The 72,089-nt window shown below is 40.0% G+C and overlaps 1 protein-coding gene, 1 pseudogene and 1 gene segment (V, D, J or C); 2 read left to right on the forward strand and 1 right to left on the reverse strand.

Moving 5' to 3' along the window:
• The first annotated feature begins 18,277 nt into the window (after window positions 1–18,277).
• On the forward strand, window positions 18,278–18,658 carry LOC101684077. The segment is given in 1 exon segment: window positions 18,278–18,658. A coding segment is annotated over 1 exon segment (381 nt).
• A 3,773-nt stretch (window positions 18,659–22,431) lies between these two features.
• LOC101692472 lies at window positions 22,432–23,911 on the reverse strand (annotated as a pseudogene).
• Window positions 23,912–30,720: 6,809 nt separating this feature from the next.
• LOC101692750 lies at window positions 30,721–58,139 on the forward strand. Its single transcript, XM_045089639.1, is given in 7 exon segments — window positions 30,721–31,078; window positions 31,173–31,501; window positions 45,787–45,850; window positions 51,479–51,808; window positions 55,134–55,181; window positions 57,534–57,673; window positions 57,675–58,139. Coding segments are annotated over 7 exon segments (1,368 nt in total). The 5' UTR covers window positions 30,721–31,035; the 3' UTR covers window positions 58,089–58,139.
• The last annotated feature ends 13,950 nt before the right edge of the window (window positions 58,140–72,089 follow it).

A 72,089-nucleotide genomic window follows, 5' to 3' on the forward strand; every position in this document is an offset into this window, starting at 1 on the left:
CTTTGGTAGGTAATCAGCTCACTTTAGGGTACAGGTTGAAACGGCGCCTTCTACTAGTTCTCCGCCATCTTGTCTCCTTCCTCCTGTTCTTCATACTTCTATTCAACATGGTATTAAAGGTATAAAGTGCAACTAGAAGAAATCCAAAAATCTCTAGCAGACTGAAAAGGAAAAGAAAAAATGTTTTCATCCTCAAATGACATGATCCTGTATGTAGATAATACCATGAAGTCTATTTGCACAAAAAAAACAAAACCAGAACTCATAGACAAGGTTAGCATCATCATAATGATGAGGGAGCAGGAGGCTGGCTGAGGACAAAGCAAGAGCTGGCACCTTGCACCCCCCCCTTCATCCGCTCCCCTCCATAGGTGTAGCATTGCTCAGGCACCCCTGACTGCCATAAAATGATAAATAGTTAACTTGCTGAGATCACAATCCTGCAAGACAGGAGTCTCCCTTGGTTTACAAATGTCCTTGAGATTACAACAAAGAAGTTACCTTATCAATAGCCCAATTTCCAAAGACACAGAACTCAGTTCCTCAAGCCCAATGTCACCCTCCCCTCCATAAAAACCGAAGGAGGTGGAGGTAGAAGGAAAAGTAAATAAAGTTAAATTTCTTCTAAACCTAAATCTCATTAACAAGGATGCTTGATAGCAGGAATGTAACATTCCACCAGACTCCCAATTGTCTTTACTTGATAGCAACTAAGCCTTCAATATCCTGATAGTCTTCTTTGCCCCAATAGCCCTTCTGAACACCCCTTTGTCCTCACCTACCCAACTCCTGCGTATATAACCAACCACCCCTCACAACCCGGGGCAGCCGCATCTCCGCCTGCCCACGGGCCCTGTCCCCGTGCTCTAATAAATCACCTTTTGCACCAACGACGTCTTAAGAATTCTTTCTTTAGTCGTCGGCTCCGAACCTCCTCACCCCACCGAACCTGACTTAGGTTCTGGGACTTCATCAATAAGGCACACATTCCAAGTACAAAATAGGAGTTGTGTTCCTATGTACTAGAGATAAATATGAATAAATATCATGAAAAATATTCATGAACAACTTGAAATTAAGGAAACAATTCCATTTACAATTAAACAAAAGAGAATAAAATATTTTTGAATTAATTTAACAAAATAAGATCAAAACTTCTATGGTGAAAATTACTAAAAAATGTACAGAAAAATTAAAGGATACCTAAATAAATGCAGAGAGGGTCCATCTTCATGGATTAGAAGCTTCAATATTGTTATGATGGCAATTATTCCCAAATTCATCTGAAAATCCAATGCGGCAGAGGCACCTTGGTGGCTTAGTCATTAAGCGTCTGCCTTCTACTCAGGTCATGATCCCAGGGTCCTGGGATCAAGCCCTGCATCAGGCTCCCTACTCAGCGGGGAGCCTGCTTCTCCCTCTCCCACACCCCCTGCTTGTGTTCCCTCTCTTGCTGTCTCTCTCTCTGTGAAATAAATAAATAAAATCTTTTTAAAAAGTCCAATGCAGCAGGCTTTATTCACAAAAATTAACAAGCTCATCTGGAAATTGACATGAAAACACGGAAGACCTAGAAAATAATTGGGGAAAAGAACAAACTTGGAGGAATGATATGGTTACCTCACAAAAGCAGTCTGGAGAGAAGGTACACCCAAAATTTGATTTGGAAGAGAAGTCTAATAACACTACACACACAGGGAGGGAAGTTTTATTACTGAGACAAGGGAGGGCCTGGGGAGAACAGGGAGGGCCTTTCAAGCAAGCCTTACAGTACCTGATTTCAAAGCTTACAGAACAAGTAACTTACATAATTAAACCAATGTGTAGTTTTGCAAATAGAGCATAGCAGTCAATGAGAAACAATGGAGAATTCAGAAATACACCCTGTATTGATGGTCAACTGGATGTTGATAACTGTGCAGAGTTAATTCAGTACAAGATGGAACAGTCTTTTCAACAAATGCTTCAGCTATAACTGGATATATGAAGGCAGGAAAATTAACTTAATCCTTACCTCTTTCATACATGAAAATTAATTCTTAATGGACCATAAACTTAGTGCAAGTGCCAACACTCTAAGATCACCGAGATGAAAACAGAGAATCTTAGTGATACATCATTAAGGCAAGGAATTTTTTGGATACGACCCCAAACACATTATCCATCAAAGAATAAATTCGATAAACCTGACTTTGTCAAAATTCAAAACAGGTGCTTCAAAGGCTCCATGAAGACAATGAAAGACTACAGCCTCGAAAAGACATATTTGTGAAACATATAAGGGACTTTTGTCTGTTAAAGGACTTTTATCTAGAATATATAATGAACACCCACAACTCAATAGAAGACAAACAACAGAATTTTAAAAAATAATAAAATGTTTAAAATACACATTTCTCCAAAGGAGATATATGAACAACTATTAAGCACATGAAAATGTTTTCAACATTCATTCTGTCGGCAGGAGACACCATTTCACACCAGCTGGAATGTCTGTCATCAAAAAGACAATCTCTACCGTGGTTCAGTAAAAACAGGGAGAAACAAGCTATTTTTTTAAAAAACTGAAGTATAATTAGCATACATTGTTATATTAGTTTAAAATTCACACCATAACAATTCAACAATTCTGTAAATTACTCAGTGCTCATCACAATGACTTCTCTTAATCCCCTTCACAATCCCTCCCACCCACCTCTCCTCTGGCAACCATCTGATTGTTCTCCGTCTGTACGAGTCTGTTTTTTGTCTCTTTGTTTCTTCTGTTTTCTTTTTTAAATTGTTTATTTTGTTCAGCGCCTTGATCCAATGAAGCGGTAATGCTCGAAATGACCATTAGATGGCGCAAAAAAGTCGGAGACAGGAAGCTGGTGGATTCAGAACTGGAAATGTCTAAGGAGGCAGTCCTATTATTACTATCCTGCTTGCTGAACTTCTAAATATATAAATACCTTTCTAATGAGAACTTTTATTAGTCTCAGAAAAGTAAAATCTGTGCAAAAGCTTGAGAAGATTCAAACCTCCTTTTTTCAAAACAGGTTCCATGACATATAAAACAAAAACAAAAAACCTCCATGAAGGAACCCTCATAATGAGGTATGCATAAGTTTAATACTCATTTAGTTTCAGCTGTCTGAGAAAGATTTTTCTGTCAGTTCACAGCTGTATTTCGTATATGCTTTTGTGTTTAACCCTGCTTTTAGAGCCAATACCAAGGTCCAGAATATCAAGTTAAATGGTATTTCCGCGATTTGCTGTCCCATAGCTGTGCCTCTGATCAGTCACATGAGTCTTTCTGCCTGGAACATGCTGTGCTATCGTGTGTGTGTGTATGTGTGTGTGTGTGTTTGTGTGTGTGTTTCATTACTTACTAGGCTTACTGCTGGGAATAACATAACGCAGTCTCTAACTCAGGTTTCTATCCCAGTGGTGGGAACAGGCCAGGTCAGTGCAGAGGGCAGTGCAGGCAGCACACCTCGGTAGAGTTCCTAAGGAAATGCAGAGAATGAAGGAGCAGGAGGCTGGCTGAGGACAAAGCAAAGGCTGGCGCCTGGCACCACCCCCCTGTGGGGTAATACTCTATTGGCATTTCAAGAACACCTCCCAGAAGCCAGGGGGTGGGGGTGGGGTGGAAGAAGCCTCTCCTGGAAGTGGAGAGTAGGATTGCAGAGCAACAGTGTGGAGGATGGAGAAGGCAAGCTGAGCGATGTTTGAGGGTTTAGGCATACAAGGTCTTCAGCAAAGCCAAGAGGGAACACACGGAGAAAATACTGAGAAGTTGAACAATAAGTAAGTGAAGTCAAAATGGGCTTGCTGCCAGGCTGAGGACCCACGACTTCTTTAATTCTTTCCACCACTGAAGGCTTTTGGGCAGGAGAAGATGTGATCAATACAGTCTTTCCATTAATACTGAAAGTCTACATGTGGATTAGCTGTGAGCCTGGACTCTAGCTCTGAGCCAGGGTTCAAATCCTAGCTCCACCTCTCACTCTTGTATGACCTTGCACAAATTTTCCCTTCCCTGTGCCTCAATCTGCTCATCTCTGAAATAGGCTGATGAGACTTTCACCTCCTAGAGTGGATTGAGGAACTCGTGGAACAATGCAGTGTTCTGTGTCCCATGGCACTCTGGTGGGGCGGGGAGAGGCTGACTGAGGCAGGGAGACAGGAGCTGGTGCAGGAACCACAGCAGGAAGAGCTGGATGGAAGGTGGGGGAGACAGGACATGGTACAAAGCAGGAGACACAGGAGGCAGGAACACAGAGGATGGAAATGGCAGGTGACCAGTGGGATGGGGGCCTGAGAAAGGGCAGCTCCCCAGGGAGGCTCTGGTCTCTGTCATGGGCAACCTGGAGGACAGTGCTCCCGCCTCACACAGGGGGTCCTGGAGGACAGTCAGGTGAGGGGATGACAGGGAATAAGAGAGCATCAAGACCCTTTCCCTGCTCTGCTCTGTCTTCTGAGATGCAGATCACATGTCACAGGGTCTGTGTCCCTCAGTTGTATTATTTTACATTCTGGGTCTCATCACGGCTCCCACACAGCAAGACCCGGTCTCTGTTACTTTTGTATCCTCAATGCCCGCTGTGTTCAGTGTCTGGTCAGTGTTCTGAGAGTAGAGGGAGGGAAGGAGAGGAAAGGAGGCTGAGTTTTGTATGATACAGGAAAACACGGATGGTGTTCTCATTTTTTACCAGCTCAGATTCAGAACCAGGGTAGAACACAGCAAAAAGAGGTACTTTGAAAACCTTTCAACTAAAAACTGCTTTGCTAATAAACCATGAGCCAGTGCTATAAGGACAGATTCCAAGTAGTTTTTAAAATTGCCTATTACTGATGGAAATCTTTGACTCGGTACTTATGGCATCTTTCCCTGGGGAATACCTTCCTCCTGCAGAAATCAACAACATCATTAAAAACAAAACACTTGGGGCACTTGGGTATCTCAGTCAGCTAAGCATCCGTCTTTGACTCAGGTCTTGATCCGGGTCCTGGGATTGAACCCAAGTCAGGGTACCTGCTCAGTGGGGAGTCTGCTTCTCCCTCTCCCGTCCTCCTGCTGCTCATTGTTTCTCGGCTCTCTCTCTGTCTCTCTCTTTCTCTAACAAATAAATAAACAAAATCTTAAAAGGAAAAGGAAAGAAAACAAAACACAAAACAAATAAAAAATCCGAGTCAGGTCGGGCTCTTGGCCTATGGTATGTGTTTTGTTAGAGAAATGGCCATGTAAAGCATAATAAAAGAATAGCCTTTTATAAATGGACAAAGTGTTATTAAGATGGTAAAGAAATATTCATTCACTAAAATGCTATGTGCTCCGAAGAAGGAAATTACAAAAGGACAGAAACAGGGAGAAAGCTCTATGTGGGAGCTCAGCACACTTACACACTATGAGAGGGACCATCACACTGAGGCTCAGGGACCCAGGGGAGGTGACACTGGGAGAAGTTGGAGGAAGCTATAGACTGTGGTCTATGTGCTATAGACCATGAAAATACAGGCTGTTGTAAATTGTTTCATTCATCCTATGTTCTTGAATTTGGTTGCATCACGTAGCATTCAAGCCTCAGTCACATTAAAGAATGAAATGGTTTCATTCAAGCTCAATTAGATGCTGACACACAATTACAGAAGCAACTTCCATTAGCTCTCTGTGCCGCTGCTCCAGGACAGGCTTTCGAAGAACTGAGGGTGCAGGATAGAAGACCTATCTTCATCTGATTCTGGTGTTTGACAATTACTCTTGAACAACAATTCTGTTCTTGCAGATTTCTGCCCTGTAAATGACGTAACCCAAAATAAAACCATTTGCAAGGTTATTTTTCCTCCACTCTTCCTTAACGTGCTTTAGGACACAAGAACTTCTTTTCCTATTAAGCAGGGCAAACTGAGCCAGATGCTGACAGTGTAACCACAGCATGTGTGGAAATGGCCTAGGTCTCTGCATTGAGTCTTGATCATGTCACCAACAATAGGGCAGGGGTGGCCCTTGGGCTTCCACTCAGGCCATCATGTAGAGAAGAATTCCAGCCCAGTAATGAACCATGGAGCTTAGTCCTTCATGGGGCTTCCAAGTCCATGTCAGGGGGTCTCAAAGCCCACATGTGATGAGAACCCCCTGGCACGCTCAAGATCCCACAGCACTTGGAATCCCTCTGTCCCTCATAGGAGGAGGACGGGGGAATCCTGAGTGATTGGGCATTTGTCTGTCTGGCTGTCTGTCTCCTCCAACCCTCCATGTTCCTCCCTCACCCACCATTCATCCCCTCTAGGCACCACCTATGCTGATGGTGGCCCCCCAAAGCCACTGCCTGCTCTATGGAAGCCACGGGAGACTCTGGAGAGTCACTGACTCTTACAGTTGCTGCCTCAGCTCAGCCTGACTGGTTTCCATCTCTCTGTCCCTGAGGAACAGGGCTGTTCAGATACACAGAGCACTTGGTGTCCTAGGACTGGGATCACAGGGACAGAGAGGCACTGGCTGTTTCAGGTGTTGGAATGTCCTTTCCCCCGGGGCTCACACTGTCTTCTAGGGAAGCCTGGCCTGACAGCTGGAGAGAGGAGCCATATTATCTCCCCATTCTAATAATGGGCATAATCAGGGCAGTCCTCCACCTGCCCTGGATTTCTGCTAGGCCCACTGAAGGATGGAGGCCAGAGACCCACCTTACCCCCTGAGTACAGCTCCATTCCAATCAGGACTTCCAGGGTCCTGAAGTTCTTGAAGTTCCTGAGGCTAGGGACTGAGTTCTAGCTCAGTCTCTAGTCTCTCTCAGGAACCTAACTTGGGGAGACACATTCTGGTTCCTCTTCTGCCTCTTGAGGTGACACTTTGAGATCCAGAAACCATGTCTCAGTCCAGGTGAGAAGGAACGGAATGATGGGAGCACACAGCCGAAAGCCCCTTGAGAGAAAAGCTGTAAGGACAGACATGACCAGGAGAGGGAAATGCAGTTTCCAGGAGCTCACACTGGAAAACGAAGCCTCACTATTATAGACGGTGATGGTACAGAACATGTGAGAGGGAGGCTGGACCTGTGAGAGGACAACCTTTGGGAGTCAAAAGCACTGGGCACTGCTGTTGTCAGCTGACAGACACATAATCCAGCACCATTCAAATTAGAAGGGAACGCAGCTGCTCCCAAAAGACACCTGCCTGAGCCAGAAGCTCCTAATGCATGGAAAAGCTCTGCCAGGACTGGCTCCGTGGTTCCCCATCCCTCCCTGGCTGCTGGTGCTGTCCCTCCTCCCAGGGTCTAGCTGGCTAGTGTGTTGGCAAACTAAGTTTTGTCCCCCACAAGGTGCAACAGGCAAAGGCAGTCTCCCCACAGAAGGGAGCCCTGAAATGTAGAGGCAGGGCTCCCCCTAGTGGTTAGGGGCCCAGAGATCATCCCACAGGTCCTGGGCCTTGTCCCTCCATCCCCCAACTTGGATTCCTAGTAACAGGATGGCAGCCCAGAATGATGCTGACAGTAGCCTGACTAACAGCATGGGGGTGAGAAGCCCTACAAATAGTAACATAGCTGCAGGGTGAATGTTTGTTAGCAAATTACCACACACACACACACACACACACACACATACACACAAGCATACCCTGCAGCCAAAGTGAGCTTCCTGGAAGAGGAGGCATTTTACATTCTGATGCTCATTATGTTTACAGGCTGACACCAAGTGCAATATAGTACCAGCCTCCCTTTTGCTAATTTTCCTCTGTGCAGATGAGGAGCTGAGAAACCGCGGCAGGAGCACTGACTTCAGGGCTCACAAGCAGGAAAAGGGGGCCCCAGCCACAGTGCAGGCAGCCTGGTTCTGCTGTGTGCTATAGCCTCTGCAAGCCAGCCTCCACTTTGCTGCCCCTAAAGCACATGGAGAACCTTGTCTCTGAGGGAGATGCTTCATGGATACCAGGTATATATAGAGACCGTCAGCTTCCTCATCATCAGATAGGAGCCCGATACCTCCTCAAACAATGGGATGCTGTGTGGGAGCCATCAGGCCAGTAAAAATTTGAGATAACATAGCACGGGCAGTGTTTACAGAGAACATGTCTGTGTATTTCCTGGGACCAACCTCCCTGGGATCAGATTCCCAGGGAAATATTTATTCCCAGCATGCAGAGCCCCTGAGCTGTCAGGGACAACTTTGCTGCTGACAACCAGTCTGGACAACAGTAAGGGTGTCTGTCACCATCGGTGTATGAATTGAGGCAGTGGTGGCAGCCAGTGGCACCAGGAGCAGCACCGAGGACCAGTGAAATGGGGGACAGACAGATGGACAGACATGGGTTGACAAGGAATGCTGTGCCTTTATATAAACATAAGTATGCATATTCACAAGCAAATCTCTGTAGCTTTCACAGGTACATATGACACCAAGCATATTAGTTAATCCTCTCATTTGAGGATGGGAAATGGGGGCCTTGCAAGGAAGATCAGCTTAGAAAAATCTACAAGCACACTGGGTATATACAATCGGAAAAACAGGTTTCCTACCAAGTATTTCTGGGCAGCTCCACTCTCTAAGCTGAGTCTTTGCTTTAATAGCCTGCACTTGGGGCGCCTGGGTGGCTCAGTGGGTTAAAGCCTCTGCCTTTGGCTCAGGTCGAGACCCCAGGGTCCTGGGATCGAGCCCCGCATCCGGCTCTCTGCTCAGCAGGGAGCCTGCTTCCTTCTCTATCTCTGCCTGCCTTTCTGCCTACTTGGGATCTCTGTCTGTCAAATAAATAAATAAAATCTTAAAAAAAAAAATACAAACTGTAAGGTATATGTAATGCCTGCAATGGCCAGCAGGGGGAGCGAGAAGTCCATGTAAGGAACAAGATTCCAAAGTATTTGCGCAGGAAGCTTATGACTGAAAACATGGGAAATGGAGCAAAATCACAACGTGCATTCAAAGCAACAGCCCAGTGAGGACAGAAATTAATCCCTGAATCAGAAACATCCACGCAGGTAATGTAGGCCACAGCCTGCGAGAGTCTGGCTGACCTGAAGTTCTTGGTGTGCTGTGTCTTAGCTGGGCAATCTAGAGTAAGTTACTCAACCTCCCTAAGCCTCAGCCTCATTAGCAAAATGGGATGAATAACACCTGCTTTATGCTTTCAGGGAAGGAATCCATACATATAATGTTGGATATTCGATAAAGTGTATTTGTGATTATTCAGTGGATCAGTGATTTCTTTTATGACCTTTAAAAAATTAGTCTGGTTTCTGGGCTCCCCTGGGATCTTTTGGAAACTCTGCTGGCCCAGCCCTGCCCCAGCACTAGCAGGAGACGGGGCTGCTTTCTGGGAAGCTGGGGGTGACACCGAGGCGCACTGGTCCCAGGAGCAGGAACTGGGCCCTGGTCTGGCTTCCTCTCCCCTCCACTGCCAACCCCTCTTTCACTCCAGTGTGTTGAGTCATGATTTGCATAAAGTCATGTTCCCATCCACGTCTCAGCCCAGACTGACTGCATGAAATTTCTGTTCACTGACAGTTTCTTCCCATCCTCAATGCAAGGAGCACACGATGCAATTCAGTTTTGTTAACACTCTTGTACAAAACTTCTAAACATACACAGGTTACATTATCGCATGCATATATATCAAACATACAGCATCTTCCAGGCTTTTCTCCAAGTGCTCTTGATACAAAGGTATGTGCCCTCACAGAGCTCATTAAGAACACAATAGACCAGCCATCCTGTGGTCAGAAAACAATATGTATAGAGTGACCCATGTAGGGGTCATGAAATTGTAGGACATTCATGATAAACAGATTCTCTCTCATACTGTTCCCAGATGGCACATCACAGCCAGCTGAAATAGAATAATAAGCATTAGATTGTGTGTGATGATCTTGTCCCTGAGACAATATTGCTGGTGACAGTTCTTCTGTCACTGCTATCATCATTCGGATGTTTTGATATATAACAGGTGCAATCATCAGGGGAAGCCGAAGGAATAAATGTACATTTCTGAGCTTGGACCCATCCTGTCACCACACTGAGCACAGACACAGACCCACAGGCCTGCATCCCACAGGCCCCAGGAGACTTGACATGAGGACCCAAGAGAAGAAAGGGACAATGGATGGAAGAGGCTCATATGAAGAGAGCACTGAGAGCAGCGGACAGTGGTCACCAGAAGAGAGAGAAATGACACAGATGGAATGACGTAGAATTTAAAGTATCTGCTGTGACCACAGACAGAGAGGTAGAGAGAGAGAGAGAGGAAGTAAAATAGATAAGAGAGATGTCAGTAGATGAAGGAACTAGGGAGTAGAGATGGACGGACAGATGGCAGGAGATAGAATTATAGAGACAAATGAGAGAGAGAGAGAGAGAGATCAGGAGGAGACAGAGGAGAGGGAGAGAGAAAGAAAGCAGGAGAAGGAGACCCAGCTAGAACGGGAGATGGAGAGAAAATGGTGCAGAGGGACAGACAGCAATAGGACAGAAGACAAAGAAAGAGCTTGGATACAGCCATGGGGACAGGGGGAGGTGAGGAGGGGGTGCAGTGGGGGCAGGGACACAGAAAGGCAGTGGGAGCAGGGACAGTGCCAGTGAGGAAGCTGGGGACCCCCTGGGACATGTGTCCGGATCAGTGTCTCATTAAGGGGTGCATGGGGGCCATTTCCTAATTCTAACTTCTCTCTGATTTTCCTGCACTTCACGGTGGTAATAATTCCGTAGAGAAGAGCTGTCATGCATAAGCTCTGTGCAGCCTGAAACCTAGTCTGGATGGAAGCAGGCAGGGAGGGAAGTGGTTGATTCTTTCACTATTGTGTTATTTCTGTTTTTAGTCGTTTCTCAACTGGGCCCTGGTACTTGGAATAGGAAATGGTATTTGATGCCACTCCATAGATGCTAGGAGTGCTCACTTCTGGATTATTATTGTTTCTTTTTTTCCGGTGGGTAGTTAAAAACGAGTATTTTTTTTTTAGAGGAAATAGAATCAAATTATAGACCATAAAGTTTTTACAAAACATGAAAAATTATATGCTTGCATTTTTCCCTTACACTGAAATGTTGTTTTCTAATACTATCAACATGAATTTATAAAAATACAAGTAAACAACTGTATAATCACCACTACAGATACAAGGGCCAGAGGGTGAAATTTAAGATTTTTTCACTCCTTCTTTCTCTCCTTGTAACGGTTCTAGGATCCTCTGTGCTCCATGAATAAGTTTTAGTTTCAACAGTGCACAATTTTCAGTGCTGTACTCTATGATTTCCTTTAACACTCTGATGGAGAAGATTGCCGTTACGTCTGTTTTATTCTAATGATTTTCCTTGAAGCACCTAGGTGGTTCAGTCCCTTAAGCATCCAACTCCTGGTTTATGCACAGGTCATGATCTCAGGGTCCTGGAACAGAGCCTCGTGTCTGGTTCCGCCCACAGTGCAGTCAGCTAGAGATTTCTTTCTTCTTACCTCTCCCTCTGCTCCTCCCCCGGTTTGTGGTCTCTCTCTTTCTCTCTGAAATAAATTTAGTTTTTTAAAAGAATTTTCTTGCAGGGTCATAGGGAAGCTCTATTTTTAATTTCTTGAGGAATCTCCACACTCTTCTCCAAAGTGGCTGCACCAACTTGCATTCCCACCAACAGTGTAAGAGGGTTCCCCTCTCTCCACATCCCCTCCAACACATGTTGTTTCCTGTCTTGTTAATTTTGGCCATTCTAACTGGTGTAAGGTTGTATCTCAATGTGGTTTTAATTTGAATCTCCCTGATGGCTAGTGATGATGAACACTTTTTCATGTGTCTGATAGCCATTTGTATGTCTTGATTGGAGAAGTGTCTGTTCATATCTTCTGCCCATTTTTTGATAATAGTTATCTGTTTTGTGTGTGTTGAGTTTGAGGAGTTCATTATAGATCCTGGATATCAACCTTTTGTCTGTACTGTCCCTTGCAAATATCTTCTCCCATTCCGTGGGTTGCCTCTTTGTTTTCTTGACTGTTTCCTTTGCTGTGCAGAAGCTTTTGATTTTGATGAAGTCCCAAAAGCTTATTTTCGCTTTTGTTTCCTTTGCCTTTGGAGACATATCTTGAAAGAAGTTGCTGTGGCTGATATTGAAGAGGTTACTGCCTGTATTCTCCTCTAGGATTCCGATGGATTCCTGTCGCACGTTGAGGTCTTTTATCCATTTTGAGTTTATCTTTGTGTATGGTATAAGAGAATGGTCCCGCTTCATTCTTATACATATAGCTGTACAGTTTTCCCAGCACCATTTATTTAAGAGTCTGTCTTTTTTCCACGGTATATTTTTTCCTGTTTTGTTGAAGATTATTTGACCATAGAGTTGAGGGTCCAGATCTGGGCTCTCTAATCTGTTCCACTGGTCTCTGTGTCTGTTTTTATGCCAGTACCATGCTGTCTTGGTGATCACAGCTTTGTAGTAAAGCTTGAAATCAGGTAACGTGATGTCCCCAGTTTTATTTTGTTTTTCAACATTTCCTTAGTGATTCAGGGTCTCTTCTGGTTCCATACAAATTTCTAGATTATTTGCTCCAGCTCGTTGAAAAATACCAGTGGAATTTTGATCAGAATGGCATTAAAAGTATAGATTGCTCTACGCAGTATAGACATTTTAACAATGCTTATTCTTCCGATCCAAGAGCATGGAATGGTCTTCCACCTTTTTGTTTCTTCTTCAATTTCTTTCATGAGTGTTCTGTAGTTCCTCGAGTACAGATCCTTTACCTCTTTGGTTAGGTTTATTCCCAGGTATCTTATGGTTCTTGGTGCTATAGTAAATGGAATCGATTCTCTAATTTCCCTTTCTGTATTCTCATTATTAGTGTATAAGAAAGCCACTGATTTCTGTACATTGACTTTGTATTCTGCCACATTGCTGAATGGGTGTGTGAGTTCTAGTAGTTTGGTGGGGGGAGTCTTTTGGGTTTTCCATATAAAGAATCACGTCATCTGCTAAGAGAGAGAGTTTGACTTCTTCATTGCCAATTTGGATACCTTTTACTTCTCTTTGTTGTCTGATTGCTGTTGCTAGGACTTCTAATACTATGTTGAACAAGAGTGGTGAGAGTGAGCATCCTTGTCATGTTCCTGATCTCAATGGGAAAGCTGCAAGCTTTTTCCCCATTGAGGATGATATTTGCTGTGGGTCTTTCATAGATTTGATGAAGTTCAGGAATGTTCCCTCCATCCCTATACTTTGAAGCGTTTCAATCAGGAACGGATGCTGGATTTTGTCAAATGCTTTTATTGCATCAATTGAGAGGACCATTGCACTACTGGGTATTTACCCCAAAGATACAGATGTAGTGAAAAGAAGGGCCATCGGTACCCCAAAGTTTATAGCAGCAATGGCCACAGTCGCCAAACTGTGGAGAGAACCAAGATGCCCTTCAAGGGATGAATCGATAAGGAAGATGTGGTCCATATACACTATGGAGTATTGTGCCTCCATCAGAAAGGATGAATACCCAACTTTTGTAGCAGCATGGACAGGACTGGAAGAGATTATGCTGAGTGAAATAAGTCAAGCAGAGAGAGTCAATTATCATATGGTTTCACTTATTTGTGGAGCATAACAAATAGCATGGAGGACAAGTGGAGATAGAGAGGAGAAGAGAGTTGAGGGAAATTGGAAGGGGAGGTGAATCATGAGAGATAATGGACTCTGAAAAACAATCTGAGGGTTTTGAAGGGGTGGGGCGTGGGAGGTTGGAGGAACCAGGTGGTGGGTATTAGGGCATGGATTGCATGGAGCACTGGGTGTGGTGCAAAAACAAGGAATATTATCACACTGAAAATAAATAAATAAATAAATAAATAAATAAAAGAATTTTCTTCCTACTCTAGTGTGACAGCAGTTTTACTTTCTTAATTTTGAGGCCAGGAGACTTCTGGCCCAGCAAGGACTTCCAGGACTGCACAACATTGTGTTTGCCTTGGAGAGTCTGCTCTCAGAGCTGCTCCTGGGGCAACCTCCTGCCCCTGGCACATACAGTCCCTGAGCAAAAGACAATCACCCTGAATGCCTGCCCTTCCTCAGCTCCCAACTTCTGTGGTGACGCTTATTATCTGTATTTTTCTATCGTAGCCGTTCTAACAGGAGTGAGGTGCCATATTATTGTCAGTCCGTTTGCCTTTCCAAGAATTGCAGATAAGCAACATAATTTTGTAATTTATGTCCCAAATATTGTATAACACTGTGTTTCTTTCTCATTAACTCTGGCAACCCTATGTGAGGCAGACTTTTGACTTTATAGGAACAGAAATCCTGTCAAACTGACTTGCTATGTATGTACACACATACACAACCACACATACACTTCGAGGAGAGCCAAAGTGGACCAACATAACTGACCTCAATTTCTTTTAATACAGCAAGTTCAATGATTACCAATTTCACTCACCTTTTAAAATGAGCCCTTGTCCAAAAGCCTGTCATTCTCTGTTGTCTGACAATACTCATGTGTACCTCATGGGTTTTATTATTCTCATGGTTACAAAATAGAGTTTAGTGTTTGAAAGGGTCCTGGCCCCATGCCTGACAGGGGGTGGGTATGGGTGTTCTGCATGTAGTGACTGAGTTTGAAATGCCAGGTCCACATGATGAGAGATGCACACAGCAGAGAGGAAGGTTTGGGGGTTCTAATCCCGCCTCAGCTGCTCACAGTCCTGTCATATAGAATGAGTCACTTGCATTTTGACAGCAGTTTTCTCATCTTTAAAGATGAAGAACAATGAGGGTTCTGGAAGGAAGGCTTTTTGGTCCTTCTACCTAGACTTAAAATCAAAGTGATATGAGACAGATTAACAGGAGAAAATCAAATTTAATAGGCAGGCATGTGAGAAGTCCAAAAGACACAAGAATTCTGAAGACAATGAGGCAACAGGAAGCTTTTAAGCGCTAAGGAGAGGGGCAGGGTCTGAGGATACAAAGGAGCCAGGAGTGGGGGAGTGAGAGGAAGTGTTTGGAAGAACAAGATTGCCCAGTTATGCAGATGATTCCTTAGATGAAGGGGAGTCTCTGTTAGTAGCTGTCTTGCTGCCACAGGCTCTCCTTTCCAGGGTAAATATCTGCTGTTTTGGGAGAGGCAGAAGTTTTCCTGCATCTGCTGGGTTTTGATTATTTTAATTCAGAAAAGTCTTCATGCTGAAGTGGTCCATCATGGGCAGCCTGTCCTAGGTCCCCTACATTGTCCATCTTTAAAAGTCTAAACTTCTGTGATTCCATAGCAAAGTATGATTCCCCAGCATGCTACTTATGACTTGGTTTTAAACATGGGGCTACTTGTCTAACAAAGAGAAATTATTTTTAACCGTTTTTCCAACACAGTGTTATAAAGGTTTAACTTGAAGATAAAAGGAAGAATATTTTGTGCACAGTCTTCTCATCAAAATGTATCAGTGACTTTCCTGGTTTGGATTTTCGAGCTTTGTCCTTTCCACTAAGAGTTAACCTCGCATGTACAACCAATTTATTCCCATGACTAAGGGAGGAAGTCAAACTAGATTAGATCTCACATTCTCCCCTGGTCAGAAGGGAGCTGTCCCAGGTCAGAGGAAGCACAGGAGCCTCTCAGAGTTTCAAAGTTCAAGCTTCAGCACCTGGCTCTTTGCACAGGGTCTGCCTGAGTCCGCACCTGCTCTGAGCCCCTGTCTCTCCCCTGGGGCTGAGGTCAGGGGGCATCAGAGCAGTTTCTTTCATGGCAGCATCGGGATGACCTGGGGGGACAGGAAGTGCTGCTCCCTCAATGGCCACCTGATTTCTCTCTTCCTGAAGACCAGTGGGGTCTTGTTCAGGACCCTCCACTCTCTACATGAGTGTGGGGTGAAGTCTTGGCTACCCTTTGTGTCTGGCCCAGAAGGTTTCCCTTATTTTTTAAAATATGTGCATCTTTTAACAAATATGACCTTTCAGCACCACTTACACAAGAGCACAGATGTACCACAGCAAGAAGAGAAGTAGACGAACACAATTGTCACCTTTTGAAATGCGTTTCCAGGCCCAGGATGGATCCATTCCTCCCTGGGGTGCCGAGTCGGCAAACGGAAACTTAGGTAACTTACCTGTCCCTGTAAATGCTGCCCTTGACCAAAAACACAGTATATCCCAACTAGGCAGGCATCAAACACCAGGAATCTATAATAATTCCCCTGTTCTAAATAAGATCAGATTTGCAACCTCAGCCAATCAGTCTAAGCCAAATAGTCTCTCCTTATTCTCTAACTGACTTGCTATTCTTCCCTGTTTCCCCTTTACTGCTTCTAAGTCTCTATAAAACTCCCTCTTGCCCAAGTTCACTGGGGAAAAGTGTCCCCTGCTTGTGAGAAACTGAACTCCCCAATCCATGGACTGTTCTCCTTTGAGTAAAGGGCACCACACCCTACATACTGAATCGTTTCACTTTCATCACCTGACACACAGAAGAGAGTATTTGGCTGGAGGTTTGACACAGACTTCATTACACACTAAGTCTGGTCATGGCCAACAGGTGTATGAATAAAAACAGTAATTGAGAGAAATAGAGTTTTGAATGATGACAATGTGGCATAAAATTTATTTTCATGAAAGAACAGATGGTTGAGGATTATCCCCCCCAAAATAAGACTTACATATTGGTAGAAATCTAGAAAAATAGAAAGAAAAGAGGTCACCCAATTTCTCACCACACTTATTGCTCACCTTCTATTTTCAGACTCTGTCCACCTTTCATTTTCCTGTGCAGACGTCACCCCCATTGTCACTCTCTTTTCCACTTAAGACTTCAGCACAGCTGCCCTAGACACCTGCTGAGGGTCTGAATGATGGCCCTGGATTATTCTATAAGCAAAGTATCCTAGTCAACACCTCACCAGCTCAGCATAACCTCAAGGCCTGCATTTTGGGACCCTTGAGCCTTGAATCTCGGTAGGAGCTCTGCGTGTGTGCCTCTCAGTGTTTACAAACAGAAGGAGCTCAGGAGCTGGGTCTGGTAGTGGGTGTGAAGGGCCCAAACCTCCTGCCACAGCCAAGTCCCCTTCCTGGCCATTTCCACTGCCCTCTCCCTCCAGGTTGATAGGCTATCATTAGCATAACTGATGATCATTGCAATACCCATGAAGCCCTTGTATACTGTCACAGCTAAAAGGGAATGTTCATTCATTTGAAGGTCAATTGACCTTCACCTTGACTGAATTGAATCTTCATTTTAGATGCATTTCTCAGCTGACCCTTCCTGAGGCCCTGCCCTTAATATTTCTGGGAATCTGACCCTGGAACTACAGGACCTGCTCTACACTGCCCCCTGGCTCAATGCTGCCCTCTTCCTTTGAACCCCCCCCACCCCTGATTTTATAAAACTAATATTTCCTGAAATTCTACACTATGAGGACCCCAGAAATCATCTGCTGCAACAGCCCAGTTTTGAGGTAAAACAATCCCCAATATTTCTTGAGCATTTTCTCTATATCTGGGGCAGGCTACCTGTTTGTTCACATTCCCTGCTTATTCTACACACAACCTAATGTGGTCCCTTTGACATATTAGGAAAAGGAAGAGAATAGATTGCCCAAGACTAGCCAGATATTATGGTTACCTTAGGGCATTTACATCTTCTGAGGAGATTTCTGGGAGAAATACTCCAGTGCTAGCTCAGGGGGCCTGTTGCCTCTTCAGCAGGCATCTTTGTTCTGGGCTTGTCCCTGCCTCCCAAGCAGCCTGCACACCCATTGCTCTATCAGCACTGAGTGGCCATCTGAGGCTTGAGATTTACTGAGGTTTATTGAGGTTTATTCCCAGTGAGACCTGCCTCACATCCCCACGTAATTCCCTGTAGGCATGCAGCCTTGGAAGAGTTATTTAAAATACGAGCCAGGCTATTCCCATTCTAATATAGCAATATTTATTCCCCAGGGTCGTTTTCAGGATTTGATCAAACAATTAGTGCAGTGCCCAGGTGTACTGCTCTTCAATCAAGGATTTCTATTATCACTGGTGCTCTCATTGCACCAAGATTCCTCAGTGTTTCTCAGCAGCATGACCACTGATGGTCTGTCAGCACTGCCCTCCTTGTGGTTAGACCTGTCCCAGCCCTCTGGACCCACCCTCACTGCAGCCTCTCTCTCACTAGTTACCTCCAGGCCCCTCAGGGAATCCGACGCTCGGCCCTAACAGAGGCTGCCCTCTGCCACCTCCCAGGCACTCTCCTCCCAGCAGGAGCAGCTGCGGGGTCCCCCTGGGCTTTTCTCTCCCTGGTGGAAGGAGAATCATGCTGGGTGCACTTGCCATCTTTTGTGCCCTCCTGTTTTCCGGTAGGTGCTGTCTCCCTCCCTGGTGCAGGATGGGTGAGACACCATCAGGCTCCTGCTGCCACCTCACCACTGTTCCCCTTCCAGGTGGCCACACAGTGATGAGGCTGGAGCAGCCAGCTGTAGTCGTGGCATGTGAGAGCACCTCAGCTATCCTGTCTTGCACAGCCAACACCAAGGTCAACTACATCCACTGGTACCGCCACCAGGAGGGAAAGTCCCTCCAGCGGATCCTCCATCTGACCATGGACCAATCTGTCGTCCACTGGGATTTGGTTGAGAAAGCAGAAAAAGTCACCGCCATAGGGGCCAAGGATGGTTATAGCTGTACCCTGTTAGTGTTGAAGCTGGAGAAGAGTGACGAGGACATGTACTACTGCGCTTTCTGGGAATACCACAGCCCTGTGATCTGACCAGGTGCCTGAGCAAAAAGGTCTCTGTCTCCCAAGGCGCTCCATGCCTGGCACCTTCCACTGGCTCTGGGTCACTGGGGTTGCCCTGGGGTCAGCCCTCAGCACCCTGCACTCCCCTAGCACTCCCTCCATTGGTCCACTGCACAGAACCCTGGAGGGCAAGGAGCCCCTGGTGTGCAGGCTGGTGCAGACCCAGGGAGCTGTCCATCTGGAAGGACTTCTCTGAAGATCGTCCAGTGCAGCATTTCTGAGGCATTTGGTGGGGAATCTGTGCTGCTCAATGCAGGAGCCACTAGCCACTAGCCAAATGTGGCTCCTGAGCTTCTGAAATGTAGCTAGTTCACTAGTCCAAGCTGAGAGGGGCTGCTTGTGTGACATACAAACCATTTTGTCAAAGACTACAAAAAGAAGATTAAATATCTCATTAATGATCTCTATAATGAGTGCATGCTTGAAATTACTTCAGATATCTTGGAATGCTAAATAAAAATGGTTCTAAGGTGAATTTTACTTCTTTTTTCCTTTTTTATATGTAACAGCCATACAATATTTAGTTTTGGCTCCTCATTTATTTACATTAAATAGCACCCCAGTACACCGGCAACTGAGAAATCTGACTATGCCCTGAAGAATGTGCAAATAAAATGTGGTGCAAGTAATGTCAAGGGTGACGGAATCTTTGGAGATTTACCACAAAATGGTTGAAACTGAGGTTGGACGTCACCTCCTGATTCCAGTTTCTAAGTTGCTGTTCTGCCCACTGCTTGTTACTTTGCAGTGGAAACTCAGTGAGCAGAAGCACAGTGAATGGTAGGACTAACTTCTCAGCACCCCCATGCACTGGCATGCCTGGTGCTCAACTCCTGTGGGGGGACATGATCCTCAGGCAGCATGATGCACCAACCCTGGGTGAGACCCGGAGCCCTCAGGCTTCCAATTCTCCTTGCATGTGACTCCATATGGAATTTGGGGGCCAGATTCCCCTGACTTCTGTTCTCTCATCTGTAAAACAAGGACATTTCATTGTTAAGATTACATGACTGGTTTCTGTATAAAGCAAAATTACACAAATAAGATATTATTATATTCACTTCTCATAAAGGTAGTCAACTGATTCAAAAGAAAGAAAGAAAGAAAGAAAGAAAGAAAGAAAGAAAGAAAGAAAGAAAGAAAACAAAACTGGTATTACTGATCCTCTAGCCCCAAACAGGAAAACACCTGTTGTTGTATCTAGGGAAGAAGAAAAATCTCTCTGAGGAGGCCCAAGCTGAATTAAACCCATTTTCAATTGAAATTTCAAAGTCTACGTACAGCTTAGTTGCATTGCTAAACATGATGCCTGAAAGTCTACATGATCTCAAGGAAATTGGTCTCTAGGGTTCACGAACTCCTCATCTATCCCCCTGAGCATCTGTTTTTTGTAGTGGGAGATTTTTTTTTAATTTTTTATTTTTTATAAACATATATTTTTATCCCCAGGGGTACAGGTCTGTGAATCGCCAGGTTTACACACTTCACAGCACTCACCAAAGCACATACCCTCCCCAATGTCCATAAACCCACCCCCTTTCTCCCCACCCCCCTCCCCCCCAGCAACCCTCAGTGGGAGATTTTTAGTTTAGACATGCTCTGTTTTGAAAGACCCCGACTAACACCCTGACTTTGTACTGAAGGCCTGGGTTGAGACTAACATCGCCAGCGTGTGCAGGAAGGGGAGGGTGTAGAGGGGCAGAAAGTTATGTTCACTCTGTTTGGGGGGGTCTTCCTTCATCTGTCTCCCCCATTTCCTATTACAACCAAACCTCTTCCTCTTGTTGCACCTTCTCAGTGCCTGACTCCACAGACAAATATCTCTGAGACCCAATATTACCATTTAGTTACAGAGAAATTTGCTAAGTATGAAGACTCATGAGACATCATTCCAAATCAGCTAAAATCCAAGTTGCCAACATGATTCTGTAGTGTCTTTGAGTTACACATAACTAAAAGGACAGTGGCCTTGTGCCTGGAGCAAACAACCCTGTGGTGCAGTGGAAGCAAGTCCAACTTTAGAGACATTTACTGCCCCTGCCCTTCTCCTCGTGGCTAAGGTGAGCTTCACCAAGGACACTCTGGTCACACACAGCAAAGGCAAACCAGGCAAAGGCCAGTAAGCCCTCCTGTCCTAAGTAAACTTTTGCTAATTAAAGGGTCGTTTAAATGTCTGACACTGAAAGCTTCTTATTAGAGTGTAAGGCACTGAGTACAGTGGTGACTCCATTAATATCTGTTGAAGTGAAATTGATATTTTGACTATTAGAGAGGGTCTCACATTACCTCATGGGGTGGGGGATTTTGCGTAGATGAATGCTTGAAATATCCTGATGATTTGGGCTCAACTCATTTATTTCATTCCTGAGGTGGGTGAGACATAAGGTGTTTGAATAATTTGACCAACATTATGTTATCATATTAAAGCTGATTAAGAACACCTAACATATCAAGATTTCATAGTTACATTCCTCATTATCAAGTGACCATGCATGGTAGTACTCTATAAAAATTGATGTCTGTTACCTCAGAGTCACTTTGTGAAAATCACAGTTCTGAAAATGGCCTGGCACATCCAGAATTTCATGTTGACACTTTGGTGCTGGGTGCTCTTTATGTTCAGGTTCAGGAATGCGGCCCGGGGCAAGGAAAGGGCACAATTTCAGAGAGGTCACCTCTAAACTTGGGGTCGGCATAGTTTTTTCTATGTCTCTTCCACATTTCCTGAATTTTCACATAAAAACCTTGTATTGCTTTTGAATTTTGCTTTAAAATTTATTTGAAAAGGAATTCACATGATCCTTGGCCTCAGTCCCTCGGTGGTGGTGGATTTTATATGTATGTGTGTGTGTGTGTATATATATATATTTTTTTTTTATATTTATTTATTTATTTTTAAAGATTTTATTTATTTGTCAGAGAGAGAGAGGGAGAGAGAGCGAGCACAGGCAGACAGAATGGCAGGCAGAGGCAGAGGGAGAAGCAGGCTCCCTGCCGAGCAAGGAGCCTGGTGTGGGACTCGATCCCAGGACTCTGGGATCATGACCTGAGCCAAAGGCAGCTGCTTAACCCAGGCATCCCGAGATATAAATATATATATATATTTATATATATATGTATATATATATGTATATATATATGTATATATATATGTATATATATATATATATACATATATATATGTATATATATATATATTATAATTTATTTTATTTTTTCAGTGTTCCAAGATTCATTTAGGTACCACACCCAGTGGTGTATTATATAGTCATGGTCAAGATTAAGTCTCCAGACCTTCCTGGCAAGAAGAAGAAGGAGCTACTTAAAGGTCAGGAGAACTGGAAGGAGAAGATGTCCAGCTATGCTTCAATAAAGTGCCAGGAGGTGCTGCTGCCAAGCTCAAGAACAGAGTTGTTCACAAATCCATCACCTGTGTTCTCACCATCATCAACCAGACTCAGAAAGAAAGCATCAGGAAATTCTACAAGAGTAAGAAGTACAAGCCCAAGATAGGGATCTACAGCCCAAGAAGACATACACCCGGCTGCTGGCTGAACAAGCAGGTAGAGAACCTGAGGACCAAGAAGCAGCTGTGGAAGGGATAGCTGTCCTGGCAGCCGAGGGACACAGTCAGGCCCTGAGGACCAGCGTCCATGAAACACAGGCAAACTGGGGAAAAAAAAAAAATCATTCAAGTAAATTCTTTTTTTTTTTTTTTGTAGGGACTAGCACACCCTTTTAATATGTTTTTAAATATTTTTAAGGTTTAAAAAGTGTTTAAAGTTTGTAGTTCCTAGTAGGAAAACATTATCTGAGTGAATACTCTAATGGCAAACCATTGTAGAATGTTTCAGTTGCATGGGGAGCAGAGGGGTAGGGATTCTCTTCACAGCACCCCAGCTTTCTTCATGAGAAGGTCAGAGATACACTGGTTTGTATTATTGCGACATCCATTAGGTGATCGAAGCTGCTTTTGCTTCAGCAAGGGCTTTATTTGTCAGAGGGCATTATGCTTGTCCTCCAAATTTGGCTGACAATTTACTGATGAGATTCATAACCTTTGGGTTGCTCTGATATTTTGACATATTCGCTGGGTTCTGGGCCACATCCTGGAAGGCCACCATAACTTCTGGATCCTGCATGGTTGCAAGAACTCCTGGATCATGAAGAATTTCATTGAGCCCAGGCATTCCTGCCATCCCAGGCATCCCCCCTGCCATTCCAGGCATTCCCCCAGGAAAGCCACCTGGGAAAGAGCCATACTGAGCTCCTGATTGTTGTCTGGCTTCTTCCTCCCTCTGGGCTCTCTCATGTTCTTCCCGAGCCTTCTTAACCCTTTCTTTCTTTCTTTGATCTCTCACTCTTCACGTTTTCGCTCATATTTTCTCCGATGTTCAGCAATTTTCTGGGCCCTCGGTTGAACTTCTTTCAGCATTGCACTAGCATCTCCATCATAATCCAGTTTACAAGCAAGGGCAAGATCGTGTGCTGCTTCTTCCCAATGGCCCAGAAGTCTATGTGATTTCCCACACCACTTAAAAGGCTGAGCTGAATCAGAATTTATTTCAATAGCTCTGCCACAGTCTCGAATGGCAGCATTTGACTTCTGTAATTTGATGAAGACACTAGCTCTCTTGGCATACAGAATGGCCAAGCGAGGATTTAGTTTGATGGCATCTGTGAACAAGTCAATGGCTTTCTGTAGTTCACCATCATTTAGGGCATCAATGGCAGCCACTTTTTTTTATCATTTGCCTGATCCATCATTTCCTCGGTTATCTCTACATTTTCATCTCCCATTTCTTGAGGAGCATCGGTGTCTGGTTCAATCACAACTTCATTGTCAATTTCTAGATCACTCTCCTCACTTGATGGTTCATCTGTCTTTATGTTTTCCTCTGCCTTCTTACTATCTGGTTTTTCTTCCTTGATACTGTCTTCTGATTTCGTTTTATGAGTGGCAGGTGGTATTTTACCCCCCCACGCTCTCCACCCACTCCTGCAGGAAACGCATTTCCTTGGTGTGCAGAATGCTCGGATCCTGCTTACACATTTTCGAAAGCCTGAAGTTCGCTCACTTTGCGCGGGTCCATGGTCCAGAGGCAGTGGCAGGCGTCAGGCGCGGCTGAGGTTGTGACCCGATTCCAGGCGTGGGTACTAGCTCAGTATGATCCTGTGGAAGGGGTCATTCTTCCACAGAATCACTACATTCTTCTTCTTTTTTTTTTAAAATTTTATTTGTTTATTTGACAGAGAGAGATCACAAGTAGGCCGAGAGGCAGGCAGAGAGAGAGGAAGGGAAGCAGGCTCCCTGCTGAGCAGAGAGCCCAATGCGGGGCTTGATCCCAGAACCCCAGGATCATGACCTGAGCCAAAGGCAGAGGCTTAACACACTGAGCCACCCAGGCGCCCCTCACTACATTCTTAATACTAAGAATCACTGCATATTTTTGAGCACTTAGGCACAACATGTCAGATTTGATGGTCAGGAAGGCCTGTAATTGGCTCTGTCCTGATCACTTTTCTCCCCTTTTCTCAAACAACCTTGGTTTCTTTTACAAATTTTCTCTCCTGATTCCCATTGACTCTCTGCCAAGTTAGAGACAAGGTTCACCCTTGAGAGAGCTCAGAGTAGCTTCTGGGAAGTGTCTTTTCCTCTGTGTAGGACAGATATCAGGTACGATAGAGAGGATCACAAATATCCAGGCTTCTTATTAACACTGTAGTATAATGTCCTTGCTTTCTTTAAGTCTCTTTTCTCCACATGAAGGTGCAGGAATGAGATCCTCTCAAGCAGAATGGCAGGCAGTTTTTAGGCAACCATAATTTCTTTAGCAAAGTTGTTTGGCACTTTCATTGCCTGAACACATGACCTCCTAATTTCAAGGAATGTTGCTAGAAAATCATTTTCACTTGAAGATTGAGAAAAGATAAAATTTCAATTAGTATTCCATTATATATATATATGTCTACTACATCTTCTTTATCCATTCATCTGTTGATGGACATTGGGGAGGTGAATGCCGTGAAGTGTGTAAGCCTGACGATCCACAGACCTATACCCCTAGGGCTAATAATACATTATATGTTAATTTTAAAAATTAAAAAAAAAAGAATCACTACTAGATTAACCAATACATAAAGCTTGCCACAGACTCTTCTTAAAACTCATAAAAATATATAAGGTAACTAGAAATACAATTTAATAAAATACATGCAAAAATGTAATGGAGAAATTAATAATTTATCCAAAGATATAAATGAAGACTTAAAAACCTGGAGAGCTATATTTAGGAATAGAAAGAATCAGGAACAATAGCAATTATCATCTCTTAAAAGTATAAATTAATGGAATTCTATCAAAATCACATTTTTTGTAGAAATTCAAAGGTTATCATAAATTTTACCAACTTCAGTTATATCTGGTCACCTGTAGAGACAGATGTAAAGAGAAAGGGGTAGAAAGTGTGTCTTTGTTTATATCTATAATATTTCATTTATTTAAAAAGAGACCTACTTTTGAACATTTAGCATTAAGTGAGAAATAAATCTGTATTGTGTTAAAAAAAAATCTCAATTAGGACTCTGTGTGTCCCCTTCTTTGCGGACACAGATTTCTCTCCCAAGTACATTTTCTTTCATTCCTGAGGTGGGTGAAACACAATGAACTTGACCAACATAGATTCCAAGGGGCAAAATTCTCTGAAATTTTCTGTTTTTTTTTTTTTTTTTTTTTTTTTTTTTAAACCAAGAGTCAGCACTCCATGTTTTTCTACTGTGCTCTCTGCACCCTGGGGCTAACCTCTATGGATTCCACTAATGAGCATCTTTGCTCTGATTTCTATTGACTGTTAGCCAATTGAAACTGAAGTTCAAAGAACCATCCCCATGTCACCTGACATAAACATTGCCTCTTGGGCATTAGATTTAGCCTGTGGATCCAGGGACCGGGGAAAAAAGAAACAAATTTCTCCAGTGGGTATCTGGTATGAAAGGAAATGGCCACTCCCACCTACACCTCTTGGTTCCTGAGCATAAACCTATGGCTCTGGGGTAGATGGCACCATGTGTTGGACCTAGAAAGGTTTCAGCCAACCCAAAGTCACTTGTCATAGAAGGAGCACTGAGCTTACTCTGTTCTCATTTCCCAGTCTCCCACTGATGCTCTCACTGACCACTTCCAACAACAACCAGAAGATAAGGAAGACCATAGGTGCAGTCCATGAGGGTCTGTCTAGTAATGCCCAAGGCAAAGTAAAGAGAGGTGGACAGTCCATCTGCAGCAGAAAAATGAAGAAATCAAGCAGATGGTCAGATAAGTGGTTTTGCTTGTCCCCAGATTAATAACACATTTGGGGAAGGAGGGGAAAGATAGATTATATCTAAATTGATTCATTTCACTTTCCACAAAGCCACCAAGGTCCCATTTCTAACAGAACAGGATGTGCCCTGTTCCTTCTGTAACAAAACAGGAAGCAGGACAAGTGTTGAGAGATTATTGTTAATTCTATGCTTTTCTATTTGATGAACTAAGAAAAGAGCAAGTAGATTATTTGTAATGCTTTTGTTCTTTGGTTAAATAATGGATTCTCTGGTATTTGTTGACTTGTTAAGTAAATCATCAACGCATAAGTCAAATAAAATAAATGACATAAAAGAGATATATAAATGATCATAGTGTTTTATGAACCAATATTATGATAAATCCAATTTTGTGTTCTTGATGTTCTTTAATACAATAAACAAGTATATAACAGTGAAATAACCCCAACTCTTATTAAATAATTGAGACTGCAGAAATACCTGCCACTTTTATAATGTCAACAAAATTCAGCCTCTCACATTAGTTATAATTGATTTATCCTTTCTGACCTTCCTCAATCTACTTTCCTGCTATCTGTGAGTCAAATTTTAATTGTTTCAGTCACAAGTCAATAATTCCTAGCTACTATAGTTCTGTTGCCTTTATTTTTCAACTTCTAAATTGAGGTTACAAAATAATTACCAAAAATCTGCAGTTATATTCTGAAAATGGTAGAATTAGAATTTGCAGTTCATGGGTCAACAAATTTCTCTGAGTTTACTCCTTTTCTTTGCTCAGCCAAATCAAAACAAAGAATTAAGTGGTTTCTGTGTATAGCGGTAAATGTGCAGACAGGATTTTAGGGAGCTGAGTTCCATATGAAAATGAGAAATATAATGTAATGTTCTGATAAGAACATAATGAAAGCTATTGCTAATTGAGTATTCCTTATCTACTAGACACTATATTAAATACTCTATATACTCTCTGTTACATAATCCTAATAACAATACTTCGAGATAGCCATAGAAGGTGTAGATAAGACACAGTTAGGGGTCCACTCTGATGAGGATTCCTCACGGAAGCCCATTGGTTGATGTTTGAAAGACAAAACAGCAGCCCTGGCTAAAATGGTCAAGTTATGCTCCCTTCCTCTACAGCACACCAGGAGGACCTAGCAGGGGGAGAGGGACAATAGATGTCAGTCCCTGAAATCTTATTGCATTTACATAGTTGAGGACACTGAGTGTTAGATAGCCAATAAATCGTGCTAATAACATGAGAAATTGGAGTTAAAAGCAGTGGGGGCCCTTAACCATATTAAATAAACTGACAGCTGTTGGGGGGGATGAGGGGATGGACTAACTAGGAAGGCACTTGTGATGAGCACTGGGTGGTATATGCAACTGATGAATCACTAAATTCTACCCCTGAAACTAATAATACACTTTATGTTAACTAAATTGATTTAAATTAATATTTTTTTTAAAAAGCAGTAAAGAAATAAGTTTGACTTGCAGCTCCACCATTTACTACCTGCATTCATCATAAAAATCTGTAAATAAACTTATTTGGAAGAAAGAATTGATGCTTAGAGAGGAAGAGATATGTTTCTAAATACATAGTCCATGCTTTTTTTTATTTCAGTTTTTCTCCCCAGATATTTTTATTTTATTTTTATTTTATTTTTTATTATTATTTTTTTAATTTAATTTTTTTTTTAGATTTTTTATTTTTTATAAACATGTATTTTTATCCCCAGGGGTACAGGTCTGTGAATCAGCACTCACCAAAGCACATACCCTCCCCAATGTCCATAACCCCATCCCCCCTTCTCCCATCCCCCCTCCCCCCAGCAACCCTCAGTTTGTTTTGTAAGGTTAAGTGTCACTTACGGTTTGTATCGCTCCCAATCCCATTTGTTTCATTGATTCTTCTCCTACCCACTTAAGCCCCCATGTTGCATCACCACTTCCTCATATCAGGGAGATCATATGATAGTTGTCTTTCTCTGCCTGACTTATTTCGCTAAGCATGATACGCTCTAGTTCCATCCATGTTGTCACAAATGGCAAGATTTCATTTCTTTTGATGGCTGCATAGTATTCCATTGTGTATATATACCACATCTTCTTGATCCATTCATCTGTTGATGGACATGTAGGTTCTTTCCATAGTTTGGCTATTGTGGACATTGCTGCTATAAACATTCGGGTGCACGTGCCCCTTTGGATCACTACGTTTGTATCTTTAGGGTAAATACCCAGTAGGGCAATTGCTGGGTCATAGGGCAATTCTATTTTAAACATTTTGAGGAACCTCCATGCTGTTTTCCAGAGTGGCTGCACCAGCTTGCATTCCCACCAACAGTATAGGAGGGTTCCTTTCTCCGCATCCTCGCCAGCATCTGTCATTTCCTGACTTGTTGATTTTAGCCATTCTGACTGGTGTGAGGTGATATCTCATTGTGGTTTTGATTTGTATTTCCCTGATGCCGAGTGATATGGAGCACTTTTTCATGTGTCTGTTGGCCATCTGGATGTTTTCTTTGCCGAAATGTCTGTTCATGTCCTCTGCCCATTTCTTGATTGGATTATTTTTCTTGTACTATTTTATTTAATCCTCTCTGTAGCCCCATGTGACAACTATTATGATTAATTTCCACTTGACAAAAGAAGACAGTGGAAAAAAGAAGTGACTCATGCAAAGAAACAGAGCCTGTAAATATGAGAACACATATAAGTAAGAGTTGTTCCTTGAAGAAAATATGAGAAAAATGAGATATGAAAATAACAATACCAGACACCCATCATTTAGCGTTGCTTTGATTTTTTTTTTTACATATTTACAAATAGAAAAAAAGTGCTTGGAATTTTATATATAAATGCATATTTATATATAAATGTACATATAAATGTGCATTTGCGTACTTGGCCTCATATTTTCTTTATTTGGTTAACTTATTATTGTAAGAAATATTGGAATTCTTTAAATTATCTATGAGCAGATTATTTTTAAGTGCCAGAGTTAATTAAACACCCTCCTTCACCACTTAACCCATTTAGTTTTGAAACCCATTTATGTTTTGAAAATTTATCAGATCCTTAAAATGTTACTGTGTATGTTTTTAATGACCTATGAAAATAAGTACCCTCCTATACTACTTACTCCTTTGGATGGTGGCTGAGTTATTTAATTATTTCATATCTGAGTTTCTGTATCTGTAATTGCTGCAATAAATATTTTTCAGGAATTTAATTATGTTATTACTCTAAAAATGATAATGAACATAATGTACATTCTCTGCCTGGCAGTAATATGTGTTTTTTTATATTTTCAAGTTATATTTTTATTATTACTGAAAAATGGAAAAATGACTTTGTTGAATAGTATTTTAATTGTGGGGTGCCTGGGTGGCTCATTAGGTTAGTGTCTGACTCTTGATTTCGGCTCAGGTCATGATCTCAAGAATTGTGAGATCCATTCCTCATGTCGGACTCCACACTGCATTCTCTCTCTCCCTCTCTTTCTGCCCCTTCCTTTTCTGCCCTTTAGTCCATGTACAAGATTTTGACCACTCTCCTTGTTGTTGATCTATGATATATTCTGCTAAAGCAAGATCACAATACAGAGAAGATACATGATTTTCCTTACCCCTTTCTCCTCCACTAGCAGGTAGGAAGTCTTTCAGATGTCTGCCTGCTGTGACCCTTTTGCCCTTGCTTCTTGAGTGACTGGTCATTCTTTCCTGACCAGGCTCTGCTGGGCTGGGCAGCAGGAGTGGGACCACCTGTGTTTATCGGCAAATGCCAGAATATATTCTATAAAGTTAACAAACATTGAGGGAATTCAAAGTGACTTAATAGCGCAATCAAAAAAGCATGGACTAGGCGATTCACAGACCTGTACCCCTGGGGATAAAAATATATGTTTATAAAAAATAAAAAAATTAAAATATATATATATGTTTATAAAAAATAAAAAATTAAATAAAAAGAAAAAAAAGAAAATGTTTTAAAACAATATTTGATAAATTGCAAGTCCACAACGAATATTAGATGTATAGTAGTTATAAAGCTTATTACTAGGTATGAAATACAACACTTCTTTGAAAATGATCATGCCTGTGACATGCTTATGAGACAGTTGCAAAGCTCAGGGCAAGTAGAAGTTGATTTCCAGAGACTGCTCTGACCCCTGTATTCCCAGCAACTGCAGCCTAGTCCCTTCTTGGAAGTACCTAAATTGCAAATAAAATTTAATTTCTTTGAGTCCTAATCTGCCTGGTGACATCTCAGTTAACTTTAGAAAACACAAAATACTCTGCTGCTTGTGTACATATTCAGTAATGTCAATGAGATATTTCAGTGTCCGGTTGTTGTTGTTGTTGTTGTTTGGTTTGGTTTGTTTTTTTTTTAAAGATTTTATTTATGTATTTGACAGAGAGAGATGACAAGCAGGCAGAGAGGCCGGCAGAGAGAGAGGGGAAGCAGGCTCCCCACTGAGCAGAGAGCCTGATGTGGGGCTCGATCCCAGGACCCTGAGATCATGACCTGACCTGAAGGCAGTGGCTTTAACCCACTGAGCCACCCAGGCACCCCCCGGTTGTTGTTTTGTTGTGCTGTGTTATAAAAAGTAAAGGTCAGATATTCTATTTGAGTTTTGAATCAACTACAAATCAGACAGACAGACATAGGGGTTGAACCCAGCAGGCATGTCCTCACTTTTCTGCAGTACAGGATTCCAGGGGAGATGGCTAAGTGGGTGTGAGAATTATCCTATCCTGGACTAGATGGGCACATTCACACCAGGAATTCTTTCCAGACTGAGAGCCTTCTTACCCCATCTGCCCAGCACTCACAGGGCACAGGAAGCCCCAGACCTGCTCAGATCTGCGGCTGATCATGAACAACCCCAGGGAACTATCTAGGTTACCACTTCTTCTGAGAAACCTGAACCAGCTCCACCCTCCAGACCTGACAAGTCCTGCTAACAGGGACCTCACTTCTTACCTTGTCACTGGGGAGCCAGCCAGGCCAACGGGATGCCACTGCTAGAAGCTGTCATCTTCTCATCCCTCTGGGCCTGTGAGTTGTCCCCCAGTCACTTCAGTCAGTAGAGGAGACTGAAGAAATTGCTTCCATGTAATTTTTTCATGGGAATTTCTCTTTTTGGTTGCAGTTGGCCTTGGGCAGGCGACATTGAAGCAACATGAAATATCAGTTTCCAGAGCAAGAGATAAGAGTGCCCACATATCATGCAACGTGTCTGCTAAGAACTTCAACAGTGAAACCATATACTGGTACCGGCAGAAACCAGATCAGGAGATAGAATATCTAACAGATGTCATAACAGACCGTGTTCAAGTTCCCTTAGACGGGAAGAACAACAAATTTGAGGCAAGTAAAAACACTCATACTTCCACTTCAACACTGAAAATAAATTTCCTAGAGAAAGAAGATGAGGCCATTTACTACTGTGGCAGCTGGAATTGGATCCACAGCATCACAGTTGCCAAGAGAAGCTGTGCAAGAACCCTCTTCAGGTCTGACCCACCCACATCCTTCTCAATATGGGCAACCGCAGAGGTTGCACAGCTGGGTGCCCAGCCTGAGTCTTGCCCTCTGCAGTATTTCCTGAACTTTATATGAAGACATCATAGATTCTGCTCAGACAGTGAGCCCCATGTAATATCAGCAATTATGGTCCAAATTATAGCAATCTGACACTATTTCCCATTAAATTCAACTGTCTGGAAACTATGAAAATACAGCATGGATGGGTTAGAAAAAAATCCATTTGTCTGTTATTTCAGGGAAGACAGGGAAGTCTAGTATCTGAATGGTTCAGAATGAAGACAGAAAGGGGTACGTACACATTTAACATAAATATTTCTGGTTATTATTACTTACTGATGTTATTCATGGACATTACAGTTCTTTAGTGGTGTTATAATCTGTCAGATGTAAAAATTGTATGTCTTTTATTAGTGTCTGAGGCCATCCTGAAGGAATCCAATGACCATTAAATCTCAAAGAAAACAATCAGCTATTTTGAGTATAGGAGAGACCAACATATAAATCCTGTATCCTAGAGGTAGAAGTGGCACATAACTCCAGGTTCAGGGATCAGTGCTGGGATAAAACCAGCACTGCCCCACGGGAAGAGGCCCCTGAGCACCTCAGGCATCTCCAGCATGGCGGATATGCCTCTAACTTTGTTAGAGGTTCTACAAAGGGTTCTACAAAGAAACCAAAGATCCTGAATAAGAATCAGATGGTTAAAAAGAAAGATAATACACACTCCCTACATCCCTAAAGAAAAAAAAAGTAATGTCCTCACAAATTAATAAAATAAAAGATAATTTTTGAGAATTGAGTTTTGTGATTAGTAACTGGTTGGCTGTGAGATTTCAAAAATAGGGAAACAGTGTAATGTGTGAAAATGTAAAAGTCCCCTTGAGTCCACTTTCAAAGGATGAGGAAAACCTTTACTTCACAAAAAATTTGTTGGATACCTCTAGTTTCTGAGATCGTGACATTCTCTGTTTCTCTTTCTAAGAATCAGCTGGTGTGATCAAATGCAGAGACACTATGGAAGCAGAATGAATTACTCTCACAACAGAGTCAGCCCCTTTCCACAGGTGAACTCGGGATCTTGTGTCCCACACCCTGTCATCATGATTCCTGACTGGGGTGGGTCTCAGCGGGAGGAACCTGAGGGTCTGGGTCTCAACAGGGCCTCACCTGTCCTCTAAGATGTCTACAGAAACAAAGTAAGAAGACCCCTGAGAGGAATATAGAGCAAGTAAACATGAACCCTTTCCAGGGAGGAGTAAATGAAAGAGGGATTAAGGTTTTCACAGTATGTGCTAAATACTTTACACAGATTATTTGATTAAACCAATAGAGCAGTACAGAACTGCATTGAAGTGGGCACATGGGGACTCATCTCAGGAGATGCAGCTACCCTGACTTTTCAACACACAATAACGGGGAAACACTACAGTGATGAACAGGAGGGAAGAGGGCTCCTTACCTATGAGGTTTTGAAGTGTCAAAGTACTATGGAGCCCTTAAAAACAAGTTTTTTTTGCCAATTATAAGTAAACAAGCATAATCACCACATATTAGCAAGGAAAACGTCAAATACAGAAATGGTTTACATATAGTAAACTCTCCAGTGCATAAAAAGAACAATGCAAAGGAATTCTTTAAAGAGTGGATGTTCCTGGAAGGATAGGCATTTTTAATTCTTCTTGATGCATGTACAGATTTTGTACATTTTATCAAAAAGCTTCTGTTATGTATACATAACATCCAATATTTTATTGATTTATACATTTAATAATGAGATTGTTCACGTAACAATATAGACTAAATCTATACTTAGAAGATATTTAATATTATTATATACTTACCATTTTCTGTGGAATAATATTATATTATTACACTGTATCCCCCAGGGTGGGGGAGGGGAGGGACTGAAACACTACAATTAATCATAATGTTTACCATGGAACAGGAAGTCAGCAAACTGTGTCTATACCTAGCAGCCCCCAGTTTTGTAAATAAAGTTTTACTGAAACACAACTTTGTCCATATGTTTACAAATTATCTATAGCTGCTTTTGTACTACAATGGCAGAATTGAGTAGTTGCAACAGAGACCCACAAAGCCCAAAATGTTACCATTTAGCCCTCTACAGAAAACATTTGCCAGTCACGGCTCTATGATACACTGAGAGTGACACTGATTGTTATTTTAGGTTTCCCTATTTCTCAGTGTTTCTTCAATGACCCTTTACTACATATCCACCTTTCCCATATTGGCTGTCTTACTCTGGATAAATTGCATAATGTATCTCTGATTCACTTTTCTTATTTTAAAATGGAATATGTATTAACTTTAAGGAGGTGTCAGGAAGAGTAATGTCAATAATATATATAAAGCTCTTACAAGTGCTTGGAGCATGTCTAACGCTCACCATATTGAGACATTGCATTGCTTATATGGGTTATTATGGCATATTTGAAAATGAAATTATTTAGATCCGTATTCCAAATCCTTGATACTCAAAGTTTCATTCATGGACCAACAACATCCACTTCACCTAGGATCTTGTTACAAAGGCAGAAATTCAAACCTCAACGAGCGCTACTGAGTGATAATCTCATTTCGCAAGGTTCCCACAAAGAAAAGCAGGCACGGAAAAGGGGTCCTGCCTTGAAAGGAAACCAACCTGTGAGAGGATTTTTCACACCCTGGAAGGAGCCCTCCACCCTTTCCCACGTGAACAACCACCAAATAGGTAGATGAGTTTGTGAACAAAAAACCTGATTGGGTGACGGGAGCATGGAGTGTTCGTCAGATAAAAACAGTTCACCAATGAGGCCATAAAAACCCCTACACTTAGAAACTTTGGGGTGGGGGTGGGCAACTCTCACAGGGCCCCTCCCATTGGGGAGTTTATGTACTATGGCTCAATAAACTTTGCTTTGCTGCCCACCACTCTTCTTTCATCTGATCTACTTCTTCATTCTTTGAAGCAGCATGACCAAGAACTGTGGCCACTCAAGGAAAAGAAGTTCTGCAACACCCAGACAACCTACACAGATCCTCCTCTCAGGTTTGTACCCACCTGCATCCTTCCCTACATGAGCACCAGGAGCAGCTCCTCAACTTGTTCTCAGGGCTGGGCTCCATTTCCCAGGACTTCTTCCTCAACCTCTGAAAACCTGGATTATCTTCACACATTAGGACCTACAGAAACCTAGTCATGTACTCTTTTTTTCTTAACTGTCCAGAGATTACCTGAATGTTTAACATTGCTCAGATCCAAAGAGGAAATCACTGAGTGTCAGGAAACACCTTGCTAATATTACACACGTGTATATAATCATCACAACATTCTATAATGTAATATTCATTTTGCCCATTGTAATATGAGTAATTTGAGACTTAGAAAGATGAAATAACCTTCAAATCCTTCATCCCCACTTTCTTCCTCTCCATCAGGTCTTCTGAAGCAGTTTAGCTTTTATTTGCTCTGTATGTACTGGGGGAGAACATGGACAGGAGCTCACAGCCTCTCCTACAGTAAGGATTATAGATCATTCCACACTGTAGATCAGGGGACAGCCCCAGCAACCCACTTTCTTCGCACATAAGCCTTGGATCCTCCAAGGCAGGGAGGGGACACAAGTGTTCACACAGACCTTTTCCCCCAGGGTTCTGCTGTGAGCCTAGGGAGGATTGTAGGGGCCATTTAGTCAGAGCTACTGTTCTTTCTCAGGTACTATGCTAAATGCCTTGAAATAGTCTCTCTCAGGGCACCTGGGTGGCTCAGTGGGTTAAAGCCTCTGCCTTTGGCTCTGGTCATGATCCCAGGGTCCTGGGATCAAGCCTCACATCAGGCTCTCTGCTCAGCAGGGAGCCTGCTTTCTCCTCTCTCTCTCTGCCTGCCTCTCTGCCTAACTTGTGATCTCTGTCTGTCAAATGAATAAATAAAATCTTTAAAAAAAAAAAAAAAGAAAAGAAATAGTCTCTCTCATCCTGTGACAATACTGTGACACTGGTACTATCATGATTCACATTTTACAGATGAGCAGACAAAAGCAAAAGACGTTGTTTACTTTGTGGTCACAGAGTTACCGAATGGGATGGAGGGCTGGTTTCTGGCTTCAGTGTCTGTCCTTGTACTGGGTACTGTCCTGCCTCTGAAGCACGAACAGTAGAAATGGCTTCTCCTCTGTGGTTCCTACAGCCAAAGAGAAGACAAACTGTTATTCATAAAATAATTATTGACACAAATAGATGACTATTCTTTGCTGAGTCTGAATAAATATAAGTACATTGGCTGATTGGACTTTTAAATTATAAAACAACAATAAAATATAATGGCAAACAATAAAACAGTATAAAAAATAACAAAATATTTTTTTAAAAACATAGCATAGTATTTTCAATCCTTTTTTTTAATAATAGAAAAGAAATAAATAAATACGCCCTTTTTCTTTTGACCATTTATAATAGGACACATGCCTCTGGCATTCCTGGAACACAACCATGCCTATTCATTCTATAACTGTCTATGACTGCTTTTGAGCTAAATGGCAGAGGTAACTAATCACAACAGTGGCCTTTAAGCAAAAAAGCCTAAATAAAATATAAAATATTGTTCATCTGACTCTGTACAAAATAAATATATATTTGCCAGCCTCTGCAATGCAACACAAAGTTAAGGAATGAATTGGTAACTATAACTAAAATTCAAGATGCAATAAGAAAAAAAAATTGATAAATTATACTACATGAAAATGAAAAAATAAAAGCCAACATAACAAAAAATAGCATGTTAAACCAAAGGACAAATGACAAGTCACTAGGAAATAGATGCAATTTGTAGAGCACATAAAAACCAACTATCCTCGATACAAAAAATACATTTAAAAAATGGAGGTAAAACGTTTAAAATATCCTGTAGGAAAGTGGCAAAAGACATGAAAAGCCAACTTATGAAGAGAAATATAAAAATAGCCCTTAAACATATTAAAAATGCTCCACTTCACTTATAAGATAAAGATCAATTAAAACTACATTGAGATATAATTTCTCACCCATGAGATTGGCAACAATTTAAAAGTTTGACAATACATTCCATTGGTGAAGCTGCGGGGGGAAGCAGACACTCATATATTGAAAGTAAGGATGCAAAATACAATCATTTTGTGGGGATATTTGGAAATAGCTACCAAAAGTTCATTTTCATTTACCTTTCAACCTAATAAAAACACCTTTAGAAATTTACTCTAAAGACACAACTTTCAAAAATGTGAAAATATACATGGAATTTCATTATGTAACTGCGAAATGTTGGAAGTGACATAAATATCCAAACACAGCAAGATTGGTTGAATAAATGATGGCACGTGCACATAATGGAGGACAATATACAATAAAGTAGAATGTGACATGTAAAATCAATTGCAATTATATTGGCAATTCACAACTGGAAAGTGAAACTTTAAAAAAGCATCATTTACAATAGTAACAGCAACAATATTAAAAAAAAAAAAAACCTCTATAATAGTTAGAGGTGAAATTTAACCAAAAAATGGGAAGGATTTGTATGCTAAAAACAATAAAACTTTACTGACAGAAGTCAAAGAAGAACTAAATATATCTAGAGATATGCCATATGTAGTTAGGAGGTCAAACATTCTCCAAACTGATAAATACATTCAATGTAATCCCAATTAAAATTCCACAAAAACTTTTCATAGAAATCAGTTAGCTTTTTGCAAAATTTATATGGCAAGACAAAGAACATAGTATTGCCAAAATGTTTTGAAAAGAGTCTTTTTGGAAACACTTACCGTTAAGCTATTATAGTGGGGTATTGGTGAAAATGTAGATACATAGATAGGAACAAAATCCAGAAATAGGGCAACACGTAAGTGATTAATTCTTAACAAAGATGCCACAGAAATCCAATGGACAAAGAATAGGCTTTTCTACAACTGACTATGAAACAATTGTTTATGTATGTAAAAAAATAATAAACTACAACCCATATCAAACATCACATACACAAATTAACTAAAAATGTATTCTAGGTCTAAAAGTAAAAACAAAACAATAAACTTCTAGATGAACATTTGGAGAAAATCTTTGTGACCTTGGGTTAGGTAAAAATTTCTCATATAGGACACAAAAAGCAAGAATCATAAAAGAAATCTTTGATAAACTGCACTTCCTCAAAATTAACATTTCTGTTTTTCTCAAGACTGAAAATGGAAGGAAAATAGAAAATTCCAAGAAAATGGATAGAAAAGAATCAGATTCAAGGAAAATATTCTCCAAAAACATATCAAAGACTGATGTCCAGAATAGGGAGAAGTCCCAAGACTCAGTAATAAGAAAAGAAATCCAGTTTAAAAAATGGAAAGCAATATAATGGGCCTTTGGGCAGAACCCAACTGAAATTTTCTCCTTCTTTTGATAGAAAACAAAGAAACACAAAGAAAAACAAAATAGGAAAAAGGACCTACATGTGCTCAGAGATGTAAACAGCTGGAAATAGCAGGGTTCCCATCTTACAATAACATCCAAAAAAAGCAGGATGCACTGAAATTTGATACTTTGCTTGAACCCATCAGAGAACTAGGATTGCAGGGCTAATGACTTAAACAAAAACTGGAGACAGACGGGCACTTGCAGGGAGAAACAGGATGCTCACCTTGGACAGATGTTGTCAAACACATTCCACTGGTCACAGGATTAAAGTGGAGATTTTTAATGAAACAATAAGAGCAGAATATAGACCAGGGAAGAGTGTGAACACTGGAGGACCAAAATATGTGATACTTCCCATCAGCCTTTAAGCTTCTTCTCCAGAAACTCCATAAAATTCTTTCAGGGAAGATCAGGGACAATCCAGAGTAAGCTTCCCTGGGTGCTGCAGGAGGGGAACAACAGCTACAACTGCTAAATCCACCAATACCTAATCTACCCCATCACCACTGTAGAAAAAAGTGACTTCACCTGCAGCGGAAGGTACTGGTGGAATCCTGCTGCAGTTGAGGGAAGACAAAGAGGCGACCACCAGAACATCTCCTCTATATCCAAAGTAACAGTTTTCATCTGCTCAAGGATGGGCATCAGAACCATGGCCTGAAATAGGTGGGAACCTCCTGCAGCTGGGGGAGGGAGACAAGGACTTAAAGTGTTCTATCTCTGGGGGGCACCTGGGCAGGTCAGTTGGCTGAGTGCTGGGCTCTTTACTTTGGTTCAGGTCGTGATCTCTGGATCCAGCTCGGTGTCAGGCTCCAGACTCAGCAGGCAGCCTGCTTCAGATTCTCTTCTTCCCTCTCCCTCTGCCCCTCCCCCCACTCATGCTCTTTCTCTCTCTAAATAAATAAACAAAATCTTTTTGAAAATGAAATAAAATGTTCTACCTCTGGAAAGGAATACTTGCCAAAGCCATATCCTTAAGACCCAGTTTCACTGTCTCCAGTTAAAATTGAGACTTAATAAAAATATCAGAGTATGTCCCCTTCTTGACCTTTCACCCCCGTGCTGGGAAACCTGGAGTAAGTCACAGTGCAATACTATTGAGAGAGCTTCTAGAGACCTTTCTTTGGGGAGTGGAACAAAGACTCAAAGACAAGTGAAGAGACAAAGATAAAGTACAACTGGAGAATTTTTAAGTGTCTGAACTCTGACAAAAAAATTTCAACCCTGATAACTTAGCAACAAAGACTTCAAATCCAGGCTAACTCCTGACTAGTAGCACAAACACCCACATAATGGCTAGCAGAAGGAAAGGAGTGCTCATTTTCAAGTACAAAATACACTTATCTCAGTATCTACTATACCTTACAACATGTCCAGCTTCCAACCAAAAATTTCAGAGGCATAAAACAGGTCAAAAATAAAGATAGTCTGAGGCTATGAAGCAGTCATCATAACAGACTGAGATATGATACAGATGTAGGAACTATCGAAGAATTTAATATAAATATGATTAATATGTTAAAGGCTTTAATCTAATAGAAGAGGTAAATAGTATACAAGATCATCAGACAGATGATTTCAGCAGAGATATTTGAAGAATCAAAGGAAATGCAAAAAATAAAAAAAACACAGTAGCAGAGATGAAGAATGAGAGGCTCACCAGTGGATTTAAGAGATATAAGGAGAGAATTAGTTAACATAAAGATAGACCCACTAGAAATTACATAAACTTCAATGGAAGGACTAGAGATAGAGACAGAGAGAGAAGCAGATAACCTTAACCCCTAGACGAAGAAAACTCTTAGAACTCTCCCCCCTTTCTCCCGCTATCTGATTTGAACCAATAAAGGACCATAGTCCTTTAGTAAGAAATGGCTTCTTTACACTAATTATCAATCAATGATAACAATCACACAGTAACGAGAGCGATATACTGATAAACTGAGTTAGCAACCCTGTTTTGCAGGATGTTTTAGGGTAAATACTGTGGCTCCCTTTCTCTGCAGTCTATGGGTCTTAGCTGTGTGTTCAGAGCACCACTTCCTCCTAGTAAATCAGCCCTCAGATTTGCTCTGTGATCAGTTCAGTATTCAACTACCTCTCCTGACAAGTGCTGGCAAGATGCTGCTCCCATCACAGGTCATCCTGCTGGCCTCTCTGTGGATCTGTAAGTGGCTTTACCCATGAGAGATTTACTGAGTGAAGAAAAGAGATAGAAAGCATGGACAATCAAGTCAGCCATTATGGGCAGAAGAAAGCCCCAGAGGTCATTCAACCCAGGCAGATAAATTCCACCATGACCTTGAATTATTTAGGAAAAAAAAATGTAAATCCTAAACCCCTAGGTTTTCATTAATAGAAAAAAAATGTGTACTATTTTAAGGAATGTCAAAATTTTGCTAATTGTTATTTTTGTTTTCCTTTCAGATGCAGATGCAGACTTTTTAATAACGCAACTTGTACCATCCATTACCAAGAAACAAGGAAACACAGCATTTTTAGAATGCCACATAAAAGCAGGTGGCTTAAGGAATAATGTATATATTCACTGGTATCAACAGAAGCCAGACCAGCCTCTAAAACGAATTCTGTATATCTCCTCAAATGAAAATGTGGTCCACGAACAAGGGGTTAATGAGGAAAGATATGAAGCCAGGAAATGGCAGAGGGATTTGCCAGCGAGTCTTAGGATACACCGAGTTAATGAGGAAGACGCTGGGCTATATTACTGTGCCTGCTGGGATACACTGTATAGAAATGCTCCACTTCCACTGAACAAAAACCCTCCCACAACGCCACACCCCTGCAAACATATACATGCTCCTTTCTACCTCCCAGAGGGACCTGACTATTGTCTGGACTGAACATTTCTCCTACATCTGTGTCCTCAGCAAGGTCTGAGCTAGGACCCAAGCCCCCAATCTGTGTTGTTTCTTTTAGTCAGGTCACCTTATCATCTATTTACCTCTCTGGGGCCTAGTTTGGCTTTTGTTAGTGACATCACTGGTGTCCTAGTTAGTTTCCTTCTTTTACATCTATTAGAAGTTTCTGGGGAAGGAAGCTAAATCCAATAAGCAAAATGGTGTGCTGACTTTGAATGAATGAATGAATGAATGAATGAATGATGGAAGATATAAGGCCTTTGAAGTAACATGGACTTGGGTTTGAACTCCTGCTCAGCCTCTTAACTGACAGCATGATCTAGGAAAGTTACTACATCTTTCTCATACTGTTGCTGGGGACTGAAGAAGGTTGCATGCAGGATAGGTCTAGCACAGGGTCAACACATCACCGTGTCCTTTCCCACTACAACTACACTGTTTCTCTGACCCATCTCAGCTAACATAGGAAGTCAGGAATTTTTAAAAGGCACATTTTACACTGTCTTCCCAATAGTAATAGAGTTTGCTTTATTTTGAAAAGCTAAGAACTGTAACTAGGAAAAGAGTTGAGGGTAATAAACCAACGGATGTCTTTTCACCAAGAATTTTCTTCATTCACAGAAGAGTACAGAAACATCCTTGTGTCTAAAGCAAAAGCGGCAGCAATTGTGAATATTCACTACGCCTTGGAATTTTTTTTACAAACTACTGATCTACAGAATGTACATACTTCTGAATAAAGTTGTGGGATTATTATCTCATTTGTTATTACATAAAGGAATAAGACTTTTCTTCTTTTTTAAATTTATTTTTTATTTATTTTTGGCATAACAGTATTCATTATTTTTTCACCACACCCAGTGCTCCATGCAATCCGTGCCCTCTATAATACCCACCACCTGTTACCCCAACCTCCCAACCCCCTGCCACTTCAAACCCCTCAGATGTTTTTTTAGAGTCCATAGTCTCTCATGATTCACCTCCCCTTCCAATTTCCCCCAACTCCCTTTTCCTTTCTAACTCCCCTTGTCCTCCATGCTATTTGTTATGCTCCACAAATAAGTGAAACCTTATGATAATTGACTCTCTCTACTTGACTTATTTCACTCAGCATAATCTCTTCCAGTCCCATCCATGTTGCTACAAAAGTTGGGTATTCATCCTTTCTGATGGAGGCATAATACTCCATAGTGAATATGGACCACACCTTCCTTATACATTCGTCCCTTGAAGGGCATCTTGGTTCTTTCCACAGTTTGGCGACCGTGGCCATTACTGCTATAAACATTGGGGTACAGATGGCCCTTCTTTTCACTACATCTGTATCTTTGGGGTAAATACCCAGTAGTGCAATTGCAGAGTCATAGGGAAACTCTATTTTTAATTTCTTGAGGAATCTCCACACTGTTCTCCAAAAAGGCTGCACCAACTTGCATTCCCACCAACAGTGTAAGAGGGTTCCCCTTTCTCCACATCCCTCCAACACATGTTGTTTCCTGTCTTGTTAATTTTGGCCATTCTAACTGGTTTAAGGTGATATCTCAATGTGGTTTTAATTTGAATCTCCCTGAGGGCTAGTGATGACACTTTTTCATGTGTCTGATAGCCATTTGTATGTCTTCATTGGAGAAGTGTCTGTCCATATCTTCTGCCCATTTTTTGATATGATTGTCTGTTTTGTGTGTGTTGAGTTTGAGGAGTTTATTATAGATCCTGGATATCATCCTTTTGTCTGTATTGTCATTTGCAAATATCTTCTCCCATTCTGTGGGTTGCCTCTTTGTTTTTTTGACTGTTTCCTTTGCTGTGCAGAAGCTTCTGATTTTGATGAAGTCCCAAAAGTTTATTTTCGCTTGTGGCAGGATACAAAGTCAGTGTTCAGAAATCAGTGGCTTTCTTATACACTAACAATGAAAATACAGAAAGGGAAATTATTATTATTATTTTTTTTAATTTTTTATTTTTTATAAACATATATTTTTATCCCCAGGGGTAGAAAGGGAAATTAGAAAATTGATTCCATTTACTATAGCACCAAGAACCATAAGATACTTGGGAATAAACCGAACCAAAGAGGTAAAGGATCTGTACTTGAGGAACTACAGAACACTCATGAAAGAAACTGAAGAAGACACAAAAGGATGGAAGACCATTCCATGCTCTTGGATCGGAAGAATAAACATTGTTAAAATGCATATACTGCCTAGAGCAATCTATACTTTTAATGCCATTCCAATCAAAATTCCACCAGTATTCTTCAAAGAGCTGGAGCAAATAATCCAAAAATTTGTATGGAACCAGAAGAGACCCCGAATCGCTAAGGAAATGTTGAAAAACAAAAATAAAACTGGGGGCATCATGTTACCTTATTTCAAGCTTTATTACAAAGCTGTGATCACCTAGACAGCATGGTACTGGCATAAAAACAGACACATAGACCAGTGGAACAGAGTAGAGAGCCCAGATATGGACCCTCAACTCTATGGGCAAATAACCTTCGACAAAGCAGGAAAAAATATACAGTGGAAAAAAGACAGTCTCTTCAATAAATGGTGCTGGGAAAACTGGGCAGCTATAAGTAGAAGAATGAAACTAGACCTTCCTCTTACACTGTACACAAAGATAAACTCAAAATTGATAAAAGACCTCAATGTGAGACAGGAATCCATCAGAATCCTAGAGGAGAACATAGGCAGTAATCTCTTTGATATCAGCCACAGCAACTTCTTTCTTTCAAGACTTTTCTTCTAATTCTCATAATAGCCATATAGTTCCACACACTCTTCCAAAGTATGGTGGAAAATCTCTAAGTCTGAGTGAAGTAGAGCTCAAGGATAGGTGTGTTTGAAACAAAACCTAATGGACAAATGTGAGGATGTTGCTTCGAAGGGAAAGATAACAATGAATTATTATAACATAGGGTTTAGGTGAAGTCTTCGGTGATCTGGTAGTTCTTTACACCAAGAACATAATGAACAACACTCAGACAGATCTTACTGAGAAGGTCTTTCCTTGGTTCTAAAGCAAACCTTCCTCCCCCAGCCCTGCCTTTGATGAACAAGGGCTGCTACTGCCTCCCCAGTCCTGATTAATGCCCCCTTTTGGAGAGAATTCTAACTAGTCACTTTCAAATGCCAACCCTATGGATATATGGATCTTTGGCTTGGGTTTGTAGGTTGAATATACTCGTTTCTTCTCTTTTCACTGTTTTTATGTCTACTGCCAACCTGTTCAGGTATCTCTGACCTCACTCCATTGCATTTCAAATGGAGACACTGGAGTGAGAATCTTTCAGAATCAACTCGCCTTTACCTGAACACCAGACAGCACACTTCACATATATTGCAAGCAGTCTGGAGTTTCTCTCAAAAAGGTTATTGTCCACTGGTACCAGTGAAAATAGAAGAAATTATGCTGAGTGAAATAAGTCAAGCAGAGAGAGTCAATTATCACATGGTTTCACTTATTTGTGGAGCATAACAAATAGCATGGAGGACATGGGGAGTTAGAGAGGAGAAGGGAGTTTGGGGAAATTGGAAGGGGAGGTGAACCATGAGAGACTATGGACTCTGAAAAACAATCTGAGGAGTTTGAAGTGGCGGGGGGGGTGGGAGGTTGGGGTACCAGGTGGTGGGTAATATAGAGGGCACGGATTGCATGGAGCACTGGGTGTGGTGAAAAAATAATGTATACTGTTATGCTTAAAATAAATAAATTAATTAAATAAAAAGAAAATAGAAGAGCCCCTGAAATGAATCCTATATGGCTCCACCAATATTACCTGTAAGACTAGCCCCCATCCGGCTTAGACACAGATAAGAAAAACAACAGTCTTTTACCTGATAGTCAGTAAGGTCTTCATGTGCCATGAAGCCCCCTGATACTGTGTCTACTGGGATCTCACAGTATTGTAGAGTCAGAAGGGAACTGTATGAAATCATTTTCTATTACTAACCCTCAACTCCTTTCTCACTTGAGCAGCCCAGCAGACTGGGCTCTTCATAACAGGTTCATAAGCTGTGGGAACACAAAGTGCCCTTTGGACATACATAACCCAATGCCTAAGCAGCAAATAGGGACATGGGATCCCAGAGATGACAAATGTCCTGTCCAAAGCTAGTTAACCATAGAGACAGGGCTACACATGTATTTTTGAAGATCATAGAAGAGCTTCCAAGAGGCTTCCCCTTTCAACATTTCAGAAAAATGGATTTTGTTTTCAAATTTTGGTTTGAATCAAAATCTGTTATCTCATGGGAGATAAACTTCTACAAATTTCTTTCTTATTCCAGGAAAAACATTGTCATTACACAAATTATTTTCTCATTTTGCATGGTGTGATAAAGAATCATGTTGTCAAGTTGTAAAAGTAGCTGATGAAAAAATGGAGGCCATTGTTCATATTTCCAAAGTATATCTCTGTTGGTATATTTATATTTTGAGTTACTGAAGTTTCCTCCTTTAGAAATACAATCCCAAATTACTAACAGAGCAGGTCTAGTGTTTGTGAGAACAGAAGGATTTTTCCTTTGATGCATCTCTGAGCAGTTTTACACAACTGAATACGTGGAAATCAAAACCTCTTAACTGACTGAATACTTTTCCTGGTATTGTAGATAAATAATTGGTTGACCCATACTACCAATCTCTCTCTTTTCTTTTGCTTTTATTTTTCTGTTTTCTATCAGCTCTTCTCAGTGAATACTACCTCCTTGAAAAAACAGACACTTGGGTCAACTCAGCTCAGGAAAACTTACAAAATATCAGATATGAAGCCTATATTCAAGGCTTTCCAAGGAAACCCAGAAGATCAAACGGCCAGTACCATGTTTCTACCTGCTGATCCTGCTGTGAAACTCAGGAGAAGGCTGATGTTTTTGTAGAACCTCTAACCAGTGTGATAACTCAGGCTGGATCAAGATGTTTGCACAGGGAACTAAGCTCATAGTAATTCCCCCAGGTAAGTAACCTTGTTTTATTTCAATCCTGTGAGTGAAAAATTGATAGATATTTTTAAGAAAAAATAATACAGAATCCCCTCCGCATGTGGACAGCAATTTTGCAGCTACTTGTCACTCTAGCGGAAAGAAAACTACTTTGCAAATGGTTTATTTACTTCCTGCTTGCAAACAGATTATATTGGAAGAATTTGATAAAAAAAAAAAAAAAAAAGACCTGAAACCATTCCTGCAAAGGGAACAATAATATTAGCTAAGATTATTAAGGGCCAGATATCATGCTGACTGGTCTAGTGCACTATCTCATTCCTCCACAGCCCTATTCAGAAAATCCTCTTTTTCTAGTTTTGCAGGTGGGGAAACTGAGGCTTAGAGATGTTCGGTTATTTACCTAACGTCACATGACTAGTTATTAAGGCAAAGAGTGGGATACAAGAGAGATTTGTCCATTCCATTTGGCCATTATGTGATATTAGAAACACTAAGCCATATTTTTAAAAGATTTTTATTTATTTATTTATTAACGAACTATGAGAGACTGGACTCCAAGAAACAGATTGAGGGTTTTAGAGGGGAGGGGAAGAAGGGGTGGGCTATTCTGGTAGTGGGTATTAAGGAGGGCACATATTGCATGGAGTACTGGGTGTTATATGTAAACAATGAATCATGGAACACTACAGCAAAAACTAAGGATGTACTGTATAGTGACTGATATAATATTAAAATAAAGAATAATTAAAAACTGAAAAAAATATTTATTTCTTAGAGAGAGAGAGAGAGGGAAAGTACACATGGAGAGAGGAGCAGAAGGGGAGGGAGAGTTGTCCTACATGCAGAACTCAGTTGCTTAACTCAGAGCTGTCTTTGCACTCCTACTGGGACAGCTGCAGAGAGACCAAACAAACAGGATCTTCCTCTTGATAGGGCAACTCAGATTTTTAAATAAATTCCCTGGAAACGGTTAGGGTAATTTCAAGATCAAAGGAGCAGTCCTTCAGGAATAACTAGGTTAAGAGATCATAATTATGATTTCAAACTCTGTAACAACTTATCAGGTCTACTGTCAGTGGGAATTAGATTCTGGAAAGAATTGATTTTACAATTAAACCAGATATCCACCCCTTAATATATAGAAATAAAATAATCCTGTAAAAATACTGAACACTCACTTATTAAATACTCAAATAAATTATTTCTATTTTTTCTTTTTTGAAAATTAAAGAAATATTAACTGTAAATTACACTCTAGTAAAAGAAGCGAAATCAGAGAAGAAAACCCTTTAAGGGAAGACATTAGAACTTTCAGGAAAATGGTGAAAAAAGATAAAATCATACTCTCCAACCCCTGTGAATGAGGTGGGAAAGACGGAACCAAGCTGACTCTGGGGAACACCAAGTTCATGGTGTGAGGGTCACAGAACCAAGCCCCATGTCAAGCAGCAGGTCAAGCCCCATGATGGGCTCCATGCTCAGCAGGGAGTCTACTTATCTCCTTCTCTCTCTCTCCCTCTGAGCCTGCCTCTGTTAGTATACTCTCTCTCTGTCTCTAACATAAGTAAATCAATCTTTAAATTTTTTTTTAAATGATGAGAATGTAATAAGCATTGTCTCAAGTATTGTTACCTTGAATACAAGGTACTTTCTCATTTTTCAGTGGAAATATCCAGACATAAAGGAAGAAGGGAAGATGTTTTGCAATTTGAATATATAAACTTAAAGTGATATGGATAAAAGTCAAATATTCACTTGTATATTTAATATCTTAATTATCTAGGTATATTTAGAAAGTTAAAAATTGTATCAATTCAAACATCAATTGAGAAACACTGCTTTTTTTTCCCTCAATTTTTTTTTTCATTTTAGACACTTCACACACATCTGAAACATATACATTAGAGCAAATTTCTGAGTCGTCCCAGGGTCTGAATGTCTATTTTGGGATTCCCTTAGGATGATGTCAATGGATAGTTTTTCTGAAGAGAAAATTACCCACTTATAAAATTTTAAAAAATTTTTTTGTATTCCCTCTGGTATTCTATATTTTTCAATGTAAGCATAACATGTAGAGATTTTTGTTCCAGGTAATATTTACCAAATCCATATTAAACTTCTTTACTGTCTTTACCAGGTCTACCTCTAAAACCAACGTTGAGTTTATTTCAGGTTGATACCTTGTCCAAGTAGTATTGTTTGATCAAAGTAGAGCATTAGAAGAGCCTCTTTAATATGAGAGGCTGAAACCTAAGGCAACCCCTGTGTTGTGAGGGATAATATTGGAAATGAAAGCTTCACCTTATGCTCTGGCATTTCAATGTGTTAGATTCTACATGCTTTGGTCTGTATCTCAGCAGGATTTGCAAACATCTCCTGGTTTTCATGTCATCTTTGAGGTAAACCTTACCAAATGGTCAAGCTCTGGGGCAGAAAAAGAAACAGCTCTAGTGCACAAACTATTCCTCATTTATTTATACTGCCTATTTCCAAAATCTATTTGAGAAGACTTAAGTCTTCTTAATACACAAATAGCATTCTGCCATGAACTAAAAATAGAAGATTCAAAGCACTGAAGAAAGTAGAAGAAAAAAAGGCCTGTGGTTATCTACCTAGAAACACAGGGTCAAATTTTAGGTTCAAAGGCAGGGAAAACTGTGGTGAAGTACATACTTTATATCACCTATGAAAATGAAGCACACGGACTTTTCACATTTGTTATGTTTTTCCCACCATAAAATGAGAAAAGGACTTTAATGTACAAGTTGTTTAGGAGAAATGTGAACTGAAAGAGTGGGCATTGCCTTCCACATCCACTTTATAAAATGGAAGAAACGGTCTTAAGAAAAGCACATTTCATGCTCCCACTGCATCTTTACTTTGGGAACCACGATATTTAATGTCATTAACAGATGGTGAACTTCAGGAGACCTGGTTAGGTCAGACACCAACAAGTTTGACCTTCATGCTCATATTTATTAGAAAAAAGTTTAAACCTTTTAAATACAGTTAGAATATTAAATAAAGTTAGAAATGTCATAAATTTGAAATTCATAGTCAAATATGAATTAACTTTAATTATTGAATAAAAGAAAAATAACAGAAAAATAAAGAACAATTAGATCAACAACAATATGTAGGTTTGAAATATCACACTTGCACTTGGAAATGTAGTTGACATTTGGTAAATTTATATAGGATTCACAATATCATATCTTAATAAAATATACATAACCAGCAATTTAATTCCAATGTATTTTGTAATTATGCCAATGAATGTATATAAATATATTGGACAGGTTTATTTATTTGGAATCTGTTTTCTAATTTATGATTCATAAAATTATTTTGGCCATAAAAATCACTGTTAATAAGCTTAAAAAGAATGTTGAAGGAAAAATTAGGTACTATAATACCCAAAATATAGGCACTAACCATATTTAATCAAGTACACTATTTTAATGCTCAGCTAATATTCAATTGAGAAAATTATGGGAGTTCAAGATTCATTTCATGTCGAAAAGAATAAAACATCAAGAGTCTAGCTAAAGAAAAGAGACAGGAGGTAAAACCAATGTGTGACCAGCCAGAAACTTTTCAAATTCATCAATTTATTTTCAGTTTCTTTACTATAACAAATCAGAAGTATTCCTACAAAAAACCACACAAAGTTTCTAAGATGAAAATTAGATTCCTTAAAATATTGACTAGAGATTAAAATTATGTAAATATCATTTACAATTGAAAAATTAATCTCCTTTATCTAACATGCTTTTAAAATTAAAAACAAAGTATATCATTAGAAAAATATACAGTGTCTTAATATTATAATCAAAATAGTATTTGCACTACAGTAAGATATATAAATGTAAGTACATTCTGGCATCATTCTATTTATATCATGAATAAATGCTCATTGTTTGTTATTCATTTAGTATAAAAATAGGAGCTATGATACACAGAGAGAAATTCTCAATAATTTTTTTCCAAAAAAAAAAGAGTACTACATACTGCCCAGAAGAGATTTTTTTTCCTTTTCTTCTCAAATGAAAAATCCAATTGTTCTTTTCTAAAGAAATTGCCCATTGTATTGCTAAACTAACTCCAAACTAGCTCAAAGAGAATATCAGTAAAGCACTTGCATGATGGAAATAAGTTTTATATTTTTTAAGATTTTATTTATTTATTTGACAGAGATCACAAGTAGGCAGAGAGGCAGGCAGAGAGAGAGAGAAGGAAGCAGGCTCCCTGATGAGCAGAGAGCCCAATGCGGGGCTCGATCCCAGAACCCTGGGATCATGACCTGAGCTGAAGGCAGAGGCTTTAACCCACTGAGTCACCCAGATGCCCTGGAAATATATTTTAAAAGGATTTTAACATTTATAATTTTAATCACTAACAGTAAATGTATAATCAAGTAACATACCAGTGTTTGAGTGACATAACCTTTAAAACCAATGATGTTTTGCCATATATTTTGACATTATGTCTGTAAGAAACTCTGAAACCATACTTCTAACATTACACCAGATATATAGATATCTATATATAGATATAGATTATAGATCTATCTAGATCTAGATATAGATCTAGATAGACCTATAATTAGATATAGATAGATCTATAAATAGATATAGATCTAGATAGATCTAGGTAGATCTATATCTAGTGTGTGTGTGTGTGTGTATATATAGATATATAGATATAGATATATATAATACATTAATATGTTAATAAAAATAATTTTTTATTTTTTATTTTTTATAAACATATATTTTTAGTCCCCAGGGGTACAGGTCTGTGAATCACCAGGTTTACACACTTCACGGCACTCACCAAAGCACATACCCTCCCCAATGTCCATAATCCCACCCCCTTCTCCCAAACCCCCTCCCCCCAGCAACCCTCAGTTTGTTTTGTGAGATTAAGAGTCACTTATGGTTTATCTCCCTCCCAATCCCATCTTGTTTCATTTATTCTTCTCCTACCCACTTAAGTCCATCAACAGATGAATGGATCAAGAAGATGTGGTATATATACACAATAGAATACTATGCAGCCATCAAAAGAAATGAAATCTTGCCATTTGCGACAACATGGATGGAACTAGAGCGTATCATGCTTAGCGAAATAAGTCAAGCAGAGAAAGACAACTATCATATGATCTCCCTGATATGAGGAAGTGGTGATGCAACATGGGGGCTTAAGTGGGTAGGAGAAGAATCAATGAAACAAGATGGGAATGGGAGGGAGACAAACCATAATAAAAATAATTTTTAAAAAGTAGGTTTGGGATCCATATTTGAAGATTTAAAGATCAACTGGATAGATATTCAAGGACACGTGGATGTGGAGTCTCATTCAGAATGTGTGTATTGTTCCTAAAAAACCCTCACATTTTAATCCAGATTCCACCACTTTATAGTTGTGACTTTGAGCAAGTTACACGGTTTCTTGTAACTCTTCTCACACTGAAAATAAAAACAATTAGTACCTCATAAACCACTGTGGATGGAAGGCCTGACATAAGTACTAATTCTGTGGCAAATTTCCTCATTTCCCTGTGCTAGGTGCTTCTAAACCAAACAATGTTTGTGTTACTCTACTAATGTTTTAATTGTTATTCCACTTCCCCACAGATAGAAGCCTTAATGTAGACATTTCCCCCAAGCCCACAACTTTTCTACCTTCAGTTACGGAGCGAGAACTCCATCAGGCTGGAACATATCTTTGTCTCCTTGAGGATTTTTTCCCGGATGTTATCAAGATAGATTGGAGAGAAAAGGATGACAAAACAAATCTGGCATCACAGCAGGGAGACACCGTGAAGACCAACAACACATACATGAAATTCAGCTGGCTGACCGTGAGTGGAGCGTCAATGGATAAAGAACACAAATGTATCGTCAAACATGAGTGGAATAAAGGAGGAGTTGACCAAGAGATTCTATTTCCTCCACAGAAAAAAGGTATGTGCATGTATATATGAGTGCAATATTCCAGTACCCTTTTTTGCCCCCAAAGGAAATAGTCCACATTTTTTGTCAAATATTAATGAAAAGAAACAAATAGAAACTTTTTATTGATGTTGCAACCTTTAATATAGGACATAAATGTCCTGCTCTTTCTTTTAGAAATTCTTTTCTAAAAGAAATTCAGTCCTTTAGAATTGAAGTAGAATGGGCTTTGGAACATACAGAAAAAAAGAAGACAAATTCACTTAGTCTTTCTTGCCTCAGTTTCATCATCTGAAAATAAGGTCACAGTGATGTCTTTGGAGGGTCATTGTATGAATTAATTGAAATAATGCATATGAAAGCCCCTAGCAATCTTGCAAACCATAAATGTTCAAGAGAGAACCACACTTGATTATGAAATAAGAACAATTATTCATCTTTCAAGAATGTTCTACTCAGCAGTCAGAGTTTTTTTCACTTCAGTCTTGCTCTACTCAAAGGATTACCCACAAATAATGAGTTATAAGCTGTAAAATGTTTGAGCCAGATCACAGCTCAACAAAAGTAATTTGGCTGCTGAGGATGGTCTTGGGTTTTTCATATTTGAATTTATATTCCACTCTAAGGGGAGATTTGATAAGTAAAGATGAGCTGAGGCTACCGTGTACAAACATTCTCCCTTTCTACACAATGAATGTATTTCTTACCATTGGTAAAGCTGCTCTGCAAACATTCTTGCAGTCCTGGTGTGTGCCAGGCCTGGGAAGGATGTAGGATGAACTACCGCTCCAAGGAGGATCACTACAGTAAAGAGAATATACTTGTCTAATCACTTAGGGTCACTCATGATTCAGGCAAATTGTCCCAAATTAACCTCATTGGTGATGACACTGGTCATATTCAGACACTGTGGGTGGATGACTGAATGTGCTCTGGACCTGCTGTGATCCAGGAACTCGCTAGACTCATAAGTCAAGTTCTGGCTGGCATTAACATCACAGACCAAGGCCCTACAGAGCCCATAAGAAGGAACTAGTTTATATTTTCCCTGTGGTTCACAAGTCCTTGGGAGCAGTGGACAGCAAACACATAACGAGACATGCAAAGACCTTTTGCAGTATACCACTCTGAATTGCTAAATTAAATCTTTATCTTCTTGAATCCTTAGTTTCTCCAGTGATCAATTTAGAGTCAAACACTTACTTACTTTTCCTTTCTCCTGGAATGTGATGAAGACAATGTGCAGTAATGCCAGTGAAAATGCTTGGTTTTGAAAACATAAGATGAATATGTTTATTCATTTGTTTTATATTTTCCTAATAGCTGGTGTAAAATTATAAACAACCCTAATTTCTTATTCCTACAGCTAAGAAACAGAGAGGAAGCAAGTGGGCCAAACACAAGTTTAATGTAATCACTGGGCTGAAGTATTTTAACTATTGATTTTTATAGAATAAAAATATGCTATGGTACATTCTATGATGATCATTTTAGAAAAGGGAGAACTTCTTATTCATGATGTGTTTTACCTGAGAATTAAGTTCTGAAAAGACTGTCTCCCAAGACCTTCTCATAGCAACAAAGCTATTGAGGGCATTTCTGTTAATGTTTTTCTATAGCAAATTTCTAATGCTGTTTCTTGTAAGGATTTTGTTTGTTTGTTTGTTCTTTTTGTTTTTTATGAAAGTTAATAATACATAGAACATGGAAGTCAAAATCCACGAAGTGATTTTGAAGAGATAAAACTAATCTGGTCCAAGTTTTCAGCGAATCTGATTGAAAAAGAAAATCTAGGACATACCCACAGATTATAATTTGAGAGATTATTACCTTAATGTTTTTCAATAAATCAATTCATGGTGATTAGAGATTTTTACTTCTCTTTTAATGAGTAAAGTCACTGTATGGAAAAGAAAGGGAATTTTAAGACACTTTAAAGTCAGTTATTGAGAATATTTTAACACCTAAACATGATTATATGCACTTTTTTATTCTTGAGATTTACTCCAAAGCCAACTGCTCAGCTTTATTTTTTAAGAGCGTACTCTGTGGAGTGAATAATTTCCATAACAGAACCATACCTGTATGGACAAGAACAAATCAAGCAGAGAAAGAATAAACAAAAACATGTTAGGACTTTCTTCCTCCACCCAACAGTCAATTATCTTTTTAAGGATTTTTGTCTTTGTATGTATGTTGGGTTTTGTTTTGCTTTGTTTTTGTTTTGATTTTTTCTACACTATAAATACAACCCTCACTTCAGTTTTATATATTCAGAAAACTATGATTCTTGACCAATCTTTTAATCCCTGGAAAGAAGCACACTGAAATACTAAGGTTCTATAATCAAAAGGTCATTTGTTAAGAGTAATTAAGATAGTGGAAGGGATGATGTCTTAGAGTCCACAATGGTAGATATATTATCGATTTCTATGGATTGTTTTACAAGGTAGTTTCCACATGTTCTAGCTCATCTAAATCCTCATAATGGTTCTTTGAGTGCTGGCTTTGCCCATCACTGGTATGACTCCCAGTGATTTATTTAGACTTTCTAAACCTCACATCTTCATGGCTAACATGAATACAGTTCATGTCAGTGTCACTAGGGAATTAGATGACCTAATACATGTGAACAATTCACATGGTGCCTGGCAGAGTAATAATCACTCAGTAGGTATTGGCTTTCATTTGTAGTGTTGTCATGTTGACAAATACCACCCACCACTCCAGAAAAGAATGTGTGGGAGTTGGGAATATTGGGAACATGCATAATTTGGAAAGGTAGGGTCTCTTTCTTTTGCTTAGAAGGAGAATTTACCTAAGCCAGACTCCTCCCAAAATGTAAGATTCTGCTGTGGAATTTATTTGGGTATCAACCTGGCTAGTCTAGCATAAGGCATTTCATGTTAGCAATGGGTGCTAAGGACTGTAGAGAAGCCACTGTTTCTGGTTATTTTTCCATTCAACCAATATTTATAGAACACCTACTGTGCAGCAGGCTCTGTGTCAGGAGCTAGGAGCACTTAGATATTAGAAATTAGCACTTAGACATTACCCTCCAGTTGTGAGGAAAGAAAAAAAAAATGTATCATTCACGAACTTCAACATCTTCATGTGCAGAAATGCAATATATGAATTGACTTACTGATTTACACAGACTCAGAACAATCATTTCTAGAATTGTGGTATACATATTAGTAATAGCTCTCTCCTCTTGGTTGACAAATTCTATCTATCTATCTATCTATCTATCCATCCATCCATATATCCACAACACAAACACCGGTCAAATAATATACATGAACAATTGAATAATGCTTGCTCTCATTTCTTTTAGATCTCACTGCTATTAATTCTACAAAAGCTTCTCTGAGATATAAAGATGGTAAGTTTTTGTCTATGTTTGCCTTTATGTTATGCTATAGCATTTTTTCCTCCTGATCAACTTAGCATCTGGCGTTAGGTGGAAACCTCAGAATGGCTGGTGATATTTTAACTCAATCCATCATTTCTCAGGAGTGTTTTTCACAGAATAAGTGTTTGTTTGGGTGTGAAAGGACTATAAATTAGGGGTACAGTGATTGCTCTGAATTCTTTCAACAATGGACTTGACTCATTTCTGTGACTTTTATTTCTACTGACTGAGGAAAACATGATATCAAGTTGCTTCTAGATAATTTTTACGTCTTTGTTCTTGCTGGTGGTTAACAACATGAACTGACACCAAGAGGTTTTTGTACAGAAGCATAATGCTGCGCTGCGAGTACATTTTGTTTAATTCTCTTAATACTCACTGTGAAGGATAATATTCCTATTTTACACATGAAGGCAATGACTTAAAATTAATTAAGTCCCTTACACCATGACACACAGCAAGATTAGAGGCTTCAACCCAGACCTTCTGAAATAACAATTCATACATCTTACTTAGTTTTCTATTCTTCTACATTGTTGTAGACACCCGAGACAGGTGTCCACATGGGGAGTGTGAGTACAGGGATTCAAACGCCACAGACCGGACATTAACCCTAGTCTTTTTATTATTAGCTCCATGAATATGGGCACAGTAGTTACACTTTCTGGAAAGCAGGAATAACAAAAATAACACCTCATCAGTTACTGAAGACATAATGTCATATATGTGGAATGTCTAAATAGTTTATTTTATTTAGCTGACACATAAGTACTAGTTTCTCTCCCTTTCTTCCAACATGTATAACAAGAGAGTACAAGAAACATTGCTCTAGCTTTGCTGATCTGCCTTCCATGTCCAATATCAAGAGGCCTCTAGACCTTAGCTAACATATTACTTTACCAAGGACACTTTGTCAAGGAATAATGAGTACAGCATCACTAGATGTCCTTTTCCACACCGAGGGCTAATGATTTTGGAATTCTGACTCAATGGAGATAAATACATACACAAAATTTCCATGTGAACAGACTCAGCCTAATGGTTCATTGAATAGCCAATCTGACACACCAACATTGGCATTAATTATTTTTTGATATCGTGTATTTCCTGCAAAACCTCAAAGGATAACAAATGCAATTATCCTATAATATCTTAACTACAATAAATATATTCAGGGAGTGAGTTTGATCTCCTAAAGTTGCAGAGAGTTTGGATTTGCTCCTTTCTTCCACTTTATTTTATTATTTTTTAAGTTTTTATTTAAATTCCAGTTAGTTAACATACTGATTATAATATTAGTTTCAGGTATACAATATGGTAATTTAACACACACATCACCCAGGACTTATCACAACTAATGCCCTCTTTAATAAAACCTCCCCCCTACCCTACCTTGAACACAACCAAATTTCCATTGATTGTACCCTTGATAGGAATCTTAGCAATGCACAAGATATATTGGCTAAGATGCTTCTAAATCAACAATTTATCTTTATATTTATGCTTAACTCTTCGTAACTGAAAGTATTTATTACTTTGGAAGTACGGAAATACAAAGTAGGTAAGAATGTGCTATCAACATTATGTCACTAGGATTAAAATCTTGCTGGTGGTATTTATGAATCATATGACATCAGGCAAATTATTCTCTGTCCTCAGTTTATTTGTAAAATGGCAATGAAAATAATAATCTCATAGGTTATTGAAAAATTAAGAAAGATTAAAACAATCTCAGGGGTTTGAAGTGGCGGGGGGGTGGAAGGTCGGGGTACCAGGTGGTGGGTATTATAGAGGGCACGGATTGCATGCAGCACTGGGTGTGGTGAAAAAATAATGATACTGTTATGCTTAAAACAAACAAATTTTAAAATTATTTATATAAAAATAGAAATATTAGATCTTTGCACACAAACTTTTCAAATTAAATGTCTGCCATGTAGTTAATGATTAAAGAATATTAGTTATATTATTACCTACAGACATGGTAGGGGTGAAGAAATGGTAAAAGCTATTTTAACCAATGCTTCTTCAGCCTGACTCATTCATCTAAGACATAGTCTTACTTTTTAATACTTTAGAATGTTCTAAGTGAATTTCCCAGAGGTTATTGATTGTTTTGACCAGCAAGCTGGATTTTGAGTTATTTTGTGATGGTGGTGGGGGTAGTGTTAGTGGTGTAGATGTTTATTGTCAGGTTGTGAGGGTCTAGGGGCTTCCTTTCCACTTAGATCATCAGAAATGTATAATGTGACCTGTCTCCGATTAATAAGCCTTAGCCTTTCAAAAGAAAAGAAGGTGAAAATAATAAATGACTTGTTTTAGATACTTTGCAGCTGCAGTTCAAGACCACTTCTGCCTTATACACCTACCTTCTACTGCTCTTCAAGAGCCTGATCTACTCTGTCATCGTGGCCATCTGTCTGCTTGGGAGACCAGCATTCTGTGGCAATGGGAAGAGTACCTAATACATGGTGGCACAAGAGTCCGCTTTTCTCCAATGGCAATTGTCGCCAAAGTATCTGTTGTGGATCTAATGGGGCTTTCTCTCTGACACTGTTATATTTCAATTCAGATGTGTCTTTTTCTATTGTGTCATTACTGCAGAACAGGTTTACACACCACTGGGTAAACAGAAACTTTCACTTTGCAGCTAGAACAAATTCTGCCATGACTCTGGGGTGGGGCCAGGGGGCATCAACACAAGGGCATCAACACCGCTCTCTCCTTAATGTCCACCAGCTCCTCGGCCACCCAGTCCCAGAGCCTCTGAGCACAGCCAACACACAGCTTCAGCTGCATCTCCTGGGGCTCTTTAACCAGATAACTGCTTCAAAGCCATTTATTCTACACACCTGGACTGCCATCACTGCTGCCTGAGTTTTGTACTGCTTTACATAATAGGCACAATAAAAAACAATCAAAGTTCTACTTTGGCCTCTGTGTTCTTTCATTTGGTGCAATGTAACTGAGAGTTCAAGGTAAAAGACAGCATGAAAACTGAGCCTTCAAATTCAACAGTGGTTGTTATATTGGTCATTTCCTCATTTCTAATTCTTTGTCTGAGATAGTCCTTATGAAGTCTTCTTTGGGGCACCAGCCCCAGGAGAGCCACAGCCAGTGAAGGTGCCCAGGTTGTTTCTCCTTCAAAGGTCAGCAAATTCAGATTCATTTGGTTGAAGACACTCTGGTGGTGACATTATAACCTGCCCCATGAATGGTGGGTGTGCTCAGACCTATCCCTCTGTGTCGGGAACACCATGTTTCCTGACCTCACAAGAACCCCATAAGAGTTCCACTAACACCAGAAATGTAGGGTGGTGGCATAGTAAGTGCTTGAATTCTGAATCCCAAGTGCTTGAGTCTATGGCTATATGAACTCTCTGTGCCATAAGTTTATCATTTAAAATAAAGATACAATTTGCCAATCTCCTGGAGTAGTGTAGCTAAGATAATTTAATTTTGTTGAGTACATGTGAGTCCTCAACAGTATTAGCATCTACTGTTGACAGCTCTACTTTAGAAATAATAGATAACACACCTGCTCTCTCTCTCTCTCTCTCTCTCTCTCTCTCTCACACACACACACACACACACTCCCTCAAGCTATGCAGTAGGATTTACATGCAATACCATAGCACCATTTACAACAGTCCCAAATTAAATCCAACACCTAAGAAGAAACTAAGAAAATAAAATGATGTTGTATGATGAACTAGTATGCATCTACACAAAAATGTAGACTGTTGAAGAAATGTAAAATTAATTAGAAAGTAATGTTGAGGTGGCAGTGGCTGGCTCAGTGGAAAAAGCAAGGGATTCGATCTCATATTGTAAGCTGGTGCCCCATGGTGGGTATAGAGATTACATGAATAAATAAAAATATTTTTTAAAGAAGGTGTTCTTGAAAAAATATGCATGGAAGGACCCTACTAAAATTTTTAGGTTATACGTTTACATGGTTCCAAAATCAAGACAGTCTAAAAAATTGAAACACAAAATCTTGTTCCAACCACTGTCTCTACCTGCTTACCACTTACAGGTCACATTTTTGTTTCTTGCCTAACCTTCCAGTTTTTATTTAGGCAAATATGAATTTAGTTATAAAAATAAATAAATACATATAGATCTAATTTTCTTCCTTCTAACACACAAGTAGTAATGACACATTATTCTGCACTTCTCGCTTATACATCCTTGTGTCCTTTTTATGTCAACATAAAAGAGCACTTAGAAAGTTGCACAGTATTTCATTGCTGACTCTACCTTATAAGAGACATTATAAGACCAGTTCCTCATGGTAGACTAGTAGATTATTTCCAGTCTTTCATAATTATAAAATATGCTGAAATATAATATTATTTTATATCACTTCAGATGTGGTTACTGGTCATTTTAGCAGGTATTGCCAACTTACCCCACTAGAGTTAGCACCATTGTACACTTCTTTCATGATGTAGGTGAGTATCAGGACAGTACTGTCAAACACTACAATTTTGCTAATCTAACAAGTGAAAAATAGTGTCTCATCATGGTCTTCATTTGCTTTTATCTGATGAGGATAACCATCTTTTCATGTATTGAGTCCATTTCCATTTATTTGTGTGTGTGTGTGTGTGTGTGCAAATATTTGTCCAGCAGTTTGCCCATGATTTCTATGAGTAAAAACACTAACAAGTATGGCACTCACTTATATATGTGTGTGTATTTCTACAAATATGGGTATAAAAATGTTCAATGCATGGTTGGTGGGTGAAGAAATAAATGATATTTTTCTCCTTATCTAATGAATCCTTTTAAAGTAGAAGTTTTTATATTTTAGCATAAAACAATATCTTATTTAAAATTCAAAAGGATCTTTTATTTATAATCAGTCTAAGTTTCTATGAAACAGGTGCTTTTGGAAACCAAGTAGAGGTTTCCATGTGAAAACAACATAAGACCCACCAGATACAAGAAAGTGGAAATTTAATTTTTTTCTACTCCTTGATTCTCAAGAATGTGATCAGACTTCTTTAGGACAAATGCCTCTACTTAGAGATCTGAACATGTTTCTGCACATGGAAAGCACAGAGACACAGAGGGGAAACTAACAAATGACCTACAGCTCTGTGGACTGATGTCATTGCTGGGGCTCCTAGGCAGTGTCTCCTGTGGCTTCTAACACTTTAGCACCTTCCTTCCCCGAATGGACCTGAGCTGCCCGGGACTGAGAGGTGCAGAGGGGGAGGGTGGTGGTGCTGGAGATCGTGTGGGTGGCGACAGGGTTCCGTTTTTTCAGGCTTGTTTCATCTATGTGCTCTGTCAAATGTGGTTGATTCATGGAAAATGCTCAAAGTCAAACCGGCCCCTGCTGGTTGGGGCTCTGCAAGCATGGGCTTCAGTGTTGAAAGATAAAATAAGGGCAGTTAAACCACAGCCAACTAGTTCACTTCCTAAAGGCCACAGCTAATTAAAAGAACACATCCATCTGGACACGCATGCTCCTGCTGTCAAACATACTCTCAGGCTGTGGGTGAGGGTCCCCTATTTTATACTGAGTTCATTCCAAGTAGCTGCTATTGACTTGAGATTGTATGACCAGGACTGAGGGAGCAGCCCTCACTCTGACGACACTGTTCTGAAGGAGAGAGCAGGCACACTCCTTGTAGCACTAAGTGATTCCCGACATTCCACCAGGATCTGCTCTTTTCTGTGGCAGGTGATATACTGACGCTTCTATTTTCAGTCTCATTTAGTCAGTGTAAGCAGGGTGACATGAGATCCTTGCCCACGAAGCTACCAGCACAGGTAGACTGTAGTCGACAAAACAGCAGGTCCTTCTTTCCTCACAAGAACACAGACATATGGAGGCTCTGAGTTCACCAGTGTCATTGAATGTCATAGACTGAGTCATCTCTGTCCCTCTACAGGGACTAGTGACTGTAGAGTCAAACTTAATTAGAGCAAGGCTCCATAGAAGTCATGCACATCAGAGAAACGTGCTGGGGGTAGAGCAGAGGAGGGCTGTTCAGCAACGTGAGCACAAAGAGCAAGTGTCCTCACCCTCACCCCACCCAAGCATGGAACAGAGAGGGTACCCAGTCCCTGGATCCAATCTGTCCAGTTTATGGCAAAGTATAATTCTATTGCTGAGATCATCACCCTAGGCTTTCATAGTTTGACCTGGCAGCACATTCTCACCATAGACTTCACTCTAGGTCTGTGCTTGACAGCCAACCTCTGGGTGAACCTGGGTTTCCAGGAGCATGGGCCCCATGCCATAGGTTCTGTCTAGCATGTGTAGGTGAGGGCACTTTTTCAGGGTAAAGTATACATTTCCATCTAGCTTAGTCATCATCTATGGGCCTGGTATGAATGTGGCTCCCTTCCTGAGATAGGACATTCTAACTGTGGCCACACCTCTGACTCCTGAGATTTGGGTCCCAAAGCCAAACCCCCACCTTTCTCCACCATAAGAAGCTCTTTCTGGTTAGGCCTCAGCCTCCAAACACCTCTCTCAGTGGCACTTTTGTCATTTGGTCCATTCTCAGGACAAGCACAGATGGATGATCTGACCTACACAAATCTATGGTCATTTTCCACCCAGATCGGCAACAGTGCTGCTATGCACAAGTGAGTTCTTCTTGAAGGACACAATGAATTAAAGAAGGAAAATTAATTGACACACTACTTTCCTATGAAGCATTAAGATAAACATTCATGTTTGAAAGAAAGATTTCACAACATAATTTAGTTCATTTTACTTCGAATTAGTGAAGCACACTATTTAAAAAAAAAGAGTCAAACACAAAGGGAAAATGATGGCAATGATTTCAAACTGTGGGTTCAAAATAAATCTCACACTATTTGAGAAGCACACTTCTAAGAGAAAGATGCTATTTCATGATAAAAATAATGCAAAATACTATAGAGGGCACAGATTGCATGGAGTACTGGGTGTGGTACAAAAACAATGAATACTGTCATGCTAAAATAAATAAATAAATAAAAGGAAGAAAAATGAATAAACAAATAAATAAAATTTGAAAAATAAAGCAGAATAAAAATAAAATAAAAATGAATAAAATCATTCAGTAAAAAACAAAATAATAATAATACAAAATACCTAGTTACACTGTACATCTACTGACATTCCCTCCTGGCCCCTTTGTTAATTTCAAGGCTTCAGGTCAAATCTGTGATGCAAAACAAGAGAAGTAAAATGAATCATTTTGATATGTTAGAATTTATTACTTCTTAAAATTGTAAAAAGAGCACATTTTTGAGAAATTTAAAAAAAAAAACCAAGGGAAATGAAGGATGTTAAAAAAGAAACACAAAAGAAATCTGAAACATGAAACAAAATTCCAATCTGGATATCAAAATAAGAAGATATTTTCTTGAGGTGCCTCGGTGGCACATTCAGTTAAGCATCTGATTCTTGGTTTCAGCTCAGATCCTTGTCTCAGGATCTAGGGATGGAGCCCTCGCCTCAGGATCGTTGCTCAGTGCAGAGTCTGCTTAAAGATTTTCACTCCCTTTGCCCTTCCCCTCCCTGCACTAGCTTGCTTTCTCCCCCTAAAGATAAATAAATAAATCTTTTATTTATTTATTTTTTTTTTAAATTTTTTATTTTTGATAAACATATATTTTTATCCCCAGGGGTACAGGTCTGTGAATCACCAGGTTTACACACTTCACAGCACTCACCAAATCACATACCCTCCCCAATGTCCATAATCCCATCCCCTTACCCCCTTAAGTGGGTAGAAGAAGAATAAATAAATCTTTTAAAAGAAAGCCATTTGGCATCATAAAAAAGTGTTATTCCAAAATATTGAAGTCTTCTGATTGGGAATATAGCATGAGATTTTGCTCCCACTGGCTCAGTCTCACTGAACACAGCATATTATTAGCAGGTAGGTCCTAAATGTACATGATCTGGTACAATGTCTTTAAGGTACTTCAATAAATAAATTCTTTATTAACTGTTCATTAAAGTCAGAAGCAGATGTCACCTTGAACTTTCAATAGAAACACCCCAGCTCTGGTCCTTTTCTCCCCCACTCCAGTGACTTTCAATGATCTACTTTTACACTTAGGAAAAGACACAAAATTATTTGAAATGTACCGTTAAAGGGAAAATGGTACACTTTGCCTTGTATTTTATGAGAATGTCTGTGTGCTGAATTTGGACTCTTAAAGACACAAAAAGACCCGAGTGTGGCCACACAAGAATTTATTTTAAAGTATTTGAGAATCTTACTATTCTCCTCTCCCATCTCTGCTATGTCTCAACGACTGATGTAGAAAGCTCGGCCAGCTTGTGGGGCCCTGGAGGTGCAGGCATGTGTCCCACTTGCAGCCACCCTGGCTGCCACTGGGGCTATTCTCCACCTGGACAGGTCCCTTCACAACTCTGAGCCAGTCACCACTTTCCTTCTGTCTTCACGTAATTAGGCAGAGCTGCTGCTACCATAATTAACTTTGTGTGTGTTTCTTGGCATTTCTGAGGCTGTTTACTTTGATGATCTGAAGTGATGGACAACAGGCCCTACCTTGAGGCCCATCACCTCCTGCTCTGACTGGACCACACGTTTCATCTCAGAAGCTCCACAGCATGTGGGGGACATCTGGGTGGAGGGCCCAGATGGAGACAGGACAGGCCTGAGTCTCACCTCTGCCCCTTTCCTGCTGTGCCGTCTAGCACAGCCACTCACTATTCTACTCCCACGTGCTCAGGTATAGACAGACACTCAATTCCCACATCCCATGGCACTGTTACCCTCATAGCACACATAGTTGAACAACATCTCACACAGACATGTTCTGGCTAAGGAGACAAAATGAAAATCTCACTGTGTAGAAATTTGGGTAGTAATGACAGTTATGATTTGGTCACTGTGTAGTGTATACAAATTTTGAATTGTAATGTTGCACCCTAGAAACTTATATAATACTATGTGTAATATTAGTAAAAATCAATAAAACAAAGAAAAATTTGGGACTCCGAGTTATTCTTCATACTTTACAGATTCACACCTATGCAAAAGAATGGTAAGAAATTTTACATAAATAACATCTAACTATAAATTTAGGTGAATAGGACAAATCTGGCTGTATTTATATTCATATTGCTTGATTCTACTCAGAGAAATGGCATGTTTAGCTACTTTATTGTTACACTTCCATTTTCGAACACTTACTTCAACTAATGTAACTTCTAAAGGTTTTTAGAATGTAACTTCTAAGGGTTTTAAGTATGGTTTTTCACTGTCCTGCTTTTTGTCTTCAGAGCCTACATAGTAGAGAAGAGAAAACGTATCCCTGTCTATTCAGGGGTAACAGAATGTATTTAATATTACAATATATGTGCATCAAATTTTAAGACCTCCCAAGTTACATGTGTTTAATCTTCTAGAGATTTAGTTTAACAATGCTGTAACAATGCTGTAACTGTAAAATAAAGTATTATTACATTTCTTATAGGAGGAAAACCTTTAAAATATAACACATGCTAACCTGTCAAAGTAGATGTCATTTCTACACTACTAAAAATATTTATATGGGCTAAGAACTATTATCTACTGCTGCTCTCCTCCTCCTCTTTTCTGATGAGCTTGCATATACTTTTCAATTGCAAATAAATGAGCTTTGGTAAAAAATAATCTAATCTAATTGTTTTTAAATATCTCTGTCCCCAGTGAGTGAGACTGGTGAGGACTTCCCAATGCCAAGGGGGATCCCAGATGGTCACTATTTAAATGCTCCCACTATCGACCACTGCTACAACCATGGTGGGTCATGCCTCATAAGCCTTATGTTAATCATACACTTAACCCTGCTATTTCACTGGTATTATTTCTCTAGGAAATATCTCTAAATAAATAACATTTAATTCAATTATGTACACTTTAATGCTAAAAATCATAACAATGTCTAAATGTGTGAGAAGAGAGGAAAAGTTAAATAAATATTACATTTCCACAAGATACTTAGTATCTGCTTAAAATTATATTTACATAGTTTAAAACAACATAGAAAATGCAAATATTAGAAAGTAAATGCAAATATGTAATAAAAATGTGTATGTATATCACAGGATCATATTTAAATAATAAAAAATAAAAACATATATGCAAATAAAAAAGATGAAATGAAAATAACCAGGTGATTCAAATCATTTCTGGATATTCCATAATATGTATAACAAACTGACTTTACAATTTCTTTAAATTAAAATAGGATATAAATAATATCAGCAGTGTGGCCATGATTATGTGAAATTACAAACAGAAAATGAGCAGAAGACAAACTGAACTGTCAATACTGATGATGTGGCACAGAGTTGGAAGGAAATGTTCTGTGATTGCTCTTCTGTGCACATTTTAAATAAAAGGCATGTGTTACTCTCACAATCAGGGAAGGAACATAAAAAGGGATCTGTGGGAAGACAAGGTAGCTAGCGGGTGAGGGATAAAGTAGACTCACTCTCAAAGGAAGCAGCCTGCTCCATAGTTGCTTTCCTCATCAAAAAATGTGCCTCAGTTTATCTTTGTGTATGGTGTAAGAGAATGGTCGAGTTTCATTCTTCTACATATAGCTGTCCAGTTTTCCCAACACCATTTATTGAAGAGACTGTCTTTTTTCCATTGTATATTTTTTCCTGTTTTGTCAAAGATTATTTGACCATAGAGTTGAGGGTCCATATCTGGGCTCTCTACTCTGTCCCACTGGGATATGTGTCTGTTTTTATGCCAGTACCATGCTGTCTTGGTGATCACAGCTTTGTAGTAAAGCTTGAAATCAGGTAATGTGATGCCCCCCATTTTATTTTTGTTTTTCAACATTTCCTTATGATTCGGGGTCTCTTCTGGTTCCATACAAATTTCTGGATTATTTGCTCCAGCTCTTTGAAAAATACTGGTGGAATTTTGATTGGAATGGCATTAAAAGTATAGATTGCTCTGGGCAGTATAGACATCTTAACAATGTTTATTCTTCCAACCCAATGTTTATAGCAGCAATGGCTACGGTCACCAAACTGTGGAAAGAACCAAGATGCCCATCAACAGACGAATGGATAAGGAAGATGTGGTCCATATACACTATGGAGTATTATGCCTCCATCAGAAAGGATGAATACCCAACTTTTGTAGCAGCATATACAGAACTGGAAGAGATTATGCTGAATGAAATAAGTCAAGCAGAGAGAGTCAATTATCATATGGTTTCACTTATTTGTGGAGCATAAGAAATAACATGGAGGACAAGGGGAGTTAGAGAGGAGAAGGGGGAAATTGGAAGGGGAGGTGAACCATGAGAGACTATGGACTCTGAAAAACAATCTGAGGGGTTTGAAGCGGCTGGGGGTGGGAGGTTGGGGAACCAGGTGGTGGGTATTGGAAAGGGCACGATTGCATGGAGCACTGGGTGTAGTGCAAAAACCATGAATACTTTGTGTACGGTGTAAGAGAATGGTCGAGTTTCATTCTTCTACATATAGCGGCCCAGTTTTCACAGCACCATTTATTGAAAAGACTGTCTTTTTTCCACTGTATGTTTTTTCCTGTTTTGTCGAAGATTATTTGACCATAGAGTTGAGGGTCCATATCTGAGCTCTCTACTCTGTTTCACTGCTCTACGTGTCTGTTTTTATGCCAGTACCATGCTGTCTTGGTGATCACAGCTTTGTAGTAAAGCTTGAAATCAGGTAATGTGATGCCCCCCGTTTTATTTTTGTTTTTCAACATTTCCTTAGTGATTCGGGGTCTCTTCTGATTCCATACAAATTTTAGGATTATTTGTTCCGGCTCTTTGAAGAATACCGGTGGAATTTTGATCGAGATAACATTAAAAGTATAGATTGCTCTAGGCAGTATAGGCATTTTAACAATGATTATTCTTCTGATCCAAGAGCATGGAATGGTCTTCCATCTTTTTGTGTCTTCTTCAGTTTCTTTCATGAGTGTTCTGTAGTTCCTCGAGTACAGATCCTTTACCTCTTTGGATAGGTTTATTCCCAGGTATCTTATGGTTCTTGATGCTATAGTAAATGGAATCGATTCTCTAATTTCCCTTTCTGTAATCCAATTATTAGTGTATAAGAAAACCACTGATTTCTGTACATTGACTTTGTATCCTGCCACGTTGCTGAATTGTTGTATGAGTTCTAGTAGTTTGGGGGTGTAGTCTTTTGGGTTTTCCGTATAAAGAATCATGTCATCTGCAAAGAGAGAGAGTTTGACTTACGCATTGCCAATTTGGATACCTTTTATTTCTCTTTGTTGTCTGATTGCTGTTGCTAGGACCTCTAATACTATGTTGAACAAGAGTGGTGAGAGTGTGCATCCTTGTGTTCCTGATCTCAACGGGAAGGCTGCAAGCTTTTTCCCATTGAGGGTGATATTTGCTGTGGGTCTTTCATAGATAGATTTGATGAAGTTCAGGTATGTTCCCTCTCTCCCTATACTTTGAAGCGTTTTAATCAGGAACGGATGCTGGATTTTGTCAAATTACACTGTACACAAAGATAAACTCAAAATGGATAAAAGACCTCAATGTGAGACAGGAATCCATCAGAATCCTAGAGGAGAACATAGGTAGTAATCTCTTTGATATCAGCCACAGCAACTTCTTTCAAGATATGTCTCCAAAGGCAAAGGAAACAAAAGCGAAAATAAACTTTTGGGACTTCATCAAAATCAAAAGCTTCTGCACAGCAAAGGAAATAGTCAAGAAAACAAAGAGGCAACTCAAAGAATGGGAGAAGATATTTGCAAATGACAGTACAGACAAAAGGTTGATATCCAGGATCTATAATGAACTCCTCAAACTCAACACACATAAAACAGACAATCATATCAAAAAATGGGCAGAGATCCAGAGGAGGAGTCAAGATGGCGGAGAAGTAGCAGGCTGAGACTACTTCAGCAGGCCAGAGATCAGCTAGATAGCTTATTTAAAGATTGCAAAGACCTGAAAATCCATCGGCAGATGGAAGAGAAGAAGAACAGCAATTCTGGAAACAGAAAAACAACCACTTTCTGAAAGGTAGGACCAGCGGAGAAGTGAATCCAAAGCGACGGGAAGATAGACCCCCGGGGGAGGGGCCAGCTCCCGGCAAGCGGCAGAGCAACGGAGCACAAAATCAGGACTTTTAAAAGTCTGTTCCGCTGAGGGACATTGCTCCAGAGGCTAAACCGGGGCGAAGCCCACGCGGGGTCAGCGTGGCCTGAGGTCCTGCAGGGTCACAGAAGGATCGGGGGTGTCTGAGTGTCGCAGAGCTTGCGGGTATTGGAACAGGAAAGCCGGCTACAGAGACAGAGCTGACAGTAAGCTCACAGCTCGGTGTTACCTTGAACCAGTCGCAGGCTCGGTGAGCTCGGAGCGTGGCCGGAGGTCAGGCAGACGGGAGTAACTGGGCGCTGTTCTCTGAGGGCGCACTGAGGAGTGGGGCCCTGGGATCTCGGCTCCTCCAGGTCAGAGACCAGGAGGCCGCCATTTGTATTCCCCGTCCTCCAGAACTCTACGGACAGCACTCAGGGAACAAAAGCTCCTGAAAGCAAACCTGAGCGGATTACTCAGCCCGGCCCCTGGTAAGGGCGGTGCAATTCCGCCTGGGGCAAAGACACTTGAGAATCACTACACCAGGCCCCTCCCCCAGAAGATCAACAAGAAATCCAGCCAGGACCAAGTTCACATACCAAGGAGTGCGGTTTCAATACCAAGGAGAGCAACAGAATTCCAGAGGAGGAGAAAGCAAAGCACGGAACTCATGGCTTTTTCCCTGTGATTTTTTTTAGTCTTGCAGTTAATTTAATTTTTTTCTTTTTCATATTTTGTTTTTTTTCTTGCCTTCTGGTAAAATTTTTTTTATAAATTTTACCTTTTTCTTTTTTAACGTTTTTTAACTAGTTTATCTAATACATATATTTTTTCTTTTTTATATTTTTCTTATTTGTTTTCTTTTTTTAAATTCTTTTCTTTTCTTTTTTTTTTCTTTCTTCCTTTTTGAACCTCTTTTTATCCCCTTTCTCCCCCCTCACAATTAGGGATCTCTTCTAATTTGGTTAAAGCATCTTTTCCTGGGGTTGTTGCCACTCTTTTAGTATTTTACTTGCTCCTTCATATACTCTTATCTGGACAAAATGGCAAGACGGAAAAATTCACCACAAAAAAAAGAACAAGAGGCAGTACAGAAGGCTAGGGACCTAATCAATACAGACATTAGTAATATGTCAGATCTAGAGTTCAGAATGACAATTCTCAAGGTTCTAGCCGGGCTCGAAAAAGGCATGGAAGATATTAGAGAAACCCTCTCGAGAGATATAAAAGCCCTTTCTGGAGAAATAAAAGAACTAAAATCTAACCAAGTTGAAATAAAAAAAGCTATTAATGAGGTGCAATAAAAAATGGAGGCTCTCACTGCTAGGATAAATGAGGCAGAAGAAAGAATTAGTGATATAGAAGACCAACTGACAGACAATAAAGAAGCTGAGCAAAAGAGGGACAAACAGCTACTGGACCACGAGGGGAGAATTCGAGAGATAAGTGACACCATATGACGATACAACATTAGAATAATTGGGATTCCAGAAGAAGAAGAAAGAGAGAGGGGAGCAGAAGGTATACTGGAGAGAATTATTGGGGAGAATTTCCCCAATATGGCAAAGGGAACGAGCATCAAAATTCAGGAGGTTCAGAGAACGCCCCTCAAAATCAATAAGAATAGGCCCACACCCCGTCACCTAATAGTAAAATTTACAAGTCTCAGTGACAAAGAGAAAATCCTGAAAGCATCCCGGGAAAAGAAGTCTGTAACATACAATGGTAAAAATATTAGATTGGCAGCTGACTTATCCACAGAGACCTGGCAGGTCAGAAAGAGCTGGCATGATATTTTCAGAGCACTAAACGAGAAAAACATGCAGCCAAGAATAGTATATCCAGCTAGGCTATCATTGAAATTAGAAGGAGAGATTAAAAGCTTCCAGGACAAACAAAAACTGAAAGAATTTGCAAACACCAAACCAGCTCTACAGGAAATCTTGAAAGGGGTCCTCTAAGCAAAGAGAGAGCCTACAAGTGGTAGATAAGAAAGGAACAGAGACCATATACAGTAACAGTCACCTTACAGGCAATACAATGGCACTAAATTCATATCTCTCAATAGTTACCCTGAATGTGAATGGGCTAAATGGCCCTGTCAAAAGACACAGGCTATCAGAATGGATAAAAAAACAAAACCCATCTATTTGTTGCCTCCAAGAAACTCATTTTAAGCCCGAAGACACCTCCAGATTTAAAGTGAGGGGGTGGAAAAGAATTTACCATGCTAATGGACATCAGAAGAAAGCAGGAGTGGTAATCCTTATATCAGATCAATTAGATTTTAAGCCAAAGACTATAATAAGAGATGAGGAAGGACATTATATCATAATCAAAGGGTCTGTCCAACAAGAAGATCTAACAATTTTAAATATCTATGCCCCCAACGTGGGAGCAGCCAACTATATAAACCAATTAATAACAAAATCAAAGGAACACATAAACAATAATACAATAATAGTAGGGGACTTTAACACTCCCCTCAAAGAAATGGACAGATATCCAAGCAAAAGATCAACAAGGAAATAAAGGCCTTAAACGACACACTGGACCAGATGGACATCACAGATATATCCAGAACATTTCATCCCAAAGCAACAGAATACACATTCTTCTCTAGTGCACATGGAACATTCTCCAGAATAGATCACATCCTCGGTCCTAAATCAGGACTCAACCGGTATCAAAAGATTGGGATCATTCCCTGCATATTTTCAGACCACAACGCTCTAAAGCTAGAACTCAACCACAAAAGGAAGTTTGGAAAGAACCCAAATACGTGGAGACTAAACAGCATCCTTCTAAAAAATGAATGGGTCAACCGGGAAATTAAAGAAGAATTGAAAAAAATCATGGAAACAAATGATAATGAAAATACAACGGCTCAAAACTGTGGGACACAACAAAGGCAGTCCTGAGAGGAAAATATATAGCGGTTCAAGCCTTTCTTAAGAAACAAGAAAGGTCTCAGGTACACAACCTAAACCTACACCTAAAGGAGCTGAAGAAAGAACAAGAAAGCAACCCTAAGCCAAGCAGGAGAAGAGGAATCATAAAGATCAGAGCAGAAATCAATGAAATAGAAACCAAAAAGACAATAGAGCAAATCAACGAAACTAGGCGCTGGTTCTTTGAAAGAATTAATAAAATTGATAACCCCCTGGCCAGACTTATCAAAAAGAAAAGAGAAAGGACCCAAATAAATAAAATCATGAATTAAAGAGGAGAGATCACAACTAACACCAAAGAAATACAAACTATTATAAGAACATACTATACGCAACTCTACTCCAACAAATTTGACAATCTGGAAGAAATGGATGCATTCCTAGAAACATATAAACTACCACAACTGAATCAGGAAGAAGTAGAAAGCATGAACAGACCCATAACCAGTAAGGAGATTGAAACAGTCATTAAAAATCTCCAAACAAACAAAAGCCCAGGGCCAGACGGCTTCCCGGGGGAATTTTACCAAACATTTAAAGAAGAACTAATTCCTATTCTCCTGAAACTGTTCCTAAAAATAGAAATGGAAGGACAAACTTCCAAACTCATTTTATGAGGCAGCATCACCTTGATCCCAAAACCAGACAAGGATCCCATCAAAAAGAGAGCTATAGACCAATATCCTTGATGAACACAGATGCGAAAATACTCAACAAAATACTAGCCAATAGGATTCAACAGTACATTAAAAGGATTATTCACCACGACCAAGTGGGATTTATTCCAGGGCTACAAGGTTGGTTCAACATCCACAAATCAGTCAATGTGATACAACACATC

Source organism: Mustela putorius, unplaced genomic scaffold (genome assembly GCF_011764305.1).
Source record: "Mustela putorius furo isolate JIRA1106 unplaced genomic scaffold, ASM1176430v1.1 tig00003845_pilon_pilon_pilon, whole genome shotgun sequence".
Taxonomy (NCBI): domain Eukaryota; kingdom Metazoa; phylum Chordata; class Mammalia; order Carnivora; family Mustelidae; genus Mustela; species Mustela putorius.